Source organism: Hyperolius riggenbachi, chromosome 2, assembly GCF_040937935.1.
Source record: "Hyperolius riggenbachi isolate aHypRig1 chromosome 2, aHypRig1.pri, whole genome shotgun sequence".
Lineage (NCBI taxonomy): Eukaryota > Metazoa > Chordata > Amphibia > Anura > Hyperoliidae > Hyperolius > Hyperolius riggenbachi.
In genome coordinates this window covers 11,135,209-11,207,297 of record NC_090647.1, presented here as the reverse complement: position 1 = coordinate 11,207,297, position 72,089 = coordinate 11,135,209, and the positions used below count along the sequence as shown (strand labels likewise).

The 72,089-nt window shown below is 48.2% G+C and overlaps 1 protein-coding gene across 2 annotated transcripts; it reads right to left on the bottom strand.

The window, feature by feature from the left end:
* Nucleotides 1-11,847: 11,847 nt before the first annotated feature.
* On the bottom strand, nt 11,848-43,061 carry CLNS1A (chloride nucleotide-sensitive channel 1A). Of its 2 annotated transcripts, none has more exons than XM_068266483.1 (9): nt 42,945-43,061; nt 40,878-40,976; nt 40,604-40,784; nt 32,592-32,728; nt 30,603-30,719; nt 25,783-25,899; nt 17,596-17,769; nt 14,202-14,285; nt 11,848-13,138 (listed from the first exon to the last, which is right to left on the bottom strand). In XM_068266483.1, exons 3-8 carry the CDS (start codon nt 40,723-40,725, stop codon nt 14,218-14,220), a joined length of 735 nt encoding a protein of 244 aa, XP_068122584.1. In that variant the 5' UTR covers nt 40,726-40,784; nt 40,878-40,976; nt 42,945-43,061; the 3' UTR covers nt 11,848-13,138; nt 14,202-14,217. The 2 variants fall into 2 exon arrangements, with proteins under 2 accessions (XP_068122584.1, XP_068122585.1); XM_068266484.1 differs by having other exon boundaries at nt 14,212-14,285.
* Between the last annotated feature and the right edge of the window lie 29,028 nt (nt 43,062-72,089).

Genomic DNA, 72,089 nt, shown 5'->3' with positions numbered 1-72,089 from the left:
TGGTATGGATGGAATGCGCTCGTGTGAAACGCTGGAGCCCCCATCCGCCTGAACCTCCAGTCCTGTAAGTCAGTCTGGTAATCTGGCAGCAGTCTCTGGTATGGATGGAATGCGCTCGTGTGAAACACTGGAGCCACCGTCCGCCTGAACCTCCAGTCCTGTAAATCAGTCTGGTAATCTGGCAGCAGTCTCTGGTATGGATGGAATGCGCTCGTGTGGAACGCTGGAGCCACCGTCCGCCTGATCCTCCAGTCCTGTAAGTCAGTCTGGTAATCTGGCAGCAGTCTCTGGTATGGATGGAATGCGCTCGTGTGGAACGCTGGAGCCGCCGTCCGCCTGAATCTCCAGTCCTGTAAGTCAGTCTGGTACTCTGGCAGCAGTCTCTGGTATGGATGGAATGCGCTCGTGTGGAACGCTGGAGCCCCCGTCCGCCTGATCCTCCAGTCCTGTAACTCGGTCTGGTAATCTGGCAGCAGTCTCTGGTATGGATGGAAGGCGCTCGTGTGGAACGCTGAAGCCCCCATCCGCCTGAACCTCCAGTCCTGTAAGTCAGTCTGGTAATCAGGCAGCAGTCTCTGGTATGGATGGAATGCGCTCGTGTGGAACGCTGGAGCCGCCGTCCGCCTGAACCTCCAGTCCTGTAAGTCAGTCTGGTAATCTGGCAGCAGTCTCTGGTATAGATGGAATGCGCCCGTGTGGAACGCTGAAGCCCCCATCCGCCTGAACCTCCAGTCCTGTAAGTCAGTCTGGTAATCTGGCAGCAGTCTCTGGTATGGATGGAATGCGCTTGTGTGGAACGCTGGAGCCGCCGTCCGCCTGAACCTCCAGTCCTGTAAGTCAGTCTGGTAATCTGGCAGCAGTCTCTGGTATGGATGGAATGTGCTCGTGTGGAACGCTGGAGCCGCAGTCCGCCTGAACCTCCAGTCCTGTAAGTCAGTCTGGTAATCTGGCAGCAGTCTCTGGTATGGATGGAATGCGCTCGTGTGGAACGCTGGAGCCGCCGTCCGCCTGAACCTCCAGTCCTGTAAGTCAGTCTGGTAATCTGGCAGCAGTCTCTGGTATGGATGGAATGTGCTCGTGTGGAACGCTGGAGCCGCAGTCCGCCTGAACCTCCAGTCCTGTAAGTCAGTCTGGTAATCTGGCAGCAGTCTCTGGTATGGATGGAATGCGCTCGTGTGAAACGCTGGAGCCACCGTCCGCCTGAACCTCCAGTCCTGTAAGTCGGTCTGGTAATCTGGCAGCAGTCTCTGGTATGGATGGAATGCGCTCGTGTGGAACGCTGGAGCCGCCGTCCGCCTGATCCTCCAGTCCTGTAAGTCAGTCTGGTAATCAGGCAGCAGTGTCTGGTATGGATGGATTGCGCTCGTGTGGAACGCTGGAGCCACCGTCCGCCTGATCCTCCAGTCCTGTAAGTCAGTCTGGTAATCAGGCAGCAGTGTCTGGTATGGATGGATTGCGCTCGTGTGGAACGCTGAAGCTGCCGTCCGCCTGATCCTCCAGTCCTGTAACTCGCTGATGATTGTGGACTATTGAAAATCCAATTCTATGTAATAAATAGCTGTAATGAAAAGCTAGCGGGCTGTGATGATGAACGCTCCGCACACCGAGGACTTATCACCTCTTATCAAATATAATGTCTCACCGCTAACGTCTTCTTACAGGAATATCAGCCGCATTTCCTGAAGTCTGGGTTACACATCTGCTGCACAAGAAGCCCAGGAGTTTAATAATCGGTCATATTCAACAATCTACTTGTGTAGACCCCATGGGGAATTGCTAAGGATGAATGACATGATGAGGGTTGCGTTTTGACAATGTGAAGCGATCGCAGGTAGACATGAGGGAGAATGACAGCGTACAGCTGGAATATGCAGTAACTCAGTGTGCACATATGAAGGCTATATCACATCTCCCCACCAGGGCGGCACACTTCTCAAATTGTCTCATCAGGTTTGCATTAACCCCCTTGCCAGTCCAATTCCCGCGGCAACGGGGGAGCAGAGCACTTTTTTTTAACCCTCTGGGCGATACAATTACATTGCCCAGGAGGGAGCGCAGCACTATTTTTAATTTTTTTTTTTTTAAATCATGTAACTAGCCTAGCGCTAGCTACATGATAGCCGCTGTGCAGCAGCACCCCACCCCCTCCAATCACCTCCGGCGATCAGCGCAAGCATGAGATTCCGTTCAGAACGGGATCTCCTGCTAGGCTTCCCCCAGAGGGAGTCCCGATCCACCCCACAGCACTGCCTGGCACTGATTGGCCAGGCTGCGCAAGGGGCCTGGGGGGTGCTGCACAGCACGGCGGGTAGCGGCGGCGATCGGAAGTTACACGCAGCTAGCACTTTGAAAAAACAAACAAACAAACAAAAAAAAATTATGCAAATCGGCCCACCAGGGCCTGAGAAATCCTCCTGTGCGACATACCCCAAGCTCAGCTCGGGATTATCGCCCAGGAGGTTAAATCATGTAGCGAGCTCCGGCGATCAGAGTAATGGTGGCCATATACGGTACAATAAAAACGTTCGATTTTCCCGTTTATTCGATCTAAATGATCGAATTGAATAAAAGTTTAAAATATTTTTTTTTTCGATCAAGAAATTCGAAGATTATCCCGTTTTTTCGGGAAAAATGATCGGACATGCTGGAAAAATCTTTATATTCGATCTAACGGAATAATCGAACTAAATTATCTAATTGAAAAATTGTACCATGTATGGCCACCTTAAGCAGGAAATCCCGTACAGAACGGGATGTCCTGCTGGGCTTCCTGGTCGCCATGGCGACGGGGAGTGATGACATCAGACGCCAGGACATCAATGGGAATCCCGATCCACCCCTCAGTGCTGCCTGGCACTGATTGGCCAGGCTGCGCAGGGGTCGGGGGCATGTAGCGTCAAATCGGCAGGTAGCGGCAAAGTGCTAGCTGCTTTTTTTTTTTTTTTTAAATCGGCCCAGCGGGGCCTGAGAAATCCTCCTACGCAGGTTACCCCGAGCTGAGCTCGGGATATCCGGCAAGGAGGTTAAAAAATACCTGAGGTGACATGATGAGATAGACATGTGTATGTACAGTGCCGAGCACACAAATAACTTATGCAGTGTTCCCGTTTTCTTTCTCTGCCATAAAGAGTTAACAGGTAAGTGGCTGACTCAGTCCTGACAGGAAGTGACTACAGTGTGACACTCACTGATAAAAAATTCCAACTATAAAACACTTTCCTAGCAGGAAATGGCTTCTGAGAGCAAGAAAGATAAAAAGGATTAATCGTGCATAGATTTTAGCTCTAGCATACTTCAAGGAATGTGTCATTGAACAAAACAATATAACAGTTAAAAGTTAACCACTTGACAACCACAGTGGTAACCCCCGTAAAGACCAGCCTCATGTTTGCATTGCTGGGCTTTGCAGGCTTTTCAGACTTCTGCACAGCCCAGCTTAGGTGCCCAGCGATCGGACTCCCCTTTTTATTTGTCCCATAAGGGACATGCCACCGGAGGGGTCCGATTGCTGCAGGCTTTATTTTTTTTCACCTGCCTCAGCGAGGTTCTCGCTCCCCATCCCCCTCTCTCCTCCACTCCATGAACTAGGATTGGAACAGGACGGCGATCTATCCTGTTCCGCCTCTCATAGGCATCAGCCTACGAGAGGAGGGTGCTCCCCGACCAATCAGAGGCCGGGGATTGCCGATCTGTACAGCGCTGCGTCCCCCGGCAGTGCTGTACGCTTGTAAACAAAGGGGATTTCTTTCCCCTTACGTTTACAAGCAGCCTGCTAGCCGCGATCGGCAGCTAGCCGGCTATTCATGGAACTCCACTCCGTGAAGCGTCAGGGAACGATCGTGCATGTGCGCGGTTGTTCCCTGGAAAGCTGCAGCCCCAGGACTTGACGACAAATGGCATTAGGCGGTCATAAAGTAGTTAAACAAATTTAAACATAAACTAAAACTGGAATATTTTAAAAATTAATTTTTAGGCGAAGGAAGCTAGATACAATTGTTTATTTCATTTATTTTCTCCTCTGGTGTCCTTTAATCCTCAATGCTGGATTCACATTTCAATCGTATGAAACTAACACAAAGGTGCATAGAGGGAGCCACAAATGGGCAGAGGACACAAGATGTACAAGGGGGCATAATCCACAAGATGCACCAGGTATTTGTCCTCTAAAGTGCGTCTTATGCTCTGAAAAATACAGCCAGGGACAAGACAATATACGCTGTACAGTGCTGCAGAAGAGGTCAGCACTATATAAATACTAAATAATAATCTATACATCCTTAAAGAGACTCTGAAGCGAGAATAAATCTTGCTTCAGAGCTCATAGTTAGCAGGGGCACGTGTGCCCCTGCTAAACCGCCGCATACGCGCCGCTAAACGGGGGTCCATTGACCCCCTAAACACCCACTGCGACACTTGGCCGCAGGCTTGGTCGCTCCTGGAGGCAGGGCTAACGGCTGCAGCCCTGCCTCTCAGTGCTGTCTATCAGACGCGCATCGCCGCCTCTCCCCCGCCCCTCTCAGTGAAGGAAGACAGAGAGGCGGGGGAGAGGTGGAGATACGCGCTGACAGACGTGCGTGGGGCAGGGCTGCAACGGTTAGCCCTGCCCCAACCAGGAAGCGCTCCCCCGCATTACGGAGGGAATTTGGGGGGACAGGGACCCTCGTTAAGCCGCGGGATAGCGGCGGTTTAGCAGGGGCACACATGCCCCTGCTATATATGAGGTCTGAAGCGAGATTTATTAATTATTAATTAATTATTATTAATTAAAAGGTTAAAATCACACCCCGCTGCACAGGACTTGTGACATATTTGTGCTTACTCCGTGGCAGAACTTTGAGTAGAATCGCCTTTATATTGATGTCATAATAAATCACTTTACAGGCTTGGAGCCCAGATACTGTTCACTTCTGCACCAGACTGCAAATGCTATAATGCAGGAAATACACAATGAGGTTTTTCTTTTGGCAAATTTACTTTCCGATCATTTTTTTTCTCAATGATTTCCATTCACTTCTATGAGAAAAATCAAATCAGAAAAATGATTGAAATCAGATCAGACCTGTTGGACATTATCTATCTGCCAGAAAAAAACTCATGGTGTATTCTCAGCATAAGATGAATTGTCTCAGATTCCAACTGTGCCCGTACCAGTTTGCAAATTCATACATAAACTTACAAGGAGTACACAAAATAAAAGTCTTTGCGAAAACAGAAGAATAACCTATCGGCAGATACATTTTTTTTACAAAAGACATCCAAAGATAGCGATGAAAGACATTGGTCTCAAGCTTTCCATTTGATCCCAGCAGATCCGGTATGCAGACAATTGGTCAAGGTGTATGATATCACCAGATATTTAACGTTTGCATGCGCAGCACATGCATGAAAAAGACAACTTTACTTACGGTAACGTCTTTTCCAGTAGTCAGAAGGACAGCACCCCTGGTGAGACTTGTCTCCCTCCCAATCGTGGACAGGAACTGCAAAAGAAAAGATTTGCATAACAAATTGGCAGCCATACATAAGCCACTATCTTACCACCAGTAACTCAGTTAATACAATAGATGACACGGACCGCATAGATGCTTACTTACATAATTATTATTCCACCCAAAAGAAGGGCGGGTTGCAGGGGTGCTGTCCTTCTGACTACTGGAAAAGACGTTACCGTAAGTAAAGTTGTCTTTCCCAGAACGTCATTGGACAGCACCCCTGGTGAGACGATGTACAAGATATAGGATCTAGGGAGGGACCACTGCCTGCAGCACCTTCCTTCCAAATGATAAGTCTGCTGCAGCCGAGATGTTTAGGCGATAATGTTTCACAAAAGTGTTCTGACTTGACCAGGTAGCAGCTCTGCATATCTGTTCTATAGATGCCCCTGCCCTCTCTGCCCAGGAGGTTGATATTGCTCTTGTAGAATGAGCTCTGATTGGAGAGATTTAAATGCTTTCCTTGAACCTGATATGCTGATGTGATAGCCTGTTTTATCCATCGTGCCAGCGTTGCTTTGGAAGCTTTGTTGCCTCTTTGTTTTCCAGCAAAAAGGGTGAACATTGCGTCAGTTTTCCTCCAGGAACTTGTTCTTTCCATGTAGTGTATGAGACATCTCCTTACGTCAAGGGAATGGAGTCTCCTTTCCTTTTCATTACTAGGATTCTCGCAAAAGGAGGGCAGGAAGATCTCCTGATTTCTGTGAAAAGAGGAAACTACCTTGGGTAGAAAGGCTGCATCAGGACGTAATGTTATTCTATCCTCTGAAATGGTGCAGTAAGGCTCTCTAATGGATAGTGATTGTAATTCACCAATTCTCCTGGCTGAAGTAATTGCCAGCAGGAAAATGGTCTTTAAGGTAAGAAATTTTTCCGAAATTTGCGCTAATGGCTCAAACGGAGCCTCACACAAACCCTGTAAAACAATGTTTAAATCCCAAGCAGGTACTTTTGTTTTAATTGCTGGCTTAAGTCTCTTTAAAGCCTGAAAAAAACGTACAATTAGATTTTCTTCTGCCAGCCGTTTTTCTAAAAACACACTAAGAGCAGATACCTGTACTTTCAGGGTGCTGATACTAAGACCTTTCTTATATCCACACTGAAGAAATTCCAATACGGACTTAAGAGATGAATTGTTAAAGGATCTTTCCCTACACCAATCGTTAAATATTCTCCAGGCTTTTTGGTATATTTCTCTAGTCACTTTTTTATCTACTCTGTATCAAAGTTTCTGATAGTTCATCTGAAAACCCTTTGGACTTCAGGATGCCCCATTCAGGTTCCAAGCTGAAAGGTGAAGCATGTGTAAGTTCGGATGCCATACTGGACCCTGAGATAGCAAGTGTGGCAGAGGAGGAAATATTATCGGATCTGTTACTGCTAGTGCCCTCAGTGACGTGAACCATGGTTTTTTTGGCCACAGTGGAGCTATTAAGATTACTCGAGCCTTGTCCTGTATAATCTTCTTTATCACTCGTGCTAGCAACGGAACTGGAGGAAATGCATACATCATTACTTCCCCCCAATTGATCGAGAAGGCATCTACTTTCCATGGTAGATCTTCTGGAAACAGGGCACAAAATTGTTGGCATTTCGTATTCACTTTCCTTGCAAACAAGTCTATTTTTGGGCAGCCCCATTGTAACGTCACCTGCTGGAATATTTCCTGATCTAATGACCATTCGTTCGCATCCAACCTCTTCCTGCTGAGGTAGTCTGCCAGTTGGTTTGAGGTTCCTTTTAAGTGTGTCGCTGTTAAGGATGAGAGATTCCTTTCTGACCAAAATAGGATCTTCGTCGTCTTTTCCCATAAGGATTGACTCCTCGTACCCCCTTGTTTGTTTAGGAAAGCCACCACACTCTGATTGTCTGTCCTTATCCTCACATGAGACTTCTTGATTTGGGGCCCGAAATGTAGTAAAGCTTGCCACACTGCTTGCAGTTCTCTGTTTGATGACTGTGAACTGATCGTCATACTCCAGGCTCCCTGGGCCGGTTGAGAATTGAAGTGGGCTCCCCAACCCCATAAACTGGCGTCGGTTGTAATTGTATTCTGATGAGGAAAACTCCACAGACGACCTGGAGATAGATGATCCAGCTGTTTCCACCAAAGCAGAGAAGCCTTTGTACTCTGTGGAATGACGATTTTCTTGTCCAGTGACGTCATAGACCTGTTCCAAGATTTTAGTATCCACATCTGTAAGAATCTTGCATGGAACTGCCCCCACTGGATTGCCGGAAAGGAAGAAGTTAGAAGACCTAGAAGTGCCATGGCCTTTCTTAGCGATATGCTTCTCAATTTCTGAAACGAGAGAACATTGTCAATAATAGCACTGATCTTCCTATCAGGTAACAACAATTTCTCCTTTCTAGTAGAAATAATGAAACCCAAAAATTCTAAGGATTGGAAAGGGACTAGGGCAGACTTTTCCCAATTAATCAACCAACCCAAATCCTGGAAGAAGCTCAAAGTTGTAGTTATCTGATCAAAAACGGATTTCTCAGAAGACCCCCATAATAAAAAATCATCAAGGTAACCGACAATATTAATCTGTTTTAACCTGAGAAGGGCTAGTACCTCAGACATAACCTTGGTGAATAGCCATGGAGCTGAAGATAATCCGAAAGGTAAGGCATTAAACTGAAAATGTCTTACCTCTCCTTCCATCCACACGGCGAACCTTAGGTATTGTTGGCAGGACAAATGGATTGGCAGATGAAGATATGCATCCTTCAGGTCTAGAGATGCCAAGAAGTCGTCTTTCTGTAAGAGATGAACTACAGATCGGATATTGTCCATCCTGAACTTTCTGTATTTGACCCTCAGATTTAGTTTCTTTAGGTTTAGAATAAAGCGATAGGTTCCCTGAGGTTTCTTCACCAGGAAGACTGGAGAGTAGAATCCCTGTTCTTTTTGGCATGCTGGAGCCTGACGAATTACCCTTTTCTGAAGAAGTGACCTTATTTCTGATTGAAGGGCTATTCTTAAAGATGGGTCTTTTGGACAAGGGGTTAGGACAAAATTTTGAGGGGGAGGCTGCTCGAACTCTATTTTGTAACCTTCTAATATTATATTCAGTAACCACTGATTGCTGAACAGTTGTTGCCATTTTTCGAAATAGTTGGTGACTCTCCCCCCCACTGGAATGATGGCGTCATTGCTTGTTTGTCTTTTTGGTATTAGTAGAGGTATTGGGGGGTCTTTGTTGTCTATAAGGGGCCCATCTTCTACCCCTGGAAGATTTGTTATCCGCTTCATTTTTGGCGGGGGCCCGAAATGGCCGCTTATTTTGAAAAGGGCGCTTCCTTGGGAAATTCTTATTATTATCCGCCGTACGATCTAGTGTATCGTCCAGCTTTGAACCGAACAGCAGATTACCTTCACAGGGGATACCACAAAGCTTAGATTTTGAGGAAGTATCCCCATTCCAGGTCTTAACCCATACTCCCCTTCTAGCCGAGTTGACTAGCGCCGTGGTTCGGGCTGCCAACTTTACTGTATCATCTGCCGCATCAACCATGTAATTCGAGGCATTCGTAATTTTTGGGAAGTCATTAAGAATTTCTTCCCTAGAAACTCCATTAGCAATCTTAAATTGTAGGTCTGATAGCCAAGTTTTCAGAGAACGACTAACTGCTGTTGATGCCACAGCCGGTTTGAAAGTTAATGAAGCCGACTCCCAAGCCCTACGCAAAACATTATCCATTTTTTTGTCTATTGGATCTTTTAGGTTACCGAAGTCTTCAAACAACAGGTCTGATTTTCTTGACACCCTGGAAAAGGAAGGATCCAGCTTTGGCGGAGGACCCCAACAAGCCTGATCATCCGGGGCAAAAGGGTAGCGCTTAGATAAAGATTTGGGCCAAAAGGCCCTTTTCTCAGGATTTTCCCATTCTTTCTTAATCATAGATTTAAGAGTAGAATGGACCGGAATGAATCTAGATTGGGGGTCTGCCAAACTTTCATACATCTGGTCCAGGGGTGTCAGGGGTTTTTGCTCTGATCTAATACCCATTGTTTCATGCATGGAGGTTAGGAGATCTTTCATTAAATCTGGGGAAAAAGCAAATTTCTGTGATTTCTCAGCTTTTTCCATCTCTTCACCCTCAGATATCTCTTCTAATGCAGATATTTCCCCCTCAGAGAGTTCTGAGCCCTCTATATCACTCTCCCTACTTCTCCTAGCCTGCACAGGAATACGTGCCGCCGGAGTAGGAGAAGACCCAGTATTGATAGGTATAACAGCAGCGTCACTGCTAGGGCCAGGAACATCAGCAGGGTTGGGGGCTACAGCTTGAGAAGAAATAGCAGAATCCTTAATTTCTTTGATTGCTGAAGACATTTCCGCCCGCATCCAACCCATCAGATCTTTAAATATGACAGGGGATTCATCTTTAACCAGTTTATTTGTGCAATCCTGGCACAACATTTTAGAGGATGAGGATGACAAGCGAGTGGAGCAAATGGCACATTTCTTCGCAGATTTGCTAGATCCACTTGATGCATGCTGACCCTTGTCAGTTTTATCATGTTTTTCAGGCTTTTCATGTTTTTCAGGCTATAAAACATAATAAGCCAACCATTAGCACCCTCTCTAGCACACACACACATATATATATATATATATATACACACACTGCATATCTATATTTCCATTGTACTTGCCAGAGAGGTATCTTGGGCTGGCCTGGCAGACTGCGCAGGAGCTGACCCAGAAGCGTCCTCCATGCTCACATAAACCACCAGAGTGAGACAGGGAAAAGGATTAAATCCAGAATCACATGAACAATAGGGCTCAGCTGACTAGCCCATTAGCATAATTTGCATAGCCCGTCGCGGCACCTGCCGCTTAATAGATATGCATAATTACCTCGTATCTCCGCAGCCCCTGCCGCGCTATTTGCTAATTACCTCAGCGAATCAGCTAATGCTGATTCGCAATCACCTCCGCGGCCCCTGCCGCCCGATCAGAGTCACGCCGGACGCCGCGCGTGACAACTTCCGGGTTGACCCGGAAGTACCCTGGTCTGAAAGCGCGCCTGCGCTATATCTCTGCTGCCTCATACGGAGAAGCCTCCTCCACGCTGCAGGGCTCCGACTGTCCACTGTACAGCATGCCTGGAGCCCTGAAAGACGTTGCCCCCGACCATCTGTCATGGATAGCATCCTGGAGACCTCTCCTCTGCATTCCCGTCCGGGACAGGAAACTGAACTGAGTTACTGGTGGTAACATAGTGGCTTATGTATGGCTGCCAATTTGTTATGCAAATCTTTTCTTTTGCAGTTCCTGTCCACGATTGGGAGGGAGACAAGTCTCACCAGGGGTGCTGTCCAATGACGTTCTGGGAAATAATGATAAACACACAGCAGAAGAATTTCAGGACTTTTGCATGAACTGATGTTTGCATGTGGCCAGCATCACTAGGAAGATCCCATCAGTCTTCCAGACAATCCTCTGCTGCAAATGTATTCCTCGGTTAGCAAAGACTTCTCGTGTGCACCCAGCTTTACTCCAGCTGTCTCGTGTGCACCCAGCTTTACTCCAGCTGTCTCGTGTGCACCCAGCTTTACTCCAGCTGTCTCGTGTGTACCCAGCTTTACTCCAGCTGTCTCGTGTGTACCCAGCTTTACTCCAGCTGTCTCGTGTGTACCCAGCTTTACTCCAGCTGTAACAATAAAATGTACTTTACTGCAGATTTCCCACAGCAAACTTGTCAATGCCTTTTCAATGAATGAGGCTACAGTCACAGTGGGGCTTTGCAGTACGTTGGACAATATGATCGCATTACTAATGCAATACAATTATACTGTACTGGTACGTTCACATCAGCAGGTGTGCAGTGGATTCCTTTGGCATAATGCATTGTGTGCAGTGCAGCTTGCTTTGTATATGTCACACAGATGTGCAATGCCACGTTAAAAGGGTTCTCCAGTACCTATAAAAAAAAAAAAAAAAGCTAACTGACACTTACCTGGGGCTTCTATCGGCTCCCTGCAGCGGTCATGTCCCGCACCGTCCTACGATACTCCCTTCCCCACCCCCGGTAACCTAATTATTTTTTTTTTTTTTAGTACAGGTTTTCTTTGAAGCCCTACTTACTGTTTTACTTGCCTACAATTGTATTTTTCGGAGTGCAATCACACCACCCCCAGGGCGATCAGTCCAGGCTTGTACAACGATGGTGACATGTTCACTGCCGTGGTAGCAAACCATTTTTGCAAACTTTTTTTTTGCAAACTTTTTTTTATTTCATTCCCCTTGTTTAGATACACACTTTACAGGGCTCCTGGTTTCTGTTCCCCCCCCCCCCCCCAGAAGAATTCCACACACACATATGAAGAACACATTATACCTTTCGATACAAAAAAAGCTAGATTTTATTAGACAATATTAAGAACTTTAACAAACAGCCTCTAGTATTTGTATGAAGTGCTTCCGGGTTTTCATTTTTTATCCAGACAAAAGTAATCTGTATTAGCCGATAACTGTTACCGTTTGACCAACCAAGGCTGTGCTGAAGGCAAGTTTAAGAACTAAAACTAACTGCAAATATTCTAGTAAAATCTAGAATGTATAACTATGTGCTTTACTGTAACCTGGGCCAAGGCAGTCTGTGCCTCTCCAACAGCTGATCACTCCTCCGCACAGAATTACAAGGACTATAGGCACAGCTCACTCCACTCACAGGGAAGGAGGACGAGCAATGAACTGCAAGGAACCGCAGGAGAGGAGAGAGGTCAGCCTGCCCCACTTCTCAGGGAAGGAAGAGGAGCGCAGAACACTACAAGGATTGTATTCCCAGGAGAGGAGAGTCAGCCTGCCCCACTCCTCACAGGGAAGGACAACGAGCGCAGAACACTGCAAGGATTGTATCCCCAGGAGAGGAGAGTCAGCCTGCCCCCACTTCTCTCAGTGAAGGAAGAGGAGCGCAGAGAACTGCAAGGATTGTATCCCCAGGAGAGGAGAGTCAGCCTGCCCCCACTTCTCTCAGTGAAGGAAGAGGAGCGCAGAGAACTGCAAGGATTGTATTCCCAGGAGTGGAGAGTCAGCCTGCCCCACTCCTCACAGGGAAAGACGACGAGCGCAGAGAACTGCAAGGATTGTACTCCCAGGAGTGGAGAGTCAGTGTGCCAGACTCCTCTCAGGGAAGTACAACGGGTGCAGAACACTGCAAGGATTGTATTCCCCAGGAGAGGAGAGTCAGCCTGCCCCACTCACAGGGAAGGACAACGAGCGCAGAACACTGCAAGGATTGTACTCCCAGGAGAGGAGAGTCAGCCTGCCCCCCTCCTCTCAGGGAAGGACGACGAGCGCAGAGAACTGCAAGGATTGTATTCCCAGGAGTGGAGAGTCAGTGTGCCAGACTCCTCTCAGGGAAGGACGACGAGCGCAGAACACTGCAGTGAACTGACGCTCGCATGTTAATCACCCATATAAGTGGTCTGATTACAGCGGTTCACTAGGACTAAACTACAAAGGTTACCATTACTAACAAACAGCTGGCAGAGCTTCCTACAGAGAATCAGCTAGAGGTGTCCATGGAATGAGGGGAAGAGACATGAGGTTCAGAAAAGCAGGGCTCTGGTAATGTGTCGGACGTCACAGTGGCTGGATCCGGGCTGGTCACAGAGGTCATCCCTGCACCTGAGGAGAGAAACAAAAGCTGAGGAGAAACAAAAGCAGCCCCCACTAATACAGGTGGGAAGTGATGTGACCAGGCAGTTCTTGCGCTGTGGTAAGCGTGAACTTCCCTGGGCTAGATCTGATCAGATTCAGGCAGCCAAGTATAGATTCCTGTCAGTATGACCGATTACTAAGCTATCAGTTTCTGAATCCGATCAGCTATTGTAATCCTACTTCCCTAGTAGAGCATACGTGTCAACAGGCTTGTGGAAGTGGTACAAAAATCATCCAACTCCTCCGTTTATCAAACCATCAACTCCGACTCAAAACTGCTCCGACTCCACAGCCCTGCATGTCAAACTGGCCTGCAAAGTCAAATGTGGCCACTCCAAGTGGTTTCCCTCTCTGCATTATGGCTCGGCCCACCAGGGAAAACATATGAGGGAGGGAGGAAGAAAGAGGGAAAGCACCAGACACCAGGGAACTGTATAGGGGAGGGAGCAGGACCACTAGAAACCAGAGGACCATATAGAGGAGGGAGGAGGACCACTAGACACCAGGGGGACCATATAGAGGAGGGAGGATGACTAGAGACCAGGGGGCCACATAGGGGAGGTAGGAGGACCACTAGAAATCAGGGGGCCACATAGGGGAGGTAGGAGGAGCACTAGAGACCAGGGGGACCATTTAGGGGAGGGATGAGGACCACTAGAGACCATATAGGGGAGGGAGGAGGACCACTAGAGACCAGGAGACCATATAGGGGAGGGAGGAGGACCACTAGAGACCAGGAGACCATATAGGGGAGGTAGGAGGAGCACTAGAGACCAGGGGACCATATAGGGGAGGGAGGAGGACTACTAGAGACCAGGAGACCATATAGGGGAGGGAGGAGGACTACTAGAGACCAGGAGACCATATAGGGGAGGTAGGAGGAGCACTAGAGACCAGGAGACCATATAGGGGAGGTAGGAGGAGCACTAGAGACCAGGGGACCATATAGGGGAGGGAGGAGGACCACTAGAGAGCCATATAGGAGAGAGTGTAGCATTAGACACCACTGATTAGCAGCTGCTGCACTTACTGGTACTCACTGCAGGTTAGTGATCCACGTCGGCATCTTCAAACTGTCCAGCGACTGATGGCAAAGCCTCTACTTCCATCCCATCTGCAGGAAGAGGGGGAGGAAGGGATCAGAAACACTCCACTGTACTCTGCAGGGGGACATTTAAGCACCGCTGGGGTGTGACCTGCATACGTCATGCTTTCAATCAGACCTGAACTCAGAACTTCCTCTCTGCTCTAACAGCATACAGCAACAGCATAACAACTTTTAAAGAAAAAAAACATTTGTTACAGCTGGTACAAATCCTGCAATAAATCTGCAGGGTGACTACTTCCTGCTTTCATGGAAGCAGACAGTGTTAAAGGGAACCAGAGATGAAGCACCCTCTTGTATTTTACCTTATAAATCAGTGGGAACATGACAGTAAACACCTAATCTGCTCTTTGTTTCATTGTTCTCTGTGTAATCTGACTTATCACCTCTGATAAGAAGCCCCGACTGAGAAGTCAGGCTGCTCCGTCTAGCTTTGCTACAGAAAGATTATAGCTAAGTCTGTCTTCTGTGGTGTTATTTCAAGCCCAAGCCTGCCCCCTTGTGGCTTTGCTATAATGACTCAGCAATAATCATTCCCAGCAAAGCCAGATTTAATTGCTCAGTCTGGGATTCTTGTGACTGCTGCTAACAGACACTTTTAGCAGTGAGGAGGAAACAGAGAGCATGGTAAGTGTTTTCTCTAATGTTCTTACTGATATATATGGTAAATTACACAAGGGTGCTTCCTCTCTGGTTCCCTTTAACATCCAGTATTACAAATTAGCTGCTCTGCTGTGGCAGTCAGCTGACAGCTAAGAGAACACATTCCACTTGTGATTAGTCACAGATGAGGGGGCATCAGACAGGCTAAACTCTCTAAATACATACAGGGTACATTTCTCTCGGTTTTCCTTATGTCCTGTGCAAGAGTTCAGGTCCACTTTAACAGATGACCATGGCTGATTTCTCCTGAGGGACCTGAGCAGAGTAATAAGGGAGGATTGTGATGCTGTGTGACGCTGGGGTACCATTCCTTACCTGCAGGATGCTGCTCCTCTGGCCCTCACGACATGCGTCATCTTCTGAAACCGACCGCAGCTACTGCCGGCAGCTGTACTTCCCGATAGGGGACACATCACAATGCATGCTGGGAGGTGAGAGTACAGCGCTGTACTCCTCCCAGCATGCATCGCGGTGTGACCCCCACAAATGCTGTACAGGCCGGGGGCCAGAGGAGCAGCAAAGGTCACTTTAATACCGTAGATTCTGTTGCTTTAAAAGGGAACCTGAAGTCAGATGTATATGGAGGCTGCCATACTCATTTCCTTAAAGGCCCAGTGCACACCAAAAACCTCTAGCAGATCTGCAAATGCTAGAGGTTTGTGAAGCAGATTTCAGAGCGATTCTAGGCATGTATAGAGAGGTTTTCTAAGCATGCCTAGCGTTTTGTGGAGCGTTTTTGTGCAGCAGATTCCATACATTGTTACAGTAAAGCTGTTACTGAACAGCTTCTGTAACAAAAACGCCTGGCAAACCGCTCTGATCTGGCGTTTTTCAGAGCGGTTTTCCACTTTCCTATACTTTAACATTAACCACTTCGCCACTGAGGGGTTTTACCCCCTGACCACCAGAGCAATTTTCACCTTTCAGCGCTCCTTCCATTCATTCGTCTATAACTTTATTATTACTTATCGCAATGAAATGAACTATATCTTGTTTTTTTCGCCACCAATTAGGCTTTCTTTAGGTGGGACATTATGCCAAGAATTATTTTTTTCTAAATGTGTTTTAATGGGAAAATAGGAAAAATGTGGGGAAAAAAATAATTTTTTTTCAGTTTTCGGCCATTATAGTTTTTAAATAATGCATGCTACTGTAATTAAAACCCATGAAACGTATTTGCCCTTTTGTCCCGGTTATAAAACCATTTAAATTATGTCCCTATCACAATGTTTGGCGCCAATATTTTATTTGGAAATAAAGGTGCATTTTTTTCAGTTTTGCGTCCCTCCCTAATTACAAGCCCATAGTTTATAAAGTAACAGTGTTCTACCCTCTTGACATAAATATTTAAAAAGTTCAGTCCCTAAGGTAACTATTTATGTATTTTTTTTAATTGTAAATTTTTTAATTACAAAAAAAAAAAAAATGGGGAGTGTGGGAGGTAATGAGTTAATTTTATGTGTAAAAGTCATTTATTTGTATGTGAAAAATGTGTAGGGTGTAGTTTACTATTTGGCCACAAGATGGCCACAGTAACTTTTTGTTTTAATGCGACCTCCAAGCTTCCTTCCGGAAGCTTGGAGGAAGTATAAGGAGGCTGGACACGTGAGTTTTTTCTCACAATGATCGCGCTGCCCATCGGAGAGCAGCGGATCATTGCGGGGCTCAGATCAACGAACGGGAATGGATTTTCCCGTTCATTGATCTCTGGGCGAGCGGGCGGCGGCGGTTTTACTAGCGGCGGGCGGCGTGTTTACGAGCGGGAGCGCGGGCAGCGTCGGGAACGCGGAAAGTACGTGTTTCTCCGTCCCTGGTTTTTAAAGGATGGAAAAAGGGGCGGAGAAATACGTACGCGCGGGGGTAAAGTGGTTAAGGCAGAAATGCCTCAGAAATCTAAAAAATGCTGCAGCCCCCAAGTTTGCGTTTGGGGGAAAAACGAGCCGCTCTGGTGTGCACCAGCCCATTCACTTTCATTAGCCAAGCGGTTTTCCCCTTGCAAGCGTTTTAACAAACGCTCCTGAACTGCTCTGGTGTGCACCAGCCCTTAAAGTGTACCCGAGACCTTCTACAGAGCAGCATTTATACTGACCTGGGGCTTCCTCCAGCCCCTTGTACTCCCTCACCGTCCTGGTTGGCTCGGTTCTGCATTCTTCCCCGGTAATTGGGTTGTGCTTGCTCTGCCAGGAGCGTTGTGTGCTCGTGCAGTACTACTTGCGCAGGCACAGAACACGATGGGGGGGGGGGGGGGGGAGGGTGCACAGCAGGGCATGAGCAGTACGGTGCATCTGGTCCCCATCACTGGGGGAAGGGGGACTGGGGTAGTACACGGGCCTGGAGGAAGCCCCAAATGAGGTCTCAGATTTCCTGTTAAATACCAGTTGCCTGGCAGTCGTTGATCCCTGTGGCTGCAGTAGTGTCTGAATCACACACTTGAAACAGGCATAAAGCTAATGTCAGATTTTTGTTAAACACATCAGATCAGCATGCTTGTTCAGGGGCTTTGGCTAAAGTATTAGAGGCAGAGGATCAGCAGGATAGCCCGGTAATCTGCATTGTTTAAAAGGAAATAAATATGGCCGCCTTCACATCCCTCTCACTTTAAAGATCCGTACCGTACATCTCTGGAAACAAGCATGACCAGTCCCCTTTAACTCACCTTCATTCTCCAGAGCGGAGCCCTCGGTCCGGACCCCGGCCATGGTGTGACGGTTGCCTACAGAGTCAGCCAGCATTCCCTCCAGCCTCTCCAGGGTGGCCTGTCCCTCCGCAGTGAGGTGTGACAGCCCTTCCTCGTAGGTGTAGAAGGAGGGGATGTCCCCATGTGCCCGTTCTAGAGGAGGGACAAGTAGTGTTGCGTCAGAATAATGCCATGGATGAGAAGAGCCTACAGAAGACAATACCCCACCCCTCCAGGAGGCGGAGCTATAAAAGGGAACCTGGGAGATCCTAAAGTTACAAATGTAGATACCCTCAGGAGAGGGGGGCCTCTGGATCCTACCGAGACTTCCTCATCCCCCTCTGCCCCAGCGCTGAGACCCCCGGGGCCGGAGCATGCCTGTGCCGTAGCATGGAACCGCTGGAGAAAGCTGAGCCCGTCCGGCACCACATTAGTGCGCAAGCGTCAGCTGGTCTGCGCTCCATCGAGAAGCGGGGGACTCGGCGCTGGAATATCAGGTATGTGGGTGACTGAGTTTCCCTCTCTCGAGGCAAGTACCAAATCTGGGACCCCCCTTCCCCCCACCCTTTCAGGTTTACTTCAAGACATTTCAAATTAAATGGCTGTGAGCAACAAAATCTGTACATTCAAAAGCAAAGCTAAAAGGCAAGACCAAAAACAATGGCTAGAGTAGAAACAGAGCTTTGTAGTGTACGTGAGGGAGAGGTGCCAGAGAGGCCACACAAATGCATATAATCTGTACATTATATCAAGTCACAATGCTCTAAAACAGCAACCTGAAAATCTACTAAGTTCACTAGAACCCCACAAAATTATCTGTCTTAGACTATAGTAGGGATATTAGACATTAGAGATTATACTTGTCTACTGAGGACAGTCAGTGACATGACTATAAAGCAGAGGGACACCAAGAGCCCCAATAGTGTAATTCGTCTTGGGGACAACAAAATAAATGAGAAGTTAAAATTATACTCACAAACCAGGGTTAGCAATAGGCAACCACTGTATAGGCAGGTGGGGAGAACAATCCTGACCCCACTCAGGAATAAAAAGTCGCTCTCTGTAGACAGGAAGATAGGGTAACAACCCTCCACCCAGGGTGGACTCAATGTAGTGTACAAGATACAGAGGCGCCAAAAGAATAAAAGGTAATTAAATGAACTTAAAAAACCAACTGGTTAAACAGAGGAGGCAGCGGTGGTCTTACCCCCTCCAAAAAGACACAGGCAAGGACTGCGATTCAGACAGTCAACAATTTATTCGGAACTCCAAAAAACAATGCAACGCGTTTCACGGGCCATACATCCCGCTTCCTCAGGCAAAATACAGTAGGAGTCACAGCATCTGTATTATATCAGCGAGCTCGGCGCCTCTGTTTAACCAGTTGGTTTTTTAAGTTCATTTAATTACCTTTTATTCTTTTGGCGCCTCTGTATCTTGTACAGTGACATGACTATGTACTCTGTAATGTGCTGCAGGAGATGTCAGTGCTATATAAATACATAATAATAATATGGTAGGACATTACACTATGACTATGGTAGGATTAGAGTGTGAGCTCCTCTGAGGACAGTCAGTGACATGACTATGTACTCTGTAATGTGCTGCAGAAGATGTCAGTGCTATATAAATACATAATAATAATATGGTAGGACATTAGACTATGACTATGGTAGGATTAGAGTGTGAGCTCCTCTGAGGACAGTCAGTGACATGACTATGTACTCTGTAATGTGCTGCAGAAGATGTCAGTGCTATATAAATACACAATAATAATATGGGAGGACATTACACTATGACTATGGTACGATTAGATGGCAAGCTCCTCTGAGGACAGTCAGTGACATGACTATGTACTCTGTAATGTGCTGCAGAAGATGTCAGTGCTATATAAATACATAATAATATGGTAGGACATTAGACTATGACTATGGTAGGATTAGAGTGTGAGCTCCTCTGAGGACAGTCAGTGACATGACCATGTACTCTGTAATGTGCTGCAGAAGATGTCACTGCTATATAAATACATAATAATATGGTAGGACATTACACTATGACTATGGTAGGATTAGATTGTGAGCCCCTCTGAGGACAGTCAGTGACATGACTATGTACTCTGTAATGTGCTGCAGGAGATGTCAGTGCTATATAAATACATAATAATAATATGGTATGACATTAGACTATGACTATGGTAGGATTAGAGTTTGAGCTCCTCTGAGGACAGTCAGTGACATGACTATGTTCTCTGTAATGTGCTGCAGGAGATGTCAGTGCTATATAAATACATAATAATAATAATAATATGGTAGGACATTACACTATGACTATGGTAGGATTAGAGTGTGAGCTCCTCTGAGGACAGTCAGTGACATGGCTATGTACTCTGTAACATGCTGCAGAAGATGTCAGTGCTATATAAATACATAATAATAATATGGTAGGACATTACACTATGACTATGGTAGGATTAGATTGTGAGCTCCTCTGAGGGCAGTCAGTGACATGGCTATGTACTCTGTAAAGTGCTGCAGGATATGTCAGTGATATATAAATGTATATATAAAGATAGATAGATATATAGTACATAGCCATGTCACTGACTGTCCTCAGAGGAGCTCACAATCTATTCCTACTATAGTCATAGTCTAATGTCCTACCATATTATTATGTATTTATATAGCACTGACATCTCCTGCAGCACTGTACAGAGTACATAGTCATGTCACTGACTGTCCTCAGAGGAGCTCACAATCTAATCCTACCATAGTCATAGTGGAATGCCCTACCATATTATGTATTTATATAGCACTGACATCTTCTGCAGCACTTTACAGAGTACATAGTCATGTCACTGACTGTCCTCAGAGGAGCTCACAATCTATTCCTACTATAGTCAGTCTAATGTCCTACCATATTATGTATTTATATAGCACTGACATCTCCTGCAGCACATTACAGGCTACATAGTCATGTCACTGACTGTCCTCAGAGGAGCTCACAATCTATTCCTACTATAGTCATAGTCTAATGTCCTACCATATTATGTATTTATATAGCACTGACATCTTCTGCAGCACATTACAGAGTACATAGCCATGTCACTGACTGTCCTCAGAAGAGCTCACACTCTAATCCCTGCCATAGCGTACTATTCTACCATACGGACTATGTTAGGGATCATATTACATAAAAAGCACCCAAATATAGTAGGACAGTAGACAGACTATACCTAGGATTAGACTGAGCTCCTCTGACAATATCACAGGAGGAGTATGAACACTGAAGCATTGCAGTAGAGACCAGTACTATATAAACAGAAGACTGACAATGTGACTCCTGATCAGGTGGACATCAGGGCAGTAAGGCTCAGCGCTGGTGGCACTTGCAATGTCCTGAACCCTAGCACTGTGCACACGGGAGTATTAGCTGCCAGACAATGCTTCAATAGACAATGCAGCTATTTCAGAGCAATGCAGACTATACTGGTACAAATCCCAATTACAAGAGATCATCAATTAGCAGGAGAATCTCCTTGGCACGGAAAGCCAATCTGATAATGAGATCAGGGCCCTGACATCTGGTGGCCTGTGTTGGGACTTGTAGGGTCAGTGATAGACTCACAGGCAGGTAGCAGACCTCAGCACAGTTCCATAGAATAAATACTGCCTCACTGACTTTCTCTGGCCATGACACCATCTGCACAGAGCTCAGTGTTCTCCGCATTTGGCCAAGTTTCCTCTAAACATACCAGTAGGCCCAACTTACCCAAAAACTAGCCCTGCACTGCGTGCATCTCACTTTGCTCAACAGCTTTACAGACCTGAGAGGGATATGGAGGCTGCCATATATATTTCCTGTTAAACAATACCAGTTGCCTGGCAGCCCTGTTGGTCTATTTGGCTGCAGTAGTGTCTGAATCACGCATGAAACAAGCATGCAGCTAATCTTAATGTCAGAAACACCCGATAGGCTGCATGCTTGTTCAGGGGCTAAGGCTAAAAGTATTAGAGGATCAGTAGGACAGCCAGGCAACTAGTATTGCTTAAAAGGAAAAATATGGCAGCCTTTAAGGCTACACTCAGTGAAAGGAATTATACTGTAATCATACGCTCACATTGTCACATTAGCAGCGTGGTGGAATCTGCTGACATAGCGCATGCATTGTCGTACCATCCGTGTGTGCGATGTGTTACACATCGAGTATAACGACTTTCCCCTCCATTGCAATCCTGTTTTTCCATGTTAAAAACAAATATTTGGCAAGGTGTACGTGTTGTGATGTTTTCTATGCTAGGGGGTACTTGGTGAGTACAGTGTTTTAAAAGGGGTATAGACCGATAAAATGTTGAGAAACACTGGTATAGAGAAATCACTTGCCTGTTACAACGTGACAATACACTGGGAAGAGATGTAACAATCTGCGGCCCCAACCCTCACTACACCTTCCTTCACACTCACTGCCATTTGGTTTAATGCCTGCAACACATCATGCAATTTCCCACCAGATAGATGGGAAATTGCACGGTGTGTAATGGGCATACGCTATCAGAGACCTCTCCTCTCCCTCATTATTCCCCTAAGTGCTGGCCACATGTAATGCGCGATCAGGAAAAGCTGGCACTAGGGGAAGAGTGAGGAAGGGGAAGAGACGCTGATCATCACCTGAGTGCCGGCCACGTGTAATGCGCGATCAGGAAAAGCTGGCACTAGGGGAAGAGTGAGGAAGGGGAAGAGACTGATCGTCACCCGAGTGCCGGCCACATGTAATGCGCAATCAGGAAAAGCTGGCACTAGGGGAAGAGGGTGGAGGAGAAGATGCGGATCGTCACCCGAGTGCCGGCCACATGTAATACGCGATCAGGAAAAGCTGGCACTAGGGGAAGAGGGTGGAGGAGAAGATGCGGATCGTCACCCGAGTGCCGGCCAAATGTAATGCGCGATCAGGAAAAGCTGGCACTAGGGGAAGAGGGTGGAGGAGAAGATGCGGATCGTCACCCGAGTGCCGGCCACATGTAATACGCGATCAGGAAAAGCTGGCACTAGGGGAAGAGGGTGGAGGAGAAGATGCGGATCGTCACCCGAGTGCCGGCCAAATGTAATGCGCGATCAGGAAAAGCTGGCACTAGGGGAAGAGTGAGGAAGAGGAGAAGACTGATCGTCACCCGAGTGCCGGCCACGTGTAATGCGCGATCAGGAAAAGCTGGCACTAGGGGAAGAGTGAGGAAGAGGAGAAGACTGATCGTCACCCGAGTGCCGGCCACATGTAATGCGCAATCAGGAAAAGCTGGCACTAGGGGAAGAGTGAGGAAGGGGAAGAGACGCTGATCGTCACCCGAGTGCCGGCCACATGTAATGTGCGATCAGGAAAAGCTGGCACTAGGGGAAGAGGAGAAGACTCTGATCGTCACCCGAGTGCCGGCCACATGTAATGCGCCATCAGGAAAAGCTGGCACTAGGGGAAGAGTGAGGAAGGGGAAGAGACGCTATCGTCACCCGAGTGCCGGCCACATGTAATGCGCAATCAGGAAAAGCCGGCACTAGGAGAAGAGTAAGGAAGGGGAAGAGACGCTGATCGTCACCCGAGTGCCGGCCACATGTAATGTGCGATCAGGAAAAGCTGGCACTAGGGGAAGAGGAGAAGACTCTGATCGTCACCCGAGTGCCGGCCACATGTAATGCGCCATCAGGAAAAGCTGGCACTAGGGGAAGAGTGAGGAAGGGGAAGAGACGCTATCGTCACCCGAGTGCCGGCCACATGTAATGCGTGATCAGGAAAAGCTGGCACTAGGGGAAGAGTGAGGAAGGGGAGAAGACTCTGATCGTCACCCGAGTGCCGGCCACATGCAATGCGCGATCAGGAAAAGCTGGCACTAGGAGAAGAGTGAGGAAGGGGAAGAGACGCTGATCGTCACCCGAGTGCCGGCCACATGTAATGTGCGATCAGGAAAAGCTGGCACTAGGGGAAGAGGAGAAGACTCTGATCGTCACCCGAGTGCCGGCCACATGTAATGCGCCATCAGGAAAAGCTGGCACTAGGGGAAGAGTGAGGAAGGGGAAGAGACGCTGATCGTCACCCGAGTGCCGGCCACATGCAATGCGCGATCAGGAAAAGCTGGCACTAGGGGAAGAGTGAGGAAGGAGAGAAGACGCTGATCGTCACCCGAGTGCCGGCCACATGTAATGCGCGATCAGGAAAAGCTGGCACTAGGGGGAGAGTGAGGAAGAGGAGAAGACGCTGATCGTCACCCGAGTGCCGGCCACATGCAATGCGCGATCAGGAAAAGCTGGCACTAGGGGAAGAGTGAGGAAGAGGAGAAGACTCTGATCGTCACCCAAGAGCCGGCCACATGTAATGCGCGATCAGGAAAAGCTGGCACTAGGGGAAGAGTGAGGAAGAGGAGAAGACGCTGATCGTCACCCGAATGCCGGCCACATGTAATGCGCGATCAGGAAAAGCTGGCACTAGGGAAGAGTGAGGAAGAGGAGAAGACGCTGATCGTCACCCGAGTGCCGGCCACATGTAATGCGCAATCAGGAAAAGCTGGCACTAGGGAAGAGTGAGGAAGAGGAGAAGACGCTGATCGTCACCCGAATGCCGGCCACATGTAATGCGCGATCAGGAAAAGCCGGCACTAGGAGAAGAGTAAGGAAGGGGAAGAGACTGATCGTCACCCGAGTGCCGGCCACGTGTAATGCGCGATCAGGAAAAGCTGGCACTAGGGGAAGAGTGAGGAAGAGGAGAAGACGATCACCCGAGTGCCGGCCACATGTAATGCGTGATCAGGAAAAGCTGGCACTAGGGGAAGAGTGAGTAAGAGCAGGATATGCTGATCGTCACCCGAGTGCCGGCCACGTGTAATGCGTGATAAGGAAAAGATGCCACTAGAGGAAGAGTGAGGAAGGGGAAGAGACGCTGATCGTCACCTGAGTGCCGGCCACATGTAATGCCCGATCAGGAAAAGCTGGCACTAGGAGAAGAGTGACGAAGGGGAAGAGACGCTGATCATCACCCGAGTGCCGGCCACATGTAATGCGCGATCAGGAAAAGCTGGCACTAGGGGAAGAGTAAAGAAGAGACGCTGATTATCACCCGAGTGCCGGCCACATGTAATGTGCAATCAGGAAAAGCTGGCACTAGGAGAAGAGTGAGGAAGGGGAAGAGACGCTGATCGTCACCTGAGTGCCGGCCACATGTAATGCGCGATCAGGAAAAGCTGGCACTAGGGGAAGAGTGAGGAGGAGACTCTGATCGTCACCCGAGTGCCGGCCACGTGTAATGTGCAATCAGGAAAAGCTGGCACTAGGGGAAGAGTGAGGAAGGGGAAGAGACGCTGATCGTCACCCGAGTGCCGGCCACATGTAATGCGCGATCAGGAAAAGCTGGCACTAGGGGAAGAGTGAGGAAGGGGAAGAGACGCTGATCGTCACCCGACTGCTGGCCACATGTAATGCGCGATCAGGAAAAGCTGGCACTAGGGGAAGAGTGAGGAAGGGGAGAAGACGCTGATCGTCACCCGAGTGCCGGCCACATGCAATGCGCGATCAGGAAAAGCTGGCACTAGGGGAAGAGTGAGGAAGAGGAGAAGACTCTGATCGTCACCCGAGTGCCGGCCACATGTAATGCGCGATCAGGAAAAGCTGGCACTAGGAGAAGAGTAAGGAAGGGGAAGAGACTGATCGTCACCCGAGTGCCGGCCACGTGTAATGCGCGATCAGGAAAAGCTGGCACTAGGGGAAGAGTGAGGAAGAGGAGAAGACTCTGATCGTCACCCGAGTGCCGGCCACATGTAATGCGCGATCAGGAAAAGCTGGCACTAGGGGAAGAGGGAGGAAGAGGAGAAGACGCTGATCGTCACCTGAGTTCCGGCCACATGTAATGCGCGATCAGGGAAAGCTGGCACTAGGGGAAGAGGGAGGAAGGGGAGGAGACGCTGATCGTCACAGACGCCCACGGATCGGGTGAAAAACACAATAGGGACACGTGACTCAGAGGGCAGCAGCGGCGTCCCTGGGAGGTGCTCATGGTGCACCAGGGGTGTCGCGGCAGCCACTGTGAGAGCCTCTTTATTAGACCATCGGTCGTCTGAGCCAATATGCTTTTGTAATAACCATTCAGATTATTGGCACCACTACCCTGATACACAGAGGAGGATATTAACTCACCATGAGCTTCCACATCGTACTCTTCCCCTTCAAAGTCTTCGTCATCCTCAGAGTCCTGGTCCTCAGGGTCAGGGTGCAGAGCTTGGCAGTCACACATGGCAGTAAACATCTCTCCTACTGAAAGCACAACCACATCTCTTTACACGATCAGCAGGTAGGAGAACCCAGGCAACCAACAGGCAAGAGAACCCAGGCAACCAACAGGCAAGAGAACCCAGGCAACCAACAGGCAAGAGAACCCAGGCAACCAACAGGCAAGAGAACCCAGGCAACCAACAGGCAAGAGAACCCAGGCAACCAACAGGCAAGAGAACCCAGGCAACCAACAGGCAAGAGAACCCAGGCAACCAACAGGCAAGAGAACCCAGGCAACCAACAGGCAAGAGAACCCAGGCAACCAACAGGCAAGAGAACCCAGGCAACCAACAGGCAAGAGAACCCAGGCAACCAACAGGCAAGAGAACCCAGGCAACCAACAGGCAAGAGAACCCAGGCAACCAACAGGCAAGAGAACCCAGGCAACCAACAGGCAAGAGAACCCAGGCAACCAACAGGCAAGAGAACCCAGGCAACCAACAGGCAAGAGAACCCAGGCAACCAACAGGCAAGAGAACCCAGACAACCAACAGGCAAGATAACCCAGGCAACCAACAGGCAAGATAACCCAGGCAACCAACAGGCAAGAGAACCCAGGCAACCAACAGGCAAGAGAACCCAGACAACCAACAGGCAAGAGAACCCAGACAACCAACAGGCAGTGTAAAAAAAAAAAAAAAAAAAAAAAACAACTGCACTATGAACTGGCAACTTACTTGCTTGTGTTAAACACCTGAAGGGAGAGGGATAAGGTGGCTGCCATATTAATTTCATTTTAATCAATGCCAGTTGCCTGGCTATCGTGCGGATCCTCTGCCTCCAATACTTTTAGCAATAGCACCTGAACAAGCATGCAGATCAGGTGCTCTGACTGAAGTGCAACTGGATTAGCTGCATGCTTGTCCCAGGTATGTGATTCAGACACTACTGCAGCCAAAGAGATCAGCAGGACTGCCAGGATACTGGTATTGTTTAACAGGAAATAAATATGACAGCCACCATATTCCTCCCAGTTAATGTATGCTTTAAAGAGACTAACACATTTTTCAGCCTTAGTTCTTCTATAAGTTCCTATGCCTGTTCTAATGTGCTCTGGCTTACTGCAGCCTTTCCTAATTGCACTGTCTCTATGATAAATCTTATCTCCTTTCCTCTGTCGTGTCTGTCGGGCTCAGGCTGGAATGAGTGGAATGTGCAGGGCTGCTTGTGATTGGATAGAAGCGATACACACCCTCTGCAGGCCCCCTGCACACTCTGTATGACTCACACGCTGCTTATGTGAGCCTATCACAAGCTGGTTGGTTTGTTTGTAAACACTGCCTAAAACTGTTAATTACAAGCCAGGATTGCAGCAGAGAGTGGCAGAAACAGCACAGAGGGGCACAGGAGAAAATAAGGAATAGAATGGTATGCTTTTTAGTGTAAGAATATTACGGATTCTCTTTAATACGTCTAATAAACCTCTCCACAAAGTATCGCACTGCCTTAAAGCGGGAGTGTCACCATAAAAAATCAAATTTCAACAGCAACTGGCCTGAGTGTATTAACCTCCTGAGCGTTACGCCACTCAGGAGATTATTACTTTTAGCCAGATTTTTAAATAAATGTGCTAAATGGCTATTAACCCTCTAGCTAGCACTAGGCTATCTAGAAGAAACCTCCAGCACCCTCCGATCCCCACCGCTCCCCCGTTTATACATTACCCCCCCTGGATCCAGCGATCGGCGCAGCCTCCCCAGACAGCTCTGGTCTTCACTATGGGGAGGATCGCAGAGGACGTCATGCGCAAACCCGATCCTCCCCAGAGACCGGAGCTGTCCGGGGAGGCTGCGCTATCGCTGAATCCAGGCTAGGTAACGTATAAAGGGGGGGGGGAAATCAGTGGGATTCGGGGGGTGCCGGACACTTACTAGCTAGCCTAGTGCTAGGCTAGAGGGTTTACAGCCATTTGCCACATTTATTCATTTATGGGGGACTCCTGGGGCCACAGAGAGGTATGCCCGACAGTGCTAAGGAGATTAAGTGATAAAGATGCTAATCCTGTATTCAAACTTTTTCTGCTGTTATGATTTGGAGTTATCACGCACTGGCCCTTTAGTAGTCGGTGCCAAAGAATTGCATGCTGGGGGTTCTTTTTATCTATTCCTCCTCTTCCCTTTATTTCCCTGCCCAGCTGCTTATCTGAAACCTGATCCCCTGCTCACTTGTGTTTACAAGCAAGGCTGAAGTGACTCAGCGATTGGAGGAGAAAAGAACAAACAAGTAAAGTGCAGAAATGACATCATGATTTAGCCTCAAACTGTTGGAAAAAGACACAGTCCCCACCAAGAACAGAATTGTCTTAATTTACTATATAACATTCCCTGAAATCAACGTGGACAGTATAATACATGTGTTATGTAAGTACATTAAGTATTTATCTACTTATATATGTGTTTTTCCCCTGGCATAGTATGGCTGATCCTCCTGCTTTAAAGAACCACCACAGTATAAAAGTAAGCAGTTACAATCTGACAACCTAAATGTTTTAGATTAGTCCATCCTGAACCACAGTTGCCAAGTCTGTCTGAATGAGGACGGGTATATGGGGAAGGGGGGGTGGTGTGTGTCAGGGTGCATCACGAGGTTAAAGCGGATCCAAGATGAAAATCTAACTAGAACAAGTAACTTGTCTGTATATATCGTATCTAAAGTTTAGAAATTGCAGCAAAAATATTAGGAATGTTAAAGAGAATCTGTACTCTAATATTCTTACAATAAAAAGCATACCATTCTATTCCTTATTTTCTCCTGTGCCCCTCTGTGCTGTTTCTGCCACTCTCTGCTGCAATCCTGGCTTGTAATTAACAGTTTTAGGCAGTGTTTACAAACAAACTAACCAGCTTCTAATAGGCTCAGCTAAGCATAGTGTGTGAGTCATTCAGAGTATGCAGGGGGCCTGCAGAGGGTGTGTATCGCTTCTACCAATCACAAGCAGCCCTGCACATTCCACACAATCAAGCTTTAGCCCGACAAACAGGACAGAGGAAAGATACATTGATTTATTACAGAGACAGTGCAGTTAGGAAAGACTGCAGTAAGCCAGAGCAGATTAGAACAGGCATAGGAACTTATAGGATAGAAGAACTAAGGCTGAAAAATTTGTTACAGAGTCTCTTTAATCAGCTAAAAGGGAAGTGTGTATGTGAGGCCTTGGTGTGTGTCGGTGGTGGGACCACACATGACCAATATTGATTGTGGATTGTCCATTTTTTGCATAGGCTTTAAGCTGGGCGATTTGGACAGACCAATTACAATCTGTGGTCAGTGGTACAATTTATGAGATACTCATTGTGCTGATCCATGTTTTTATGATGTTTTTATATATGCCGTTTTGACCATTAAGATTGTGAAATCTGTCACGCAATAAAATGTGGAACTTTTTGATGCACATGCAGCAGCACTGGTTATACATTATTTTGTTTAGTGGACACTAAAGCTTAGAAAGTTTACACTGCAAATCTAGTTGCAAACAGCTTCAGCAGTTTATGATTATTTATTCCTGTGATACAGTGACAGCGGCCATATTCTGCTTGTCACATTACACACAGGCAAGCTGATCTGCATCTCCAGCCCTCAGCCTGTGAAAACTTCACTCCCCTCTCCTCCCTCCCCTCTGCCTCTGAAATCTCTGGCTAGTATTGGCTTAAAGAATGCCCTATAAACTGTATGAAAGCAACACAATTATGCAATGAGTAAAAGTATCTTGGATCCACTTTAAATACTTGCCTGTCTTCAGGGCACTGGAGAGGCGCTGCTACCCCTACTCGGCAGTGCAGTGGCGGCCATATTTCTGGAGACTTTAAACACTTTTGAAACTTACACCCGCGTAGCCGCACCTATCCTTAGCTCGGTAGCCAAAAAGCAGGCCGCAGCCATGCAGGTGGGCGTGGCCAGAGCTCCAGCGCAAATTTAAAAATAAAAAATCATCAGGGCCCGTTCTGAAAGATTGAGTTCAAAGGGGGGGGGGGGGGGGGGACAACAACAGAAAGCCTACTATGGTGTAGTATGGAAAGGTTTGTTGCAGGAGACTAAACTTCCACAGCTGAAATACTCACAGGTGTGAGTTACCACTTAGGCAACCACTGTAAATACAGCTGGGGAGAGAAGACCCGACCCCACTCTGGTTCAGAAGTCAATCTCTGTAGTAGCAAGAAAAAGGGCGACACCCCTCCACCGATGTTGGACAACAATTGGTGGGGGGACAGAGGTGCCCATGCACTGAGAGACTTCTCACAATTCTAGAGGAAGCGGGCTCGACCCGCAAAACGCGTCACAACAAAGTGGAGTAAAAGTCCAATAAAATGGTGTTCTATACTGAAAAAGACATTTTGTCAAATCTGTTGAGGCAGGTCCGTCCCTGCCACCCACTTTTAAACTGTTTTTAGTGTATTTTATTCTTTCTGGCGCCTCTGTTTATCCTATTATCAGTCCTATGCTAAAAGAGACGGAGTGATCACCTGCCCGGAGGAAAGAGGTCAGGAGAGGCGAGGATTAACCCCCCCCCTAATCATTCAGACAGATCCTGTATCTGCAGAACTGCAGAATAGTACAGATGAGGATCGTGTTACCTGCAGTAACAAGTAAACAGTATCACACGTTCTGTAAACAGAGAGGGGAGGGGGGCCTTGCACTTCAACAGTCACAGCACTTTGCTTTAGGTTTGTCTTTTATGCGAAACTTACAATCTGCTTTATTCTCCGGAACAAAACGAATTTCTGTGATTGGTTGTTCGTCGTCGTCATCCTCCTCCTCGCTCTCCTCTTCATCTTCCTTCATTTCTGTTTCTTTCTCAGCATTTTCTACAAGAAAACATTATGTCACACACTAATGAGCATCCACAGAGATGTCACAAACTTATGGTTTAGATCCTGTATGAGGAATGTGTAATAGAGGAAGAATAGCCTCATTCTCCTTCAGAGTACCTGCATATCACTCTTACATGTACCCACAGTCACATTGCCTAGGGCCTGATCCATGTTCAGATTGTGCATGAAGAATGTGTAATAGAGGAAGAATCTCCTCATTCCCCTGTAGAGTACCTGCACATCACTCTGACATGTACCCACACTTACATTGCCTAGGACCTGATCCATGTTCAGATTGTGCATGAAGAATGTGTAATAGAGGAAGAATCCCCTCATTCCCCTGCAGAGTACCTGCACATCACTCTTACATGTACCCACAGTTACATTGCCTAGGGCCTGATCCATGTTCAGATTGTACATGAAGAATGTGTAATAGAGGAATAATCCCCACATTCCCCTGCAGAGTACCTGCACATCACTGTTATATGTACCCACAGTTACATTGCCTAGGGCCTGATCCATGTTCAGATTGTGCATGAAGAATGTGTAATAGAGGAAGAATCCCCTCATTCTCCTGCAGAGATGGATGTTCTGTGTTCCTGTCTGCACCCTCTACAAGTACCTCCTTGATTTCTATTTAACAGCTACTCTACAGCTATAATCCTAAGTTTAGTTCAAATGTATCTCTGGTGTACAGAGGTATGCTAATGCTTAAAAAGTTAAAATGTCCCAACATTTATTAGGATTCACTGGAATCCCATATTAGCTGGGTTCTGGTACATAGATCTGCTTTCTATCAGTAAATGGTCCTGCCGTTATCAAATATAGAAAAGTTTGAGGCCTTTTTCTGCAAGGTGGCTGGGCTACACGCTGGAACTCAGCTGATATGGGGGCTCCAGTGAATCTTCTTACATAGACAACATGCTGGGGATTCAGGTTAGCAATGACAGGCCAGAATAGCTGACAGGTAGAGTGTCCGCTTCCTGGCCAGGAGCTTTATGTTCCCAAATGCAGATGCCATCTTAAAGAGAACCTGTAACAAAAAAAGTTCCCCAGGGGGGTACTCGCCTCAGTAGGGGGAAGCCTCAGGGTCCCAATGATGCTTCCCCCTCCCCTGTAGCTGCAGTCCAGCGCTGGCTCCCCCGAAGTGTCCCGGAATCCTCCCTCAACAAGCCTGATCAGCTCTGATAAGTGCCGATTTACCTTTCCTGGCTCCAGCGGGGGGCGCTGTTGCAGCTCTCCGCAAGAAGACAGGCGAAAATAGCCGATCTCTGTCGGGGCCGCTCTACTGCGCAGGCGGCTTGCGCCTGCGCAGTAGAGCGGCCCAACGGAGATCGGCTATTTTCGCCTGTCTCCGTGCGGAGAGACGATACTGCGCCCCCGCTGGAGCCAGGAAAGGTAAATAATTTACATCACCGCCGTTCCGGGAGGATATTCACCGCCACCGTGGGACCAATGAGGACGGGGGAAGCCTCAATAGGATCTGGAGGCTTCCCCCACCCGAGATGAGTAACCCCCAGGGGAGATATTCTTTGTTACAGGTTTTAATATAGCTTTAAAATTCCTAAGTGCTGGCAGTGATGAAATGCTTTTTATGGAACACTTTCAATCAACAAGAGTGTAATATGCAAATTAGAGGAGTCAGATTTGAGGTGTCAGTAGGTGGAATTCTAAACTGAGGATTCAGAGTCAAAAGACAAGCATGTGAAAAATCAAACATCTGACCTGCATGCTTGTTCAGGGTATATGCTAAAAGTATTAGGGACAGAGGATCAGAAGGGCAGCCAGGCAATGTGCATTGTTTAAATGGAAATAGGTCTACCTCCATATCCCTCTCACAAGCCAGGAGGAATCCAGCGTACCCACCTCCGAGTTTGGCGTTCACCATGACATAGAGGTGCTCCTCCGGGTAGGCAGCGGTGTCTCTGGAGATGGCATGCAGGCTGATGGTGGGATACTCCAGGAAAAATCCAACTCCGGAATCATTCAGCCAGGACAGGCGACTGCAAGAGGGAGCAGCAGAGCGTTACCGCAAACCTCTCTCTAGTAACCATACATCAAATACCACATATGGTAACACCACACCCCATCTTCATGCAAGCTAGACGCAACACCGCAAACATCACACTAGTAACCGTACATTATACACCACAGTAATTATTGGCGACATGCAGCACTGGTAAGAATTTTTATATGGTGCGTAAATTTACTGCATTAGGCTGTGCACCCTACCACAGCCTTTCTCAAGCTTTCTACCCTGGAGGAACCCTGCAAACAATTTTTTGATTTCAAGGAACCCCTGCATTTAATTTAGAGGAAGCATGGTCTTTAAAGCGGTATTGTCACCATAAAAATCTAATTTCAACAGCAACTGGTCTAAGTGATAAAGATGCTAATCCTGCATTCAAAACTTTTTCTGCTGTTATGGTTTGGAGTTATCCCATACTTCACCTCCCTGGCATTATGATTATTTCCAGATTCAGGGTTTAAACGCCATGCAATTTTTCACAAGCTTTTAGACCCTACAAGGAAAAAAAAAAAAAAAAAAAAAACACTTCAGAGAGATCTGCAGCAGTTCCTACTTATAACTCACTCAGGCACAGGATTACTGCCCTGAGCTGCAGATTTCCGGCCCGAGCCTAACTCGGGATTACTGCTAAGGAGGTTAAAGGGACTCCGAGCAGTGCAGAAACTATGAAAAGATGCATATCATTTTAAAGCTCTCTTTCTCCTCTTTCCAATGATATATTAACAGCCGCCCTACGCCTTTTAGTTTTCGCTATTTTCGCGATTGAAATTGCAACGGCCATGATTTCAATCACAAAAATAGAGAAAACTAAAAGGCGTAGGGCGACGATTTAGGTATCGCCAGAAAGAGTTACATTGTATTACACAGGACGACACTTTCCCCAGTGTCAGCAGCTCCATTCAGCAGAATTCAGCAGAATAACGAAAACTAAAAGGCGTAGGGCGGAGGTTTATATATCATTGGAAAGAGGAGAAAGAGCTTTAAAAGGATATGCATCTTTCCATAGTTTCTGCACTGCTCGGAGTCCCTTTAACCTCCCCGGCGTTCTATTGAGATCGCCAGGGAGGCTGCGGGAGGGTTTTTTTTAATTAAAAAAAAAAAACTATTTCATGTAGCCAACTGAAAGTTGGCTGCATGAAAGCCCACTAGAGGGCGCTCCGGAGGCGTTCTTCCGATCGCCTCCGGCGCCCAGAATAAACAAGGAAGGCCGCAATGAGCAGCCTTCCTTGTTTGGCTTTCCTCGTCGCCATGGCGACGAGTGGAGTGACGTCATGGACGTCAGCCGCCTCCGATCCAGCCCTTAGCGCTGGCCGGAACTGATTGGTCCGGCTGCGCAGGGCTCGGGCGGCTGAAGGGACCCTCTTTTGCCGCTGCTCGCGGCGGATCGCCGCAGAGCGGCGGCGATCAGGCAGCACACGCGGCTGGCAAAGTGCCGGCTGCGTGTGCTGCACTTTATTTGATCAAAATCGGCCCAGCAGGGCCTGAGCGGCACCCTCCGGCGGTGATGGACGAGCTGAGCTCGTCCATACCGCTCAGGAGGTTAAGGAGCACTGGCCCTTTAGTAGTCAGTGCCAAACAGTTGCAAGCTGGGTTTTTTTTTTTTAATCTATAATATACTCCTTCTCTTCTATTTCCCTGCTTTGCTGGAAAACTATCACTACACATCATGATGGATAATATCTATCCTAATTGTTACACATCTATAGTCTGGGAAATAACACACTTGTACTGCGTCTGATCACTTGTCACCTGTGCTGTGACAGCAAATGGAACGCAGCCATGCCAGTACAGAGACTGCCAGCTGAGACAATAGCACTGCTTGGGGGGACATAGACATCGTCTCCCTTCAGCAATGGGGTACAGCACTGTGGGAGCAACAAAGAGTGTTCTGAGATGCTGCATGTGACTGTGGAGCAGAGAAGGGTCAAAAAGCAAAGCAATTATGGGTATCAGTATGTATAAGGGGGGAGGGGGGGCTGTCACATGACCCGGAGAGGTGCTTGAGACATAAAATAATGGTGGAATAAAGCATAGATCAGCATTTTTATAGTAAAAATTCCAACCCCTATGCTACAGCAGCTGTGTGAGGGTCAAAGGACAACTAAAGAAAGGTATATGGAGACTGGCAGATTTCTTTTAAACAATACCAGTTGTCTGGCTATCCTGCTGATCCTCTGCCTCTAATACTTTTAGCCACAGCCCCTGAACAAGCATGCAGCAGATCAGGTGTTTCTGAAATTATTGTCAGATCTGACAAGATTAGCTGCATGCTTGTTTCTGGTGTTATTCAGACACTACTGCAGCCAAGTAGATGAGCAGGATAGCCAGGTAACTGGTATTGCTTAAAAGTAAATAAATATGGCACCCTCCACATAACTTTCTCTACAGATGTCCTTGTCTTTTAAAATGGATCCGAGATAAACTTTCACTCATTACATAGTTGGGTTCCTTTCATATAGTTTATAGGGCACTCCTCAAACTAAATACTTTTGTTTTAATACTCGAATTCCCTATGAACTAAACAAGCCTCGCCCACAGCTCCTTTTGTGCCTTGCCACTCCTAGAGCCATGTAGCAAGGGCTTTTGGGAGCTCAGCCTGGGCAGGAGGAGGTTACTAGCCAGAGATTTCAGAGGCAGAGGGGAGGAGGAGGGGGAGTGAATTTGTCACAGGCTGACCTGAGGGTTGAAGATGCTATCAGCTTACCTGTGTAATGTGACAAGCAAAACATGGCTGCCCACGTATTACAGGAAGAAACAATTGTATACCGCTGAAGCTGTTTGCAGCTAGATTTGCTGTGTAAACGATCTAATCTTTAGATAAGATATATAGACAAGTTACTCGTTAGTTTTTCATCTCTGATCCGCTTTAGGCCTCCTGCACACTGCAAGTGATTCAGATTCAGATTTCGCTTTTTCAGTTTTTACATCCGATTCAGATTTGCAGTGTGCAGGGAGCAAACTACAAATCGGAATCTGAATCGGATGTAAAAACTGATTAAAAAGCAGAATCTGAATCACTTGCAGTGTGCAAGAGGCCTTAAAGGGGAACTTCAGCCTAAACATACTGTCATCAAGTTACATTAGTTATGTTAATTAGAATAGATAGGTAATATAATCTTTTACCCACCCTGTTTTAAAAGAACAGGCAAATGTTCGATTCATGGGGGCTGCCATCTTTTTGGTTGAAAGGAGGTGACAGGGAGCAGGAGACACAGTTGCAACTGCCCTGTGTCCTGATAACCCCTCCCAGCTGCACACAGTAGGCTTCAAATGTCAAATTCAAATTGTAAAAAAAAAAAAAAAAAAGTTCCAAAACAGCAGAACGAGAACAACAGCGTCAGAAATCCCATCATGTTTTGCACAGCATCAGGGGAAAACTGCCCGGGCAGTTTTCTTCTGTGCAGCTAAAAATGAGGCTTGTATAAGTGAAACAAACTTCTGATGCTGTGAAACTGTTAAACACCAGGCATTTTCAGTGCTGTGAGTGGATTTCTAGTCTGGAGGTTCACTTTAAGCAATAAGGAGCCTGGAGAATATTGCCTTGTCCTTTTCAGGATGTAGGACTGGGCAGGGCCAGGAGTGACAGAGTAGGTTGCCTCACACTGACACTTCAGAGTCTACCCACAATGCATCCCTCCTAGAGCAGAGCCTACCCACAATGCATCCCTCCTAGAGCAGAGCCTACCCACAACGCCTCCCTCCTAGAGCAGAGTCTACCCACAACGCATCCCTCCTAGAGCAGAGTCTACCCACAACGCCTCCCTCCTAGAGCAGAGTCTACCCACAATGCATCCCTCCTAGAGCAGGGCCTACCCACAATGCATCCCTCCTAGAGCAGAGTCTACCCACAATGCATCCCCTCCTAGAGCAGAGTCTACCCACAATGCATCCCCTCCTAGAGCAGACTCTACCCACAATGCATCCCTCCTAGAGCAGAGTCTACCCACAATGCATCCCCTCCTAGAGCAGAGTCTACCCACAATGCATCCCCTCCTAGAGCAGACTCTACCCACAATGCATCCCTCCTAGAGCAGAGTCTACCCACAACGCCTCCCTCCTAGAGCAGAGTCTACCCACAATGCATCCCTCCTAGAGCATAGTCTACCCACAATGCATCCCTCCTAGAGCAGAGTCTACCCACAACGCATCCCTCCTAGAGCAGAGCCTACCCACAATGCATCCCCTCCTAGAGCAGACTCTACCCACAATGCATCCCTCCTAGAGCAGAGTCTACCCACAACGCCTCCCTCCTAGAGGGGAGTCTACCCACAATGCATCCCCTCCTAGAGCAGACTCTACCCACAATGCATCCCTCCTAGAGCAGAGCCTACCCACAATGCATCCCTCCTAGAGCAGAGTCTACCCGCAATGCATCCCTCCTAGAGCAGAGCCTACCCACAATGCATCCCTCCTAGAGCAGAGTCTACCCACAATGCATCCCTCCTAGAGCAAAGTCTACCCACAATGCATCCCTCCTAGAGCAGAGCCTACCCACAATGCATCCCTCCTAGAGCAGAGTCTACCCACAACGCCTTCCTCCTAGAGCAGAGTCTACCCACAATGCATCCCTCCTAGAGCAGAGTCTACCCACAACGCCTTCCTCCTAGAGCAGAGTCTACCCACAATGCATCCCTCCTAGAGCATAGTCTACCCACAATGCATCCCTCCTAGAGCAGAGTCTACCCACAACGCATCCCTCCTAGAGCAGAGCCTACCCACAATGCATCCCTCCTAGAGCAGAGTCTACCCACAATGCATCCCTCCTAGAGCATAGTCTACCCACAATGCATCCCTCCTAGAGCAGAGTCTACCCACAACGCATCCCTCCTAGAGCAGAGCCTACCCACAATGCATCCCCTCCTAGAGCAGACTCTACCCACAATGCATCCCTCCTAGAGCAGACTCTACCCACAACGCCTCCCTCCTAGAGGGGAGTCTACCCGCAATGCATCCCCTCCTAGAGCAGACTCTACCCACAATGCATCCCTCCTAGAGCAGAGCCTACCCACAATGCATCCCTCCTAGAGCAGAGTCTACCCGCAATGCATCCCTCCTAGAGCAGAGCCTACCCACAATGCATCCCTCCTAGAGCAGAGTCTACCCACAATGCATCCCTCCTAGAGCAGAGTCTACCCACAATGCATCCCTCCTAGAGCAGAGTCTACGCACAATGCATCCCCTCCTAGAGCAGAGTCTACCCACAATGCATCCCTCCTAGAGCAGAGCCTACCCACAATGCATCCCTCCTAGAGCAGACTCTACCCACAATGCATCCCCCTCCTAGAGCAGAGTCTACCCACAATGGGCTCTATTCATAAAACCTTACCGCAAGTTTTCCGCTCAAAACAGCGGATTTTCCCGTCCATTTAGCAAAGTGGGCATTCATAAAAGCTGTTCCCGCATGAAAATCTACAATCCCCCAGCAGAGCGAGAAATTTCCGCCTTCTCCAGTGTTTTTCTAGATTTATCTAGAAAAAAGTAACAAAATGGCCATTCATAAAGATTAGAGGAAGCAGTATGTGGACGGGAAATACCGCTTCCTCTGATTTTGCGGATTACATACAAGTGAATGGGGCAGACCTCCCAGAGAGAGCAGTGCACGGAGGGACTCTGCCGGCTTCAGTGTTTCCGCATGCCTTCCGACAGCTTTCAGCGGGAGATCTCCGCTCTTGCATCGCAGCTTTCAAGGTTTTTTTGAATGACCACCCAGAAGCGTAAAATACCGCTGCGGTATTTTACCTCTGAGTATTTACGCCACAAGTTTTTTATGAATAGAGCCCAATGCATCCCCCTCCTAGAGCAGAGCCTACTTACAATGCATCCCCTCCTAGAGCAGACTCTACCCACAATGCATCCCTCCTAGAGCAGAGAGTCTACCTACAACGCATCCCCTCCTAGAGCAGAGAGTCTACCCACAATGCATCCCTCCTAGAGCAGAGTCTACCCACAATGCATCCCTCCTAGAGCAGAGTCTACCCACAATGCATCCCTCCTAGAGCAGAGTCTACCCACAACGCATCCCTCCTAGAGCAGAGCCTACCCACAACGCATCCCTCCTAGAGCAGAGTCTACCCACAATGCATCCCTCCTAGAGCAGACTCTACCCACAATGCATCCCTCCTAGAGCAGAGTCTACGCACAATGCATCCCCTCCTAGAGCAGAGTCTACCCACAATGCATCCCCTCCTAGAGCAGAGTCTACCCACAATGCATCCCTCCTAGAGCAGAGCCTACCCACAATGCATCCCTCCTAGAGCAGACTCTACCCACAATGCATCCCCCTCCTAGAGCAGAGTCTACCCACAATGGGCTCTATTCATAAAACCTTACCGCAAGTTTTCCGCTCAAAACAGCGGATTTTCCCGTCCATTTAGCAAAGTGGGCATTCATAAAAGCTGTTCCCGCATGAAAATCTACAATCCCCCAGCAGAGCGAGAAATTTCCGCCTTCTCCAGTGTTTTTCTAGATTTATCTAGAAAAAAGTAACAAAATGGCCATTCATAAAGATTAGAGGAAGCAGTATGTGGACGGGAAATACCGCTTCCTCTGATTTTGCGGATTACATACAAGTGAATGGGGCAGACCTCCCAGAGAGAGCAGTGCACGGAGGGACTCTGCCGGCTTCAGTGTTTCCGCATGCCTTCCGACAGCTTTCAGCGGGAGATCTCCGCTCTTGCATCGCAGCTTTCAAGGTTTTTTTGAATGACCACCCAGAAGCGTAAAATACCGCTGCGGTATTTTACCTCTGAGTATTTACGCCACAAGTTTTTTATGAATAGAGCCCAATGCATCCCCCTCCTAGAGCAGAGCCTACCCACAATGCATCCCCTCCTAGAGCAGACTCTACCCACAATGCATCCCTCCTAGAGCAGAGAGTCTACCTACAACGCATCCCCTCCTAGAGCAGAGAGTCTACCCACAATGCATCCCTCCTAGAGCAGAGTCTACCCACAATGCATCCCTCCTAGAGCAGAGTCTACCCACAATGCATCCCTCCTAGAGCAGAGTCTACCCACAATGCATCCCTCCTAGAGCAGACTCTACCCACAATGCATCCCTCCTAGAGCAGAGTCTACCTACAACGCATCCCCTCCTAGAGCAGAGCCTACCCACAATGCATCCCTCCTAGAGCAGAGTCTACCCACAATGCATCCCTCCTAGAGCAGAGTCTACCCACAATGCATCCCCTCCTAGAGCAGAGTCTACCCACAATGCATCCCCCTCCTAGAGCAGAGCCTACCCACAATGCATTCCTCCTAGAGCAGAGTCTACCCACAATGCATCCCTCCTAGAGCAGAGTCTACCCACAATGCATCCCCTCCTAGAGCAGAGTCTACCCACAATGCATCCCCTCCTAGAGCAGAGTCTACCCACAATGCATCCCTCCTAGAGCAGACTCTACCCACAATGCATCCCTCCTAGAGCAGACTCTACCCACAATGCATCCCTCCTAGAGCAGAGAGTCTACCTACAACGCATCCCCTCCTAGAGCAGAGAGTCTACCCACAATGCATCCCTCCTAGAGAAGAGTCTACCCACAATGCATCCCTCCTAGAGCAGACTCTACCCACAATGCATCCCTCCTAGAGCAGAGCCTACCCACAATGCATCCCTCCTAGAGCAGAGCCTACCCACAATGCATCCCTCCTAGAGCAGAGCCTACCCACAATGCATCCCTCCTAGAGCAGAGCCTACCCACAATGCATCCCTCCTAGAGCAGAGTCTACCCACAATGCATCCCTCCTAGAGCAGAGTCTACCCACAATGCATCCCTCCTAGAGCAGAGTCTACCCACAATGCATCCCTCCTAGAGCAAAGCCATACAACAACTCCCAGCATGCCCGCTCACCTCTCGGCAATGTACAGGGTGCCTTTCCCCAGCTTCTCCCCGCTCATCACCGCCTCCGTGTCGGACTGCTGCCGCCGCACACCCTCCTCGGGCGGCAAGAAACTCCTCAGCTCGCTCAACATGACAGAGAGCTGCAACACGTGACCGTCCCACTGATCCAAGCGGCTAGCTCAGCGCTTGCCTGAGGTGCACAAGGGGTTAACAGGCATCCAGTGAGAAATAAAAATAAAAAAAAAGCTAAAAACAACTAAAACAGAAATGAGAGGTGGCTTACCTCTAAGGACACACAGGAGCAACGAAAGTGTAAAATGTATTCAGCACTGGCAACTCGTTTCATGGGTCAATCCCCACTTCCTGAGGACAAATGTAGTGCCTAAAAATCAAAATACAAAAAGGTGCTCAGAGCTCAAAACAACATGCGTAAAACATACAAAACGTATGAGATACATAGACAAATAAAACGACATGAAATACTACATAGAGACCGCCTGTGATGTCACACTCTACCACAGGGCTGAACAGGGCTGTGGAGTTGGTACAAAAATCTCACAAACTCCTCAGTTTATGAAATCGACTCCAACTCCAGGTACCCAAAATTGTTCCGACTCCCCAACTCAGACTCCACAGCCCTGGGACTGAAAGGCACAAGTTGCCATGACAACTTGGATATAATAGATTATTGAACTGATGTTCAAGAACAACAAATCAAACTTCAGCTATAGCCTCCTGATAAATAATTACAAATATAAAACTGTATTTTTCAAAGCCTGATATTTCAGGCCTCTCATACAGTGGATTGAATGAAAAAGGTTTAAAGTGGATCCGAGGTGAACTTTTACACATTGCATAATTGTGTTCCTTTCCTATTGTTTATAGGGCATTCCTCGAGACAAGTACTTTTTTGTTTTTGTTTTAATACTCTAATTCCCTATAAACTAAAAAAGCCACGCCCACAGATTTTCAGAGAGCCAAGGCAGTAGCAAGGGCTCATGGGAGCTCAGTCTGGGCAGGAGGAGGGGGAGGTGTTACTAGCCATTGATTTCAGAGGCAGAGGGGAGGAGGAGGGCGGATTAGGTTTTTTTCAGTCTGAGAGCTGATGGTGCAGATAAGCCTGCCTCTGTGTAATGTTTACAAACAACATGGCTGCTGTCATTGTATCACAGGAAGACAACCATATTCTATTAAAACTGTCTGCAGCTAGATTTGCTGTGTAAACCATCTAAACTTTAGGTAACATATATTGACAAGTTACTTGTTATAGTTAGTTTTTCATCTCGGATCCGCTTTAAGGCTGCTGAAGGCCGCTTTTTCCAGGCCTCTGCTACAGTGTGTGCAACTAACATTTTTAAACAGATAAATGCCACATATTTAAGGCCACTTATACAGTGTCAGCAACTAAAATATTTTAGGCAGGTAGTCACAGCACCCATTCTAAAGACCTTCACTTCAAAAATCTAGAAACTTATTTTTTTTGTTTTTATGCATTAAAGGACTTACGAGGCCAATAATAGAGAAAAAAAAAAAGTTAACTACCTGCGTCAGCTTGTAAGGCACGGAGGACGCCGTCCGCGCCCTCTGTGCCGTTCCGCCGGGTTTCCGCCACTCAATAGCCCCCCGAACGGTTCCCAACCATGCGGCCCGGGCTCTCCAGACTGTACAAAGATGGCGGCCGGAGCTGGCCGTGGCTGCGCAGTCCGCATAGCCGCGAGTGCGGCTGCACAGCTCTAAGGCCAACCACCCAATCCACGCTACAGGAAACAGCCTGTTACGTGGATCGGGGGGGGGGGGGGTTGCCTTAGAGCTGCGCAGCCGCACTCGCGGCTATGCAGACTGCGCAGCCACGGCCAGCTCCGGCCGCCATCTTTGTGCCGGCGGAACGGCACAGAGGGTGCGGACGGCGTTCTCCGTGCCTTACAAGCTGACGCAGGTAGCTAACTTTTTTTATTTTATTTTTTATCAATTCTTGGCCTCGTAAGTCCTTTAAAAAAAGCCTCTGCATAAAATACATTATTGACAAACATATTGACAACTGGGCATGGCAAAGGGGGTCTTTGTGTGGTTGCAGAGAGGCCTTGAAGGCATTAGAAGTTTGTCTGCCATTAAAGCCTCCAGGTCTTGCCCCTCCCGAGGTGAGTGTCCCCCAGAGGGAGGGTTTCTGGTTACAGGGCCTCTTTAGAATGAGCAGAACACGTGACATGTCAGGTAACAGGCGCCCCCTGCAGGAAGGCGCCCCCTTGCAGTGTGACAGCCCCCCCCGGCTCACACACAGCACACTCTCCATGGGCAGAGGAGCCCCGGGCAGGGAGGAGCCACGCATGCTGGAGGGAGGGGAGCCGCTTACCGTCCTCAGCCCGCTGCTGTGTATGCGGAGCCGCCGCTCGTATTGGCCGCTTTATGCAGCCTGAGCTTCTCCTCCTGAGCGGCGTGCGCGGGACCCGGAAGTGACGTCCCCACGCCGGACGCTGTGCGGGTGACGTCACCTCGTCTGTGTAGTCCACAGGCGGCGGCCATTTTGCCGTATGCTAATAACAGACGCTAGAGGCCCAACCGCACCCCGGCGGCCATGTTTGTGTGGCCTCCCCGGCGCGGCCGCGATGCGCAGCGCAGGAGCGCGGGAAAGTGGAGGCACGTGGCCGAGTGGTGGGCGGGGTATAATGAGGAGCGGGAAAGTGGAGGCACGTGGCCGAGTGGTGGGCGGGGTATAATGAGGAGTGGGAAAGTGGAGGCACGTGGCCGAGTGGTGGGCGGGGTATAATGAGGAGCGGGAAAGTGGAGGCACGCGGCTACCCGGCTTCTGCGCTGTGCATCGTGGCGGGTGGTGGGCCTGGTATAATAAGGGAAATGCATTCAGACTATAGGCACAGCTCATCACTATGCATCTCCATAAAGATAATAGGAAGTGCTCATGAATATGAATTCAATACAAAACCTAGAATAATATATAACTATGGGCGGAGCCAGGATTGTCATACCTCCCAACTTTTTGAGATGAGAAAGCGGGACACTTAAGCCACGCCTCTGCCACACCCCTGGCATAGCTCCCAACTGTCCCTCTTTCGGAGGGACAGTCCCTTTTGGGAGCCTTGTCCCTCTGTCCCTTTTTTCCCCCTCATTTGTCCCTCTTTCAGGACTTTGTCCCTCTTTCTATATAAATATATATATTTCTCTACTAAAAATGTATTTGATTGACTCTAAACTTTATTCCATCCTTTAAATTGATATATTACTAATTTTAAAATGTTACTATGAAGGAAAATGAACCAGGATAGAAAGGACCCGTGTGGTTTGAATTATAAAACATATTTTTCTTATTAAATCTTTATGGTATGCGTGACTAGGGGCGTAGTGGGGGCGTAACCAGAGGTGTGGCATGGGCGTGGCTTAAGTGTCCCTTCTTCTCCTCTCAAAAAGTTGGGAGGCATGCCCCTGGTCATGCCCCCATCACACCCCTGATCACACATACCATAAAGATTTCATAAGAAAAATATGTTTTATAATTCAAGCCACATGGGTCCTTTCTATCCTGGTCCATTTTCCTTCATAATAACATTTTAAAATTAGTAATATATCAATTTAAAGGATGGGAATAAAGTTTAAAGTCAAACAAACACATTTTTGGGTGAAAAATACATATATTTACAAAGAAAGAGGGAAAAAGTCCTGAAAGAGGGACAAATGAATAGGAAAGAGGGACAGGGCTACCAAAGAGGTACTGTGATCCAGTGACAGTGTGGCTCCAGTGACAGCTTATAGCAGAACTCACAACCGTCCCCAGGGCCGCCATCAGAAATTTTGGGGCCCCTCACAAATCATCAGTCCGGGCCCCCCCCCCCCCCCCAAACTGAGAAATGTGCGTAGCCATTACATGTTGGCAGAGCTAGTTGGAGGCTTGCTGTCCACAAATTAATCACGAATAACCACGGTGGATACTCGTGATTCAAGTTAGCTCTAATTGCCACAGCTGAGCGGCTAGATGCGGCGGGGTTAATTACCCAGACCGCCGCTCTCCGCCCAGCGTTTCAACGAGGTGCAAGTTTCCGAATGGACGCGTTGCAAGCCTCGATATCGAGCACTTCCTCCTTCAAGCCGGAAGGAGGAAGTGCTCCATCATTTTTTTAGAACCTCCCAGTTTTATTTTCTGTTTAAAAAAACTAAAAAAGTAGGTTTAATGCTATTGTCTCATATGGTAATGATTCAGCTTTTCCCATAGTCTCGCAGTTAGCAATCATGTGACCCCCAACAAGACAAATTCAGCAATCATAAGGCCCCCAACAAGACAAATTCAGCAATCATGAGGCCCCCAACAAGATAAATTCAGCAATCGTGAGACCCCCAACAAGACAAATTCAGCAATCATGAGGCCCCAACAAATCATGAGGTCCCCAACAAATCATGAGGCCCCCAACAAGACAAATTCAGCAATCTTGAGGCAATGAGGCTCCCAACAAATCATGAGGCCCCCAACAAGTAAAAATTCTATCATTAGGCCCCCAACAAGACAAATTCAGCAGACATGAGGCACATAATGCCCCCTTATTATGGTAGACACCTCTCACCTGGATTCTGACAGGGACCCCCAGGTTAGGTAGTGAGTGACATGGAGCCCCTTTAGCTAGTGAGTAAGTGACAGGGAGCCCCTTTAGCTAGTGAGTGAGTGACAGGGAGCCCTTTTAGCTAGTGAGTGAGTGACAGGGAGCCCCTTTAGCTAGTGAGTGAGTGACAGGGAGCCCCTTTAGCTAGTGAGTGAGTGACAGGGAGGCCCTTTAGCTAGTGAGTGAGTGACAGGGAGCCCCTTTAGCTAGTGAGTAAGTGACAGGGAGCCCCTTTAGCTAGTGAGTGAGTGACAGGGAGCCCTTTTAGCTAGTGAGTGAGTGACAGGGAGCCCCGTTAGCTAGTGAGTGAGTGACAGGGAGGCCCTTTAGCTAGTGAGTGAGTGACAGGGAGCCCCTTTAGCTAGTGAGTGAGTGACAGGGAGCCCTTTTAGCTAGTGAGTGAGTGACAGGGAGCCCCTTTAGCTAGTGAGTGAGTGACAGGGAGCCCCTTTAGCTAGTGAGTGAGTGACAGGGAGGCCCTTTAGCTAGTGAGTGAGTGACAGGGAGCCCCATTAGGCAGTGAGTGAGTGACAGGGAGGCCCTTTAGCTAGGGAGTGAGTGACAGGGAGGCCCTTTAGCTAGTGAGTGAGTGACAGGGAGGCCCTTTAGCTAGTGAGTGAGTGACAGGGAGCCCCATTAGGCAGTGAGTGAGTGACAGGGAGCCCCTTTAGCTAGTGAGTGAGTGAGTGACAGGGAGGCCCTTTAGCTAGTGAGTGAGTGACAGGGAGCCCCATTAGGCAGTGAGTGAGTGACAGGGAGGCCCTTTAGCTAGGGAGTGAGTGACAGGGAGGCCCTTTAGCTAGTGAGTGAGTGACAGGGAGCCCCATTAGGCAGTGAGTGAGTGACAGGGAGGCCCTTTAGCTAGGGAGTGAGTGACAGGGAGGCCCTTTAGCTAGTGAGTGAGTGACAGGGAGCCCCATTAGGCAGTGAGTGAGTGACAGGGAGCCCCTTTAGCTAGTGAGTGAGTGAGTGACAGGGAGGCCCTTTAGCTAGTGAGTGAGTGACAGGGAGCCCCATTAGGCAGTGAGTGAGTGACAGGGAGGCCCTTTAGCTAGGGACTGAGTGACAGGGAGGCCCTTTAGCTAGTGAGTGAGTGACAGGGAGCCCCATTAGGCAGTGAGTGAGTGACAGGGAGGCCCTTTAGCTAGGGAGTGAGTGACAGGGAGGCCCTTTAGCTAGTGAGTGAGTGACAGGGAGCCCCCCCCCCAGCCGCCACCGCTGCTTCCCCTACCTTGCCAGGCTGCCAGCAGCATCAGACCTCAAGATCAGCGGCGACCCGACCAGTAAGAGCGGGCGCTGGACGCACCCGCTCTATATGCGGAAGTGACGTCACTTCCGCATATCAGTGCGGGCGCTGGGTCCTAGCGCCCGCACTATTGTCGCCGCCTGATCGGGGTCTGACGCGGCGGCGGAGGCGGCGGCTAGAGGGATGGAGGGAGGGAGCAGTGGCCAGGGGAGGTTGAGCGGCGGTCGGCGGCACCCGCTAGGGCCGCTGCGGGGATGGGGCCCCCCTGCAGGCCCGGGCCCGTGACGGGAGTCACGGATGTCCCCCCCTGATGGCGGGCCTGACCGTCCCTCTTTCTTCATCAGTGTCCTTTTTTTTTAGGACTCCTACAGATCTCTGTAAATATAAGTATTTTTCTACTAAAAATGTATTTAATTGACTCTAAACTTTATTAACAGCTTTTAAACGGAATCTGAAGTGAACATAAACGTATGAGACAATGAATGGTAGGTGTAGTACAGCTAAGAAATAGACCATTAGCAGCACAGATATGAGTCTCATATTGTTTCCAGTACAGGAAGAGTTAAAGGACTCCTGAGTGTAACGATTATGGAATTCTCTCCGTGATCAGCGCACAAGACGTGCACTGACACTGCGGAAATCCTCCACAAGCGTATAATCTGCGGGAACCCAGCAAAAGGTGCAATGCACCTGTAGAGGGAAATTCCTGTCGACAGGGGGAGCTGTGGAGTGCAGAGGAACAGCTCCTCTGCCCTGCCACACACGCCAGACAGGAATTGCACGAAGGGAAGAAACACAGGGCAAGATAGCCCTGAAAGAGAGTGAGCAAAGGGCCAGATTGTATGTGTGTGCACCAATCTAGTCGCCAACCCGCGACGGTGCATACACAACAGCAGATATGAAGTAGGAACGCAATCGCGGGAGAGGCGATTGCCAGAGGTGACACAAGGCTACAGCAAGGCAGAGCACGAGAGTAGCAAAGGCACAGCAAATCATACAATGAGAAGATAAGGAAAATAACAAACGCTAACTAAACGCGAACACCTCACTCATTCGCAAACAGTGCACGCGTTTATGCGCGGACCCCGTGTGATAAGCACAACAGGGACAAGCACACCTAACTAACCACCGACAGACAAACATGAAACAGAGGACGCGAGCGCTTGCTTAACGGTTACCTCACCGAGCCTCCAGCAAGCGCTCGTAGCAGACAAGACAGACACACGACAACAGGAATACGTAAGAGATACGATCCACTGCTCTTTCCGTCAGAGCGAGAGCGATCCAAGTAAGGCAACAACAGAACAGAAGGGCCTACCAGCAACAACCGCTGCTCAGACAGACAGAACAGGCAATACAAATAATACAATCCTAACTGCACTAGGGAAACCTGCCCAGTGCAGTCCCAGGAATTACTGTAGGCTAATCTTCAAACAAAGAGCAAGGCTGACACTCCAGGCGAGTGTTACACAGGAACTAACTCTTATGACCAGCAACTTACTGTGGGAAACATAGCTCTTTATAGAGCAAGCCCACAAGGGATGTGGCTAGGCAATCTGCATGACAAACGTATGCAAATTCCTCAGCAGCAAGCTGCACAACTGACAAAAGGTCTCTCTTCCAGAGACCTGCAGAATGCAGACCTGAACAGTGGTCAAAAGGCTGCCTGCCTGCGCAGGCAGCCACGTGGATTCTCACACTGAGACAATGGAGTATAATCTATTTTTACTCACCTGGGGCTTCTTCCAGCCCCTATCATCTGTTTCAGTCCCTTGCTGCAGCTCCAGTCCTCCCTGATGTCCTGTAGGCCCGTAATGATTGCGACCTGCCAACGGCATTGTCTCTTCTATGCTGCGTAGCACTCGTGCCCACATGGCCACATCATCTGGCGTTTACTGCTCCTGTGCACAAGTATTCACAGGCAAATAAACCAATAAACGCCAGATGACTTGGACACACAAGAATGCCCCTCAACCGTCCCGGATTCAGCTGGACTGTGCTGATTGGGGGGCTCTCCCGCTATCCCGGACCCCGCCTCTTGTGTCCCTGTCTATGTAATTTGTTTATTGTGAGGCACATGGCTAATTAATTATTTTATCTGGTTGACTGTTACCACTTTATTTTTATTGGGCAGCATGTGACTGCTTGATGAATTATCTGATGGCATGAGACTGCTTGATGAACTATCTGATGGCATGAGACTGCTTGATGAATTATCTGATGGCATGTGACTGCTTGATGAACTATCTGATGGCATGAGACTGCTTGATGAATTATCTGATGGCATGAGACTGCTTGATGAATTATCTGATGGCATGAGACTGTTTGATGAATTATCTGATGGCATGAGACTGCTTGATAAATTATCAGATGGCATGTGACTACTTGATGAATTATCTGATGGCATGAGACTGCTTGATAAATTATCAGATGGCATGTGACTACTTGATGAATTATCTGATGGCATGTGACTACTTGATGAATTATCTGATGGTGTGAGACTGCTTGATGAATTATCTGATGGCATGAGACTGCTTGATAAATTATCAGATGGCATATGACTACTTGATGAATTAACTGATGGCATGTGACTACTTGATGAATTATCTGATGGCATGAGGCTACTTGATGAATTATCTGATGGCATGTGACTACTTGATGACTTATCTGATGGCATGTGACTACTTGATGAATTATCTGATGGCATGAGACTACTTGATGAATTATCTGATGGCATGAGACTGCTTGATGAATTATCTGATGGCATAAGACTTCTTGATGAATTATCTGATGGCATGAGACTGCTTGATGAATTATCTGATGGCATGTGACTACTTGATGAATTATCTGATGGCATGAGACTGTTTGATGAATTATCTGATGGCATGAGACTGCTTGATAAATTATCAGATGGCATGTGACTACTTGATGAATTATCTGATGGCATGAGACTGCTTGATAAATTATCAGATGGCATGTGACTACTTGATGAATTATCTGATGGCATGTGACTACTTGATGAATTATCTGATGGTGTGAGACTGCTTGATGAATTATCTGATGGCATGAGACTGCTTGATAAATTATCAGATGGCATATGACTACTTGATGAATTATCTGATGGCATGAGGCTACTTGATGAATTATCTGATGGCATGTGACTACTTGATGACTTATCTGATGGCATGTGACTACTTGATGAATTATCTGATGGCATGAGAGTACTTGATGAATTATCTGATGGCATGAGACTGCTTGATGAATTATCTGATGGCATAAGACTTCTTGATGAATTATCTGATGGCATAAGACTTCTTGATGAATTATCTGATGGCATGAGACTATTTGATGAATTATCTGATGGCATGAGACTGCTTGATGAATTATCTGATGGAATGCGACTGCTTGATGAATTATCTGACGCCATGAGACTGTTTAACCTATTTTGGTTCCTGGACGTAGTTTCTACGTCCAGGAACCATGCGCGCTCCCGCGGCTGATCGCGCGCGTGCACGCGCACTCCCGGCCGCGGATTCGGTAGCCAGGGAATCAATGTATCGGGCTATGGTGCCCGATCATTGATTCCTCTCCCCCGCTGAAAAAGCGACAGCTTCTCTCGGAAGCTGCGCCTTTTCTGGCCGTTACCTTCCCGATGCGTCACTGTAAGCGTGTGTTACGCTTAGAGTGACGTCATGTAAACAAACTCATGGCCGCCATCTTGTGGCCATAAAGTAATACTACACCTGTAAGAAAAAATAAATAAAATTAACACACATTTACATTATAAATCTATTGTTTACCTCCCACCCTCCCAAAACTACCCAAATAAAATGTTTACTATTAAAAAAAAAAAAAACCATTACAATAAAAAAAAAAAAAACATGTAAATATTTACCTACGGGTCTAATGTAAAGATGAAATATTTCTATATTTTTTTTATTTTAAACTTGTAAATAGTGATAGATGCAAAATGGAAAAAATGCACCTTTATTTCCAAATAAAATATTGTCGCCATACATTGTGATAGGGACATATTTTAACGGTGTAATAACCGGGACATATGGGCAAATACAATACGTGAGTTTTAATTATGGAGGCATGTATTATTTTAAAACTATAATGGCTGAAAACTGAGAAATAATGAATTTTTTCCGTTTTTTCTTATTCTTCCTGTTAAAATGCATTTACAGTAAAGTGGCTCTTAGCAAAATGTACCCCCCAAAGAAAGCCTAATTGGTGGCGGAAAAAACAAGATATAGATCAGTGCATTGTGATAAGTAGTGATAAAGTTATAGGCTAATGAATGGGAGGTGAACATTTCTCACGTGAAAACGACGGAACCTGAATGGGTTAATGAATTATCTGATGGCATGCGACGACTTGATGAATCATCTGATGGCATGTGACTTCTTGATGAATCATCTGATGGCATGTGACTACTTGATGAATTATCTGATGGCATAAGACCGCTTGATGAATTATCTGATGGCATGAGACTTCTTAATGAATTATCTGATGGCATGAGACTTCTTAATGAATTATCTGATGGCATGAGACTACTTGATGAATTATCTGATGGCATGTGACTACTTGATGAATTATCTGATGGCATGTGACTACTTGATGAATTATCTGATGGCATGTGACTGCTTGATGAATTATCTGATGGCATGAGACTGCTTGATGAATTATCTGATGGCATGTGACTGCTTGATGAATTATCTGATGGCATGAGACTGCTTGATGAATTATCTGATGGCATGTGACTGCTTGATGAATTATCTGATGGCATGTGACTGCTTGATGAATTATCTGATGGCATGAGACTGCTTGATGAATTATCTGATGGCATGAGACTTCTTAATGAATTATCTGATGGCATGAGACTACTTGATGAATTATCTGATGGCATGTGACTACTTGATGAATTATCTGATGGCATGTGACTACTTGATGAATTATCTGATGGCATGTGACTGCTTGATGAATTATCTGATGGCATGAGACTACTTGATGAATTATCTGATGGCATGAGACTTCTTAATGAATTATCTGATGGCATGAGACTACTTGATGAATTATCTGATGGCATGTGACTACTTGATGAATTATCTGATGGCATGTGACTACTTGATGAATTATCTGATGGCATGTGACTGCTTGATGAATTATCTGATGGCATGAGACTGCTTGATGAATTATCTGATGGCATGAGACTTCTTAATGAATTATCTGATGGCATGAGACTACTTGATGAATTATCTGATGGCATGTGACTACTTGATGAATTATCTGATGGCATGTGACTACTTGATGAATTATCTGATGCTGATGGCATGTGACTGTGATGTGTGTATGTGTGTTGGGGGGGGGCGCAATTTCAGTGTTTGCCATAGGAGCCGTATTACCCAGATATGCCTCTGAGTGTCACCCTCCTCTCTGCCCGCTGACACCCTCGTCCTCCCCACTGACACCCTCCTCCTTCCTACTGGCACCCTCCTGTCTCAAGAGCCCTAGTGGCTGACCGCACTTAGCCTTCTAAACGGTGCCAGCGCACAGATCGTGCGAACTCTGGTCGCAGTCAATGCGCAGGAACCGTTAAGAATTAGCCGCAGACAACTCAGAAGGGAGCCTGTGAGACACGGGTAATTACAACGTCACCTACTGGTTCAGAGTAAACTGCCACCACCGCGGTTACCATGGGACCGTGGAGCCCACTAACTGACTGACTAATCCTGCGAATAAAACGGTTAAACACACGATATTCTGTCTAGCCAACAACAAACAAACAGTAGCGTATCTTCAGAGACCCGGGATCAGTTCTGTGTGTGTGCTGATAAGCAGGGTAGCGGACAGTGAATGACTTGGAGAAAGTCGTTTATTCACGCAATATAAATAATTAATATATACAGACAATTATTAAAATCACAATTATTAAGACAGTAATAGCCAGTATAAAAAATAAAAGAAGGGAGAAAAATACTTAGTTCCTGGAAAGATGTCCTTTTTGTGGGAAAACAGAGTTCTGGGTTTCAATTTGAGTTCAGAGTTCAGACCAGGTGGATGCCAGCATATCCTCAAGCTGGCATCTGATGAGTTCAAGATGTTTCAGTGTGGAGGACACTGAGTTTGGGTCCTCTGCCATTCTTATGCCCCTGCTTCAGTAGGAGGGAGTGAGGGCGGGGAGCCATACACCCCCTTAGAAGATGAGATGAGCCCTCCCCTTGTCCTGGGGGCTAGAAATCATATCTACCCATATATGGGCTCTATCTCACAGAACCGTACAGGTCAGGGCAGATTTATTAACATTTTCAGGTCTGTCTCGATTTACCCAGCGCCCTGATACCAGACATGAGGGGTGGGACCCCTGTGGTATCATCAGGGCATTTTCAAACTGCCTAACTGGCAGTCCTTACCTCAGAATGTTCTGAAACTTCCTCAGAACCAGCACCGGGGCTCATGCTACACTTCCCCCACGTTTGGCGAAGCTGCCATCTCAGGAACCCCAGAAATATGACAGATCTGGGAAGTTATGGATTATGCTATGAGACTCAGACATGTTCACCCTTAACTTCCCCCCACTGTTGGCACGGATCCAGAAAGATCTTCTGGATCGGTCATTTTCTCATATAACGTGGATGGGGAAAATAAACGTTATTAAAATGAATGTATTACCAAGGGTATTGTATGTTATGCAAACTATTCCGATAAAAATACCCCTCTCTTTTTTTAAACAAATAGAATCAACTTTCCATAAGTATATTTGGCAAGGAAAAAGAGCTAGATTGGGAAGGAAAATTATATATAGAATGAAAGAGAGAGGTGGGTTGGCACTCCCCGATTTGAGACTTTATTTCTATGCTACTCATTTGCAGAGAATTATAGACTGGACCCAATCGGGGGATAATAAGAAATGGGTGGGAATTGAGGGAACATTATGTGGTTTCCCATTGAAAGATCTGCCTTGGGCTCCTAGGAGGTGGAGGCTGACAAATACAGTGCGTTCTACATACTCAAATAATACGCTTAGAATTTGGAATGGAGTAGAAAAAATATTTGGTATGCAGGAAACTACTTCACCGTTCCTCTCTCTCATTCAAATGCCATATTTTCCCCCTGGTTTAGAGAAAAAGAGTTTGGGTACATGGCTGGTGGACTCCGAATTGCGCCTGAGCCAGGTGGTGCGGGGTGACTCAATTGCCTCTTTAGATACTCTCCGCCACGAACGCGGGGAATTCCCAATGGATTTTTGGAAATGGAGGCAGTTGGCTCACTTTGCGGCCTCTTTGGCCAGGCCGATAAGGACGATGAATCAAAGCCATACATTTGAAATCTTGGTTAATAGTAAAATTAAAATTAAACATGGTATTTCTGTATTATATAGATTGCTAATAAATTCTGTGTACCTAGATACACCTAAATATGTGGCGGAATGGGAGAGAGAAATGGGGATACCTGGTTCAGATAGGCAAAAGACTGCAGCCTTAGGATTAGCACTAACATCCTCTTTTGGATCACCTATCCAAGAAACTAACTTTAAGCTGCTTACCCGATGGTATATGACCCCAGACAAGATACACAAGATATACTATGAAAGTTCGGCTGAATGTTGGAGAGGCTGTGGGGGTATTGGAACACACTTTCATATATGGTGGACTTGCCCAAAAATCACGTCTTTCTGGAATGTTATTCTTGAGGCGATGGAAGTAATTCTGGGAAAAACGATCTTGAGGGACCCTTGGGTTATCTTATTACATGGTATTAAAACAGGGGTAAAGAGCTATAAAAAATCAATTATACCTTCATTATTCAATGCAGCTAAGTGTTTAGTACCCAGATATTGGAAGTCGCAAACAGTTCCTACAATAAAGGAGTGGTGTGAGGTAGTAAATAGACTGTCGACATTTGATGAAATACATTTCCTGAAAATGAACAATCCAGATAAATATTATGTAAAATGGAGAAAGTGGCTGGAGTTTAAGGAAAATGAAAGATACGCAGAATTTTCTTCTTTCTAGAAGTAAGAATGGTAAGAATAGTTAACCTATTTTATCTTATGATGTATTAAATATCGTCTACTCTCCCTGGCAGATAGATGAATAAAGATTATTAATTTTTGGATAATGGAATACAGGAAATGGTTACACCACCTCGGAAAGATAAGACATGGAATAACAAGTGATTTGTTTGTTTGTTTGTTTTTTGTTTTCTGTTTTTTTTTTGTATTTTTGTCATGTTCTTTTTCTTTGTTATCAAAATACAATTAGAGAGATAAAGTATTAGAATCAAAATAATGGAGAAGGAAGGAATAATCGTGAATAGAAAATAGACTGTTTAGTATAGTGCAATAATGGCCATTGTAAACCACTGTATATGTACGTCGGATGGAGTCTATATATAACTTGAATTGTGGTCATTTGTATGTATGAAAATTCTGTAGGCATAAATAAAAATCTAAATATTAAAAAAAAAAAGACTCAGGTTTATTCAGGATGTGTTCTAGCTGCTAACAGCTGACTTCCCCTTTGATCTTTACCAGTGAGCAAGGTGTCAAGACCTCCCGGAGATTTGTAGCCTGCCTGGCTGCACCTAGGCATCCTGATCACCGCTTGGTTAATTAACATCTACATGAGATCAGCTAGGTGTCACCTTATACCTGATGGATGGGCCATCCGCACAGCTTGAAGCCAGGGACTCTCTGGGCCCAGGCTCATTAGCATATCAAAAGAGCCATCCAGCCTTTAGGATGGTGCTCTCTCTGCTAAGAAAAGGACTTCAGCTCCCCCTACACACTCAACCCAGATTGTATCGATTTGAAGCGCAATCGATGCAGGGAATCGAGTGCGATCGCTTTTTCTTCACGGGCGGTTACAGGACGCGCCTGCGGCCCCGCAACCGTCCGTGACACCTCCCCTGCACACTTCCTCCTATTGTCACTCTCCTGCAAAAGCAGGGGTGTGGCTAAAGGCCGCACTGGGGGCGTGGCTTAAGTGTCCCTCTTTCACATCTTCAAAAGTTGGGAGGTATGCACACAGGCAGGCACCAGGGGCATAGTAATAGGGATTGCAGAGGTAGCCACTGCATCGGGGCCCTTGGGCCAGAGGGTCCCGTAAGGCCCTCCCTCAACTGCAGTATTAGCTCTTTATTGATCCTGTGCTAGTAATAATCACTTCTATAGATGCTGTGAATGATAATAATCATTAACAAGCTGTTCCCCTTCTTGCACCTCTGACACTGTGGTTTCCATTGGCAGGTTTTGGTGCGCCGTAACAATTGTATAATATAAAGTGCTGGGCGGGGCCCATGTATAATTCGCACCGGGGGGGCACAGCTCCTAAACTACGCCACTGATAAGCACTAATGCCAGAGCAGAAGAGACGACTCCGCTGGTGGGTCGCTGCTCTGTGTAGGCGGCCAGCGGGACATCGGGGAAGATCAGGGCTGCGGCGAGGGACTGAGACGGCTGTGAGGGGCTGGAAGAAGCCCCAGCTGAGTCAAAATAGATTATACTCCTTCACCCCAGGAGTTCTTTAACCACTTAATTTTATCTGGGCGGATATTTCCATCCAGATGGCCTGCACTGCTGCCTGAGGCGCGTTATTGCGCGCACGCTCCCGCCTCCTTTCATTAGCCTGGAGATCAATGAATGGGAACAAAGTTCCCATTCATTGATCTAAGTCCCCGTATAAAAGTCCGACACCGCCAAAGAGACGGCTCCGTCTTTCACAAATCCCCTTCGGTCCCATCTTCATATTACTTCCGCTTTGCATTGTAATACTATGCATACAGAAGTGAGATGTGAGGGCATCTTGTGGCCAAATAGTAAAATTACACCTGGTAATGAAAATTTCCAGATAATGAAGTTTTTTTTTACTTTTAAGATTAGCACATGGGGGCAGGGCAGGGATAGGGCAAGGCAGAGAACGGATGGAGGAGGGCACACTATCTCTTGATTTTTGTTGGCCGATACTTGGTAAAGAGGCGTGTAGTAGGGAACTCATTTTTCTCCCCCCTCCATGTCTGCTCCTTACTGGGCCAACAGCTTCATATACAAGCATCATCTTTCCATACAAGTGTTATCATTGTGGTCTATAGGGGTTGTCTGTATAATGACACAACTCCTGGGTGTAATCCATGCACACTGTATAGCACTTATACCCTAATCTCTGCCCATGGAATGTATACCAGGCGGAAATCATTATAATGTAAATATACATAGAAATTCTGGAGCCTTTCCTTCTGCTGGAGGTGAGATGTTCTGTTCAGGCATGGAAGCCTAGGGAAGAGAGACTGGCAATGTGACCAGGGGGCCCTGGCGGATGAGGTCCATTTCCTGCTACACTACAGCAAATATGCATCTGTGAGGACCGCCCACTTCCAGAGACTCTCCGCCCACATCCTGGAGATAGAGACAGGGCGACACAGAAAGACATGGACGCCCTGGGAGGAGAGACTGTGCAGGCAATGTGACCAGGGGGTCCTGGAGGATGAGGCCCACTTCCTGCTACACTGCAGCAAATATGCACCTGTGAGGACCGCCCACTTCCAGAGACTCTCCGCCCACATCCACAGATGATTAGAGGATACTACATCCTACTGGGGGAGGAGGAAACAACCGTGCAAACAGCTGCCCGATATATCACTGCCTGCCACCAACTGAGAGGAACATGATACCACATGGACTGTATACCCCCATACTCCCCTCCCCTATGGACTGTATATCCCAGTCCCCAATACTGTCCCTTACATCCTCCATATCCCATGGACTATATACCCCCAACCCCCTATACCAAACCACCCAGCAGAACCCGGGTTCCAAACAAGAACTGAATGCAGACAAGGGTGGTAAATCGGCAACAGGTTGTCAATTATGCCATTTTATAAAGAGGAGGGAGGAGCCCAGGAGAGAAGTGCCCTCCCTGGCGGTATGATTCCTTCCTGATTTTAGGGTCTTAAAGCGGTTCAATCTTTCCTGTGCTTTTAGACTCTAAAAGCAAGAAAAAAATAATTCCACAAGAGAGCCTGGAGCAGCCCCGCCACTTACTCACCTCCCTGGGATCCAGCGCCCTTCCTCTGTCCTCCGGTGGGACTGTAACCCTATCGTGAGATTGCCGGTGTAATGTCTGATTGCGCTGCCCGGAAGCTCCTCCCACACTGAGTAGCACGCATGCTCAGTGTGAAGTTAATGATGCTGCTGGAGATTAGAGAAATCTATCTCCTGAACCAGCGGGTCTCGGGGGCTGCAATTTAGCATAGAAGTCGTTCGGGGGGTCCCCTCCCTACCCTGAAAATATGGGGAGTGAGGTGTGGGAGCGGAGATATTTAGTATTTTACCTCCAGCAGCATCATTCTATAGGAAATGTGGCCGCACAGTGTCCTACTGCGCATGCGGGGCAGCGCAAATCCACAGGCAGCGTCATCAGACACAACACCGGCTGCCGTCATGACCAGAGGGATGCAGAGGCTCAGTGGACAGGAAGAGGAATGGCTGCCAGTGTCTAGATCGCCCGGGAGGTGAGTGATAACGCCCGCTGTGCGCAATGCTCTGCATGGACCTCCCAACTGCTACCACGAGTGTAACTTGGGGTTACCGCTCTGAGCTGCGGTTTTCCACCCCGAGTGTAGCTTGTGGTTACCGCTAAGGAGGGTAAGTGGCATAATTGCTGCGGAACTAGTGGGGGTTGCGGGGAATCCCTGGTTGCACCTGATCACCCCCTCATTCATTATTTCCGATCGGAAATGCGGAAATTTCAATTTTGCGAATGAGCATTCCTACTTGTGATTTTGTAAAACGTATGTTCTACGATAAAAATGTAAACCTTATCAATTTTTGTTAGTCATCTGAAATTGTGGATATTGCTTTGTAACGCAGCATAATAAGAATGATGTTAGCAGATGTCCCCCCAGTCAGGAGATTACACTCCATGCTGCAGCTTTCAGTATTCGTTAGATTCCAGCAGAAATCAGATCACACACATTGATTGTGTAATTCGACTGTACTTAAAGCTACGCAGCAGACTGACCTGCCGCATCTCCCGATCACACCGCTGATCAATACACCGTCTGGCATTGATCGGATGAGGGTCTGCTGGTGAGGGGGCAGGGAACAGATGGCATGCTGAATGTGATGGAATGTGCTGGAGAAACTGATCACAGATATTATGGAAGAACCCATCATCAAAACAGCGCTGCGTAATATGTCGGTGCTTTATAAATACAATAAATAAATAAAAATTAAATAAAAACTAACTGCTGTTGTCATGAGTCTGAATCGGGGAACACTGAATGACAACAGTCTGCAGCTAATGACACAGAGACCAGGAATAAGGTGCAATACATGTGTTTATTGCCAAGGCACTCTGCATACAAATATAAATGCAAATTAAATGCAAACAGCATGCAATCACTCAATGCAAGTTACATACAAAGAACCCACAACCACATAGTACGGCGTGCACTCGGACCCCAGAACTAACTAACTATCTTAACTAATATATACAAATATATAACAGGCAGCAGTACAGGAGGGAACAGACAAGATCAGGATGGAATACCAGGTTCAGCAGCAGAAAAGCAGATTCAGGTGTAGTACAAGGGAGCGATCATAAGCAGAGTCACTGCAGATACAGCTTTAGCAACAGGGTAAGCAGATCAGGATCAGGTAACAAGTATGGGAGTGTCCAGAATATCCAGACCTGGGAGCACAACATTCTGGCAACTATCAGGAGGAAGAGGCAGTTCTTAAAAGGAAGCTGTGACGAGAAGCATCTCAGGTTCCATACTTACCTTGGCTTCCAAAGGGATACTGTAGGGGGGTCGGGGGAAAATGAGTTGAACTTACCCGGGGCTTCTAATGGTCCCCCGCAAACATCCTGTGCCCGCGCAGCCACTCACCGATGCCCCGGCCCCGCCTCCGGGTCACTTCTGGAATTTCAGACTTTAAAGTCGGAAAACCACTGCGCCTGCGTTGCCGTGTCCTCGCTACCACTGATAAAATTAAAAACAATAATGGTGCACAAGCCAGTCTGGGGCCCCAGGAACTCTCACTGCCCGGGGCCCCAGAACCAGCATGCAACACCATATGTGAGCGCAGCCAAGCCCTGGATCTGCCACACCCAGGAGCCGGTCCCCAACTGCTCTAAGACTTACCAAACACACAAGAGATACTCACTTCCCAGACAGTTCTCTGCTGCTTATATAAAGCCTGCAGGCTGCTTGTAAGCCAATCAAGAAGTGCACATACACATGACACCTAGTCTGCAGTGATTAATTCAAACAGAAGCTGAGCTACTCAGCTAGTAATTGGAGAGGGTTTCAGTTGCATATAGACAATGGCTATATGGCCAGCAGGGGGCACCAGCGTGCAGGATATACCCTCTCATCTGCCCCCCTCCTAACTAAACTGCATGGGAATCTACAATAAAATTAAAAACAATAATGGTGCACAAGCCAGCCTGGGGCCCCAGGAACTCTCACTGCCCGGGGCCCCAGAACCAGCATGTGCACCATTATTGTTTTTAATTTTATTGTAGATTCCCATGCAGTTTAGTTAGGAGGGGGGCAGATGAGAGGGTATATCCTGCACGCTGGTGCCCCCTGCTGGCCATATAGCCATTGTCTATATGCAACTGAAACCCTCTCCAATTACTAGCTGAGTAGCTCAGCTTCTGTTTGAATTAATCACTGCAGACTAGGTGTCATGTGTATGTGCACTTCTTGATTGGCTTACAAGCAGCCTGCAGGCTTTATATAAGCAGCAGAGAACTGTCTGGGAAGTGAGTATCTCCTGTGTGTTTGGTAACTCGCTACCACTGATGTCACCAGGAGTGTATTGCTCAGTCCCAGTATGGTCTGTACCTGCGCAGTACGCTCCTGGTGACATTAGTGGGTGCGAGGACACGGGCGTGCAGGCGCAGTGGTTTTCAGACTTTAAAGTCTGCAATTCCAGAAGTGAACCGGAGGTGGGACCGGAGCATCAGTGAGTGGCTGCGTGGGCACAGGAGTTCTGCGGGGGACCATTAGAAGCCCCGGGTAAGTTCAACTCATTTTCCCGTGACCCCCCTACAGTATCCCTTTAAGGAAGCCCAGAACCTGAGATTCTTCTCGTCACAGCTTCCTTTTAAGAACTGCCTCTTCCTCCTGATAGTTGCCAGAATGTTGTGCTCCCAGGTCTGGATATTCTGGACACTCCTGTACTTGTTACCTGATCCTGATCTGATTACCCTGTTGCTAAACCTGTATCTGAAGCGACTCTGCTTATGATCGCTCCCTTGTACTACACCTGAATCTGATATTCTGCTGCTGAACCTGGTATTCCATCCTGATCTTGTCTGTTCCCTCCTGTACTGCTGCCTGTTATAGAGCTGAAGTAAAGAAAATAAGTTATACATACCTGGGGCTTCCTTCAGCCCCATACGTGCTGATCAATCCCACGCCGCCATCCACCGCTGCCCGCGTCTAGGAGAACCGGCTCCCGTCAGTGACGTCATCGGAGCCAGGCTACGCTGGAGAAGTGCGCCCTCTATGTATCTCTCCATACACTGCTGCAGAGATACGCAAAGAGTGCACTTCTGCTATGCTAGACTGGCTCCGACTGACGGAACAGCGGGGAGCTGGTTTTCGTAGCCGCAGGCAGCGTTTAATGGCGGTGTGGGATCGATCAGCGCGCATAGGGCTGGAGGAAGCCCCAGGTATGTATAGAATCTTTTCTTTACTTTAGCTCTGGTTCTCTTTAAGCCCTCTTAGGCCTGCTCATCTCTCGTCAACTCCCCAAGTGGCTCTGGTCCCCCGCAATTCAGCCTGAAAGCCTGGCTGAGTACTACTGCACAGGCGCAGATTGCTCCCGGAGACCGGAGCGCAACTGGGGAGCACACCTGGTCGGGCTGCTCATGCGCGGCGAAGCACGGCTTCGCCAGGCTTTCGACTGAATTGCCCGGCACCGGAGCCGCCCACTGAGTCGGCGAGAGACCAGCAGTGCTCCTGAACCACCCACAGGCCATAACAGGAACTGCAAGCCCTTGTACAAAGAGAAGAGCCACCTGCTAGTGCCCAGAGGCAGGGCTAACAGCTGCAGTCCTGCCTCACAGCGCGTCTATCAGACGTGCATCGCCGCCTCTCCCCCGCCCCTCTCAGTGAAGGAAGACTGAGAGGGGCGGGGGAGAGGCGGAGATACGCGTCTGATAGACGCGCGTGAGGCAGGGCTGCGGCGGTTAGCCTTGCCCCAATGTGGAAGCGCTCCCCGAAGGTAGCAGGGGGGATTTGGGGGTGAAGGGACCCTCGTTAAGCCGCAGGATAGCGGTGGTTTAGCGGTGGTTTAGCAGGGGCACACGTGCCCCTGCTATATATGAGGTCTGAAGCGAGATCTATTCTCGCTTCAGACTCTCTTTAACCTCCTTAGCGGTAACCCCGTGTGTGACACGGGGTAAGCCGCCGGAGGGTGCCGCTCAGGCGCTGCTGGGCCGATTTACATAATTTTTTTTTTGCTGGACGCAGCTAGCACTTTGCTAGCTGCGCCAGCACCCCGATCGCCGCCGCCGCGCGCCCGATCGCCGCTATCCGGTGCGGCGCGCGCCCTCCCCCCCCCGACCTCTGCGCTGCCTGGCCAATCAGTGCCAGGCAGCGCCAAGGGGTAAATCGGGTCTCCCAATGACGTCCCGACGTCGCTGACGTCGGTGACGTCATTCCGCCCATGGCGACGGGGGAAGCCCTCCAGGAAATCCCGTTCTTTGAACGGGATTTCCTGATCGCCTATCGCCGGGGGCGATCGGCGGAGCTGGGGGGATGCCGCTGAGCAGCGGCTATCATGTAGCGAGCCCTGGGCTCGCTACATGATTTAAAAAAAAACAAATTAAAAAAAAACTGCTGCGCTGCCCCCTGGCGGTATTTTTCATACCGCCAAGGGGGTTAATATACCATTTGTTGGGAGCAACAGGAACAGGCAGGGCCGGGCCGAGGCATAGGCTGGAGAGGCTCCAGCCTCAGGGCGCAGTGTCGGAGGGGGCGCAGAATTCATTCAGCTGTCATTCCTAATTGTGTTTGAAGCAGAAAGAAATAAGAAAAGGTGATACATGGCAGTGACTGCAAGCCAGATAACTAGATATTAAGGTGTTGGGGAGGTTGTGGGCCCTGTGGCGCCTCTTAGTCTAATAGCAATCAGTGTGTGACGGCTGGGGTGGGAGGGATGGAGGGGCGCACTTTGGTGTCTCAGCCTTGGGTGCTGGAGGACCTTGTCCCGGCTCTGGGAACAGGAGTATTTACAGGAAAATACCACATCTCCCTGTGCAAAAACATCAGATACTATCAAATCAGACTCTGTATGTTAACTTTATCAGTGGTGCTCAGCAGAGCTCGAATATTCGAGTAGCTCGAATATTTGAGCTCTTTTTCAGCTATTCGAGCTCGGTATTCGAGCTCCGAATAGCTGGAGCTATTCGAATGGGCTATTCGAGTGAACTCGAATAGCCCATTCACTATTCGCGCTATTCGAGCTAACAGCGCTATTCGAGCTCGAATACCGAGCTCGAATAGCGTCATAGCCCAGATTGATGTCCTTAGAGCCAATCAGAGGGCTCCCAGGCCCTCTGACGGCAGCCAATCACTGAGGGGGACCCTGGCCAGCCCCTACCCTATAAATAGCGGCCGCCATGTTCCATTTCTCCGTCCTTGCCCGACTTTGCACAGAGAGAGAGATCTGCTCCTTTGTGCATTGGCTTAGCAAGAGCTTTATTGTGGTCATTTACCTAGCGGTTTTGCTCACATACACCTCCTATATACACCTATATTGTTGTTAGTTAGATAGACATTGTATTTTAGTTAGTAGCTTTTGTGTTACATAGAGAGAGACTCAGACAGCTGCTGCAGGCTTACAGCTTTAGGCCTCAGGGCCTTGCCTGTGTGGGCAGCTGTTCTCTCCTGTCCTCTGTTTATTTCTCATCTATACCAGTATTTCTGCTGTCCTTTAGTACTGATTGATTGTATTTTGTATTGTAGTTATATACTGTAACTGTACTAGGACACTCACTCAGTCACTGTTCATAGGCTACTAGCTCCTGCGTGTGCGTGCACTCACTGTCTGTGTACTGTACACACACTCTATTTCCTTCTGAATAGTTATATACTGTAACTGTACTAGGACACTCACTCACTGACACTGTTCATAGGCTAGCTCCTGCGAGTGCGTGCACTCACTGTCTGTGTACTGTAGTGTACACACACTCTATTTCCTTCTGAATAGTTATATACTGTAACTGTACTAGGACACTCACTCACTGACACTGTTCATAGGCTACTAGCTCCTGCGTGTGCGTGCACTCACTGTCTGTGTACTGTAGTGTACACACACTCTATTTCCTTCTGAATAGTTATATACTGTAACTGTACTAGGACACTCACTGTCACTGTGCATAGGCTACTAGCTCCTGCGTGTGCGTGCACTCACTGTCTATGTACTGTAGTGTACACACACTCTATTTCCTTCTGAATAATTATATACTGTAACTGTACTAGGACACTCACTGTCACTGTTCATAGGCTACTAGCTCCTGCGTGTGCGTGCACTCACTGTCTGTGTACTGTACACACACTCTATTTCCTTCTGAATAGTTATATACTGTAACTGTACTAGCAGAGCCGGGACAAGGTCCTCCAGCACCCAAGGCTGAGACATCAAAGTGCGCCCCTCCATCCCTCCCACCCCAGCTGTCACACACTGATTGCTATTAGACTAAGAGGGCCACAGGGTCCATAACCTCCCCAACACCTTAATATCTAGTTATCTGGCTTGCAGTCACTGCCATGTATCCCCTTTTCTTATTTATTTCTGCTTCAAACACAATTAGGAATGACAGCTGAATGAATTGTGCGCCCCCTCCTACACTGCGCCCTGAGGCTGGAGCCTCTCCAGCCTATGCCTCGGCCCGGCCCTGTGTACTAGGACACTCACTCACTGACACTGTTCATAGGCTACTAGCTCCTGCGTGTGCGTGCAATCACTGTCTGTGTACTGTAGTGTACACACACTCTATTTCCTTCTGAATAGTTATATACTGTAACTGTACTAGGACACTCACTGTCACTGTTCATAGGCTACTAGCTCCTGCGTGTGCGTGCACTCACTGTCTGTGTACTGTAGTGTACACACACTCTATTTCCTTCTGAATAGTTATATACTGTAACTGTACTAGGACACTCACTGTCACTGTTCATAGGCTACTAGCTCCTGCGTGTGCGTGCACTCACTGTCTGTGTACTGTAGTGTACACACACTCTATTTCCTTCTGAATAGTTATATACTGTAACTGTACTAGGACACTCACTGTCACTGTTCATAGGCTACTAGCTCCTGCGTGTGCGTGCACTCACTGTCTGTGTACTGTACACACACTCTATTTCCTTCTGAATAGTTATATACTGTAACTGTACTAGGACACTCACTGTCACTGTTCATAGGCTACTAGCTCCTGCGTGTGCATGCACTCACTGTCTGTGTACTGTACACACACTCTATTTCCTTCTGATTACTGATTGATTATTGTAATTTCTGGTTGTACTTACTGTTACTACTTACTGTACTAGTAGGGACACTTAGTCACTGTTCATAGGCTAGCTCCTGCGTGTGCGTGCACTCACTCACTGTCTGTGTACACACACTCTATTTCCTTGTGATTATTACTACTGATTATTGTAACTTCTAGTTGTACTTACTGACTCTGTTACTACTTACTTACTGTACTAGACACTCACTCAGTCACCTCGCCCACCAACCCACTCCATTAAAGTACCCCACTTTTCACCCGCCCTTTTAAAAAACTTTTGTGTTTACGCCCAAAACATCGAAGATGTCTGGAAGTGGCAGCCAGCGCGGTCTGGGCAAGGGGAGGGGCAGCAAGGGAATCAGGAGGAGAGGGAGCAGCATTGTGGCAAGATGCTGCACAGTTCCGCAGCAGCGTCAGTGGCTAACATTCCTCCTATAGCCACTGGCCGTGGACGCCTTGGGCGCCGCCCAGCAGGAGCATCTGCAACTCACGCTGCAGAGACACAGCAGCAGCAGCGTGTAGCACCTGCTCCGATTTTCCTCCAGCCGGGTCGGAAACGTCCCATTGAGGAAAAGGATGCAGACACTGTGGTGCAACTGATGACGGAGGATGAGCAGCCCGCCATCAGCTCTGCATCCGAGGCCTCCACCCTCACCACCACCACCACCACCACCACCCCTGTTCGAAGCAGCCGCCCAGCAGGGCCTGGGGAGGAGGCCAGTTCACCGTCAGTCGCCGACCTGTCACTCAGCACTCTTTTGACCCCAGGCATGATGAGTCAATTGTCTGCTGTTGTTGGCGATTTGGAGGAGGAGATGCTGATGGGCACTTTGGGGGATGAGGGATTGGACAGCAAGACTGTGGCGACAGTCAAGCAGCCCATCCATGCATCAGGAGAGGAGTTTGGGGGGTCATCATCCCAGCAGGACATGTTTCAGGAGGGGGAGGATGATGATGACACGGTGACAGACAGAGACTGGGTGCCACCAGCTCCAGGGGATGTCGTCATCAGCAGCTCTGAGGAGGAGGAGGAGGATGCGCTTGTGGGCCTTGCAAGGAGGCGCATCATTGCAAGCATTGGCAGCAGTAGGCAGGTCCCACAGCCTGCTGGTGTCTCAGGCTCAGCAGCAGCAGCAGCATCATCTGCCAGTACCACCACCAGCCGCACCCAAGCCCCCCCCCAACCACCACAGAGAGACAGGCAGCAGCGGTTCCATGCCGTAGGGGGTTGTTTTTGTCACCAATCTGGCGCTTTTTCACCATGCCCACAGTGTACAGCAAGTACGCCACTTGCAACCACTGTCAGCGGAAGTTGAGCAGAGGTGCAGACCCCTTAAAGTTCAGCACCAGCTCGCTCATCAACCACCTTGCTGCGAAACATTTCCACCAGCATGAGGAGTTCCAGAGGCTGAAGGCATCTGGTGCTGGCAGTGGCACCACACCCATCACTGCACAGCCTTCAGCAGCAGCAGCAGCAGCAACAGCAGCCACCCGCCCTCCTGCTCCTCCAGCTGCACCAGCAGGAGTGCGGAAACGCACTGCTCCTCCCCCCTCTGCAACTCCTGCCGCCGACACTGAGGCCTGTTCTGGCAGCCAGTCCTCAGTGGCCTCCTCTGCTGTGTCTGCTGATTCCCGTGCCAGCAAAAGGCCACGCCAGAGCCTTTTGAGCGAGTTCTTCCAGGGGGTGGTTAGGGCTCTGCCTCCCAGCAGCCGTCGCGTGCTGCAGCTGAACGGCTTGCTGGCACGGGCCATGTGCTCCCAACTCCTGCCGTACACGCTCGTGCAGGAGGGGAGCGACATTCGTGCGCTGCTTGCTTGCGCAGCCCCAGACTGGCAGCTCCCCAGCAGACACTTCTTCGCCCGCAAGGCCATTCCTGCACTGCACCGCTTTGTGATGGCCAATGTGGAGCGAGGGCTGGAGCATGCGGTTGGTGAAAGGGTCCACGTCACCATGGACTCCTGGAGCAGCCGCTTCGGGACAGGCCGCTACCTGTCCTTCACTGTCCACTGGGTCAGCTTGGTGGAAGGGGGTGAGGATGGGAGAGCAGCAGCGGGCACAGCAGCAGCAGCAACACAGTGGGTGGTGCCACCCCGCAGGGTCGGAGGAACTGCAGCAGGTTCCTCCGATCCTCTGCCATCCTCCGGCACACCTGGCAAAACCCCCCGCCTCAGCAGCAGCGTGAAGGCCCGCCACTGCCAAGCGCTGCTGCACTTGGTCAGCCTTGGGAAGACCAAGCTGACGGCAACCCATGTGTTGGCCAAACTCCAGGAGCAGGAGAGGATTTGGCTGACCCCCAGAGGCCTCAGAGTTGGAGAGGTGGTGGCCGACAATGGGGCCAATCTGGTTGCCGCAATAGACAGGGGAAACCTGACCCACATCCCGTCTTGCCCACGTGCTGAACCTGGTGGTGCAGAAGTTCTTGCGCACCTACCAGGGGATGGGCGAACTGCTGGAAACGGCAAGGAACGTTGTGCGTCACTTCCGGCGCTCGGCTGCAGCCTGTGCGAGCCTGGAAGACGTGCAAAAGGAGCTGGAGCTGCCACGCCATCGGCTGATCCTTGACGTTCCGACTCGCTGGAACTCCACCCTGGCGATGTTGGAGCGTCTGGTTGAACAGAAGCACGCTGTCAACCAGTACCTTGCCCAGGCCACTGTTTCCGCCGCTCAGAGAAGGGACAGGACCAGCAACATCCCGTCCATCGTCCCCGATGATGACTGGAGGCACATGCAGCAGGTCTGCTTAGTGCTGGCTACCTTTCTGCAGGCCACTAACATGGTGAGCAGGGACCATGCTATGGTCTGCGAGTGGGTGCTCCTGGTTTGTCTGCTGAACAGGGCCCTCGATGCTTTGCTGGAACAGGGAGCGGCAGCCTTGGACCAGCAGGAGCGGCAAGCAGCTGCACAGTCCACCTCTGAGGGGGAGGAGGACTTGGTGGAGGTCCCTGACCTTGCTGCTGATGAGGGGGATCAGCACAGCGCAGCTGAGTTGGTGCGGGGGTGGAGAGAGGATGAGGCGGCAGAGGAGGGGGATGAGGAGGACAGCACTGCCGTCAATGTGCCAGCAGACGTGGCCCGCCTCTTCCCAATGGCAGCGCACATGCTGACGTGCCTGCGCAGGGACCCCAGGGTGATCCAGATGAAGCAGAGGGAGGACATCTGGATCAGCATGATGTTGGACCCGCGCCTCAAGGGGAAGTTGAGCCAGTTCCTGCCGCCTGCAGGAGGAGACCCAGCGCAACAAATAAGGAGCTTGCAGCAGGCCCTTGTTGAGCGCTTGGAGGAAGCCTTCCTCCAGCCTTCCACCCCCACTGTCCAGCCAGCACAGAGGCAGCAGCAGGTGCCTGCATCCAGCAGCAAGCGCCCCACAGACCTGCTGTCTCTCAGCCACGAGCTCTACAGGACTGTAGAGGCTCCGGCAGCAGTGACTAGAGAGGAGGTGCATGCAGCAGCATCCTCCTCCGGTCACAGCCAGCGCCTGACCCGCATGGTGGCTGACTACATGGGGTCCTACAGCGGGCTTGACAGCGATGCCCCTGTTGATCCCATGGAGTATTGGGTCAAGTGCCTGGAGATCTGGAGCGAGCTGGCGCAGTACGCCCTGGAAGTGCTGTCCTGCCCCCCTTCCAGCGTGCTGTCCGAGCGCTGCTTCAGTGCAGCTGGTGGCGTGGTCACCGAGAAACGCTCACGTCTGTCTCACAAGTCTGTGGACAGACTGACGTTTCTCAAGATGAACCAGGCGTGGGTGGAAGGCGAGTTCCTGGCCCCTGTTGTCGGTGAGAGGGGGACATGAACTGGCTGCCGGAACTTAGAACCATCGTTAATGTGCCTTACCACCCTTTACCACCTCCTGGCTCCTGCTCACTAAGCCAGCCTGGTTCACTTTGACTATTACGTCGCCTGCAGCCACACATTTTACACCTACAGTGGGCTGCTGTGTACTGCCCTTCTGCTGTCTGTCTGTGTTTCCCACTGCCAGGGTACACAGATTTACATTCTGCTGCCACTCTGCCACCAGCTATTACGTCAAAAAATAGCTATATATCTGTGTAATTTGTTTTACAAACAAAACCAAAAAAACCATAAAAAAAAAAAAGGTTTAATTTTTCAGAGGTGCCCGGGTTGAAAACTGTGTATTGGACACGATGTGGGCTGCACGACCGCTGTCTGGGACCTCCTGTTGTGTTTATTTACAGCCCTGGTATCACCCGCTAGGTACCAGGGCTATTATGTCACGCTGCCTGCCTGCTGCCACACTCACACTACTCCTCCATTCCTCCTGCTGCTGCTGCTGTCTGTCTGTGTTTCCCACTGCCAGGGTACACATAATTACATTCTGCTGCCACTCTGCCACCAGCTATTACGTCAAACAATAGCTGCTCACATTACTCCTCCATTCCTCCTGCTGCTGCTGCTGTCGGTCTGTGTTTCCCACTGCCAGGGTACACAGAATTACATTCTGCTGCCACTCTGCCACCAGCTATTACGTCAAAAAATAGCTATATATCTGTGTAATTTGTTTTACAAACAAAACCAAAAAACCATTAAAATAAAAAAAGGTTTAATTTTTTCAGAGGTGCCCGGGTTGAAAACTGTGTTGTCCCAGTTGTGTATTGGACACGATGTGGGCTGCACGACCGCTGTCTGGGACCTCCTGCCTGCTGTGTTTATTTACAGCCCTGGTATCACCGCTAGGTACCAGGGCTATTATGTCACGCTGCCTGCCTCATTGACTGCCTGCTGCCACACACTCATCCTCCTCCTCCTGCTGCTGAATTTCCCTCCTGCTGTCTGTGTGTTTCCACTGCCAGGGAGCACATACAATGGCGCTTCCAACATGCGTGCGCCACCAGCTATTTGTTACGCTCAAAAATAGCTGCATTTCTTTAAAAAAAAATTGAAAAGAGAAATAAGTGAAGAAGAAGAAGACGATATAGAAAAAGAAGGAGAAGAAGAAGAAGGAGAAGAAGAAGAAGAAGAAGATGAAGAAGAAGGAGAAGAAGAAGAAGGAGAAGAAGAAGAAGATGAAGAAGAAGAAGAAGAAGATGAAGAAGATGAAGAAGATCAAGAAGAAGAAGATGAAGAAGATGAAGAAGAAGATGGAGAAGATGAAGAAGATGAAGAAGAAGAAGATGAAGAATATGAAGAAGATGATGAAGAAGAAGAAGAAGATGAAGAAGAAGAAGATGAAGAAGATCAAGAAGAAGAAGATGAAGAAGATCAAGAAGAAGAAGATGAAGAAGATGAAGAAGAAGAAGATGGAGAAGATGAAGAAGAAGAAGATGAAGAAGAAGAAGATGAAGAAGATGAAGAAGATGATGAAGAAGAAGAAGAAGAAGAAGAAGAAGAAGATGAAGAAGAAGAAGATGAAGAAGATCAAGAAGAAGAAGATGAAGAAGATGAAGAAGAAGAAGATGAAGAAGAAGAAGATGATGATGAAGAAGAAGATGAAGAAGAAGAAGACAATATAGAAGAAGAAGAAGAAGATATAGAAGAAGAAGATATAGAAGAAGAAGAAGAAGATATAGAAGATAAAGAAGAAGAAGAAGTATATACAGTTCTGAACAAAATTCTGGACACAACTTCTCTTTCCACCTTTTTTTTTTAAAGGAACATCCCCACATAATCACTTGCTGTTGTTACTTGGAAAAAAAGATGTTTCTTGCATCATTCACCCTCAAAACAAGTGTTGGAAGCTATTTAAGGCCAATTCGAATAGTCAGCTCGAATAATGAGCTCGAATACCGACTCGAATAGTGAGCTCGAAGTCCGAGGTCGAATCGAATAGTAAAAATTATTCGACTCGAATATTCGACTGACCTCGAATAATTTACTATTCGAATTCGACCAAACTCGAATTTTAAAAAGGGGTATTTGAGCACCACTGAACTTTATAAGGCAGACATATTACTTTTCCAATGCAAATGAGCAGGTTTGTACCGGCATACTTATATAAACCTTGTGTGCAGAGCTCAGTATCTCCAGGTTACATAGCATGCATCCATTCCACCCTCCCTGCACTGCATGTGTTGCCCCTGGTGGATCTGTACTTTCCAGAATGCAGGCGTTGCCTCCTGACTCTAGACACACCCATCTGGTGCCACATACAGGGATTGGCTGGTGGCCAGCGAATAGATGGCCAGTGCAGAGCGTGGAGAATGGTCAGGTGAGCGTGCAGAGGGTGTGGCTACAGCCATTGTTGTTGTGCTTCTAAATCGGAAAGATTGAATGAAGCTGGGCTCTTCAGTGGGAAGCAGGAAATAAGGGCACCGGTGGCTAGTGGATGATTTGGGCTTCCCATAGGCACTAATGCAAATATTGTTAATACGGCGCCCAAAGCAGAAATTCGGGCGACGGATAAATAATTGTTTCAACATTGGCACATTCAAGTTTTTGAAATAAGTTATGGTTTACAAATTTGCACCGTTATAGTTTTTGTCATATTATTTTGTTGGTATTTTCAAATTTTACGTTATCAAATATGTTATTGTTTCTAAGATTGTAAGGGTGTTTGTGCTGGAGGGGTGGTTAGGGTTAGGTACCACCAGGGGTCTCAGGTTTAGGCACCACCAGGGGAGGGTCTTAGGGTTAGGCACCATCAGGGGGGTGGTTAGGGTTAGGCACCTCCAGGGGGGTGGTTAGGGTTAGACACTACCAGGGTGGTGGTTAGGGTTAGGTACCACCAGGGGGTCTCAGGTTTAGGCACCACCAGGGGGTCTTAGGATTAGGCACCACCGGGGAGGAGGGTCTTAGGGTTAGGCACTACTGGGGGTCTTAATATTAGGCACCATTAGGGGGGTTCTATGATTAGGCACCGCCAGTAGGGTCTAAGGCCCGGTTCACATTAGCGGTTGTTTGCCAAACGGACCGGATGACCTGACCGGATCCGGACCGGATCCGGATCGGAACCGTACGGTTCTGATCCGGATCCGATCCGGATCCGGTCAGGTTGCATCAGGTGGTAATCAGGATGCGATCCGGATCCGTTTGGCAAAGTTAACGTAAAAAAAAAAAAAAATGTTGGGGTCTGGGAGGTCAGCAGAAGGGGGACCTGTGGAATCAGGCCCTCTGCTGTTTAGCACTCACCTCCACCTCCGACATGCTGCCAACATCCTGC

Excerpts from the sequence above, each read along its gene's own strand:
- CLNS1A (XM_068266483.1), bottom strand. The coding sequence starts at position 40,725 with ATGTTGAGCGAGCTGAGGAGTTTCTTGCCGCCCGAGGAGGGTGTGCGG. Across the intron at positions 32,729-40,603 it reads ACCCTGTACATTGCCGAGAG|TCGCCTGTCCTGGCTGAATG; the intron begins GTGAGCGGGCAT and ends TCCCTCTTGCAG. Across the intron at positions 17,770-25,782 it reads GTACGATGTGGAAGCTCATG|AACGGGCACATGGGGACATC; the intron begins GTGAGTTAATAT and ends TCCCTCCTCTAG.